Genomic DNA, 70,384 nt, shown 5'->3' with positions numbered 1-70,384 from the left:
CCATGGACGGAGGAGCCTGGAAAGCTGCAGTCCATGGGGTCGCTGAGGGTCGGACACGACTGAACGGCTTCACCTTCACTTTTCACTTTCATACATTGGAGGAGGAAATGGCAACCCACTCCAGTGTTCTTGCCTGGAGAATCCCAGGGACGGGGGAGCCTGGTGGGCTGCCGTCTATGGGGTCGCACAGAGTTGGACACGACTGAAGCGACTTAGCAGCAGCAGCAAGTATGGACCATGTGTGCGGTCCCCTGGCAGAGTCAATCCATACAGACCCAGCAGGAGCCCCATCCTTCCTTGATGGATGCCCTGACTTGGCTTGCCCTGACTTTTTTTCCCCCCCGAAACCAACACACAGTTATTATCTCATGGTTTCCAAGGGTCAAAATCTGGGTCCAGCTTAACTGGATGCTCTGCGTGGGTCTCACAGGCTGCAGTCAAGACGTCAGTCAGACTGCATTTCTTCCTGAGTTTGGCCTCTTCTGAGGTCACCCTGACCATGGTTGTTTGCCCTAACCTTTTATGATACGCCTCCTACTCTGCCCTCTGAGGGGCCTCCTGGCCCGTGATTCTGCTGCCACTCCAGCTCCTGAGCCTGTTCTTCACCCTTTGAGCCTGAAGTCAGACCAGCACACTTGGCTCTGGCCTCAGCCACCTCCCCAGCGAAGACTCTGACCCATCCCACGCTAGTGTCTTACAGTGGCCCACGGCCACAGCTCCCTGCACTGAGCCTCCCTCTGGCAGCTCGGGACTCAGAGCAAAGCACACATCAGGGAGCGGCGGTCAAGGGCACTAGCTAGGGGTCCACAGACCTGAGTGTGGGTCTCTGCCTTGAAATGAACCGAGCTGTACTTGGGCAAGTTGCTTACCCTCTGAGCCTCAGGTTCTTTGTCGATAAACTGGAGATAAGGATAATACCCACTTCATAGGATTAGTATGGCATCATTTGCAAAGCTTGCTTCTGAGCATAGTAGGCCCTCTGTTTTCCTTCCACCACCTTTCTGGTTATACATCACTCAGGAAGACATGGCAGTGGGCTTCCTGTTCTTCCCTTCCTAAACTCAGCTCCCTAAGGAGTAATCATTCCAAGAAAGGAAAAAGAAGGCCAAGAACGGTGGATATGATATTGGGAGCAAAATCTCTATGTGGAGCTGCCAAAAGCTGATAGGCAAGAGGCCAGCCCAGGCCATGCCAAGGGCTAGAGAGAAGCTGGGTGTCAGCCCCCTCCAATTGCAGGTTACTGTTTGTGCTCTGGGTCTCATCAGTAAAATAAGTATGTTGTTGTTGTTGTTTAGTCACGTAGTCATGTCCGACTCTTTTGTGACCCCGTGAACTGGAGCCCCTCCATGGGATTTCCCAGACAGGAATTCTGGAGTGGGTTGCCGTTCCCTTCTCTAAGAGGTCTTCCCAACCCAGGGATCGAACCCACATCTCCTACATTGCAGGCGGATGCTTTAACCACTGAGCCACCAAGGCAGTCCCCACTGATTATTCCTTGGACAAATATTGACATTTTCTGTGCACCGACTACTCTGCTAGCTGCCAGGGATAAAGAGTCCTCCAACAAGACACCTCTGCCCTTGGCAAAGTTATGGCGGTACATAGGCAGGCATCACGCTGGGTGACCTGTGTCCTCTTAGAGGAGAGGATAGACGCATGGAAGAAGGGATGAGGACACTGGGAGTCTGGATGTGCTTCTCAGACATTTGTCTGTTTCACAAATATTTGCCGACTCCCTGCTTGTGTCAGGCACCCAGAAAAACATGTTCCCGGCACTCGGAGTTAGATGATCTTGACGTGTTTCAAAGGGCTGACAACCTTGCTAGAATAAGGGAAGATAAGCACAAAAGCAGAGAGGAACACCAGAGCCTGAAGCTCCTGCAGAATCACTAGTGTAACCCGATTAAAACCGCAGAGCCCACACAGTACCAGAACCCTCTCTAGACACCCATTGGCCTACTCCTTGCACACCCCCTCACTTCCTCTTTACTCTTTTCCCTCTTCCACACTCCCATACACACACCTTGCAGGCTCTCTTTCCAGCCAGAATGAGCCCACTGGGTTTGTGGGCCAGTGCCAGCCACTCAGAGTCAGCTGGAGGACCTGGAGGCTTCGCCCTTCCCCAGACTCCCTCGCTTCCCGCGAAGAAAGTGAAAAGAGTTCCCTGGGGTGCGTGGTCCTTTCCCCACACTGTTTTACATCCAAAACATTTTCATGCAGCATTTCCAGCAAATGAGATTCTTCGCTTCATTACACAAGTAATTCGGGATGACTGGACCAAGGGTGCGTGTCAGGGATTAGCAGGAGATTAGGCCAAACAGGTGGGCAAGAGTCAGAGCTGGAGGGCTTCATAAATCTGTGTTAATAGAGCTTTCTGTTTAACCAGAGAGCAGGAGAAAGCCAGAGAGTACTCTAGACAAGGCAGCAACCTGATTTGAGTGGTGTTTCAGAAAGCCACCCTGGAAAGAACGAATAGGAAGGACTGGGGCCAAAGGCCATCAGAGGATCGTCCTGATAATCCTCTCTGGGCTCAGGTTCCTCAACTGTCAGATGAAGATGACAGCAACTCTACATCCTAAGGTTCTTGTGATGACTGAAAAAACTAAGGCATGAAAAGGCAGTGCCTGGTGTGGAGCAAGCCCTCAATACATGCTATTCTTTTTAAAATTTATTTTATTGAAGTATAGTTGATTTACAATGTTGTGTTACCCATGGACGGAGGAGCCTCGTGGGCTTCAATCCATAAAGTTGCAAAGAGTCCCACACGACTAAAGCGACTTAGCACACACAGCATGCACGTTAATTTCTGCTGTGCAGCAAAATGGCTCATTTCTCCATATATACATTCTTTTTCATATTTTTCCATGGGGTTTATCCCAAGATATTGAATATATAGTGCTTTACAGTAGGACCTTGCTGTTTATCCCTTCTTTATATAATAATTTGCATCTGCTAAACGCAAACTCCCCATCCATCTCTTCCTCACCTCCCTCCACAACCACAAGTCTGTTCTCTGTGTCTATGAGTCTGCTTCTGTTTCATAGACAACTTCATTTGTGTCAGATTTTAGATTCCACATATAAGTGATATCATATGGTATCTTTCTCTTTCTGATTTTTCACTGAGTGTGATCATCTCTAAGTCCATCTGTATTACTGCAAATGGTGTTGTTTCATTCTTTTTTTACGGCTGAGTAGTATTCCTTGTATATGTATACTATATCTTCTTTATCCATCCATCAATGGGCATTTAGGTTGCTTCCATGTTTTGGCTACTATGAATAGTGCTGCTATGAAGGGGTACATGTATCTTTTCGAATTACAGTTTTGTCCAGATAAATGCCCAGGAGTGGGATTGTTGAATCATGTGACAACTCTATTTTTAGCTTTTTGAGGAATCCTCATACTGTTTTCCATAGTGGCTGCACCAATTTAATTTCCCACCAGTGTGGTAGGAGATTTCCTTTTCTCCACACCCTTTCCAGCATTTGTTATTTGTAGACCTTTTAATGATGCATACCTCATTGCAGTTTTGGTTTGCATTTCTCAATAATTAGCAATGTTGGAGCATCTTTTCATGTGCCTGGTGGCCAACTGGACGTCTTCTTTGGATCTGGTGCCCATTTTTCGATTGGGTTGTTTGTGTTTTGTTATTGAGTTGTATGAGCTGTTCATATATTTTGGAAATGAAGTGCTTGTCAGTCTCATCATTTGAAAAATTTTATTCTAGTTCATAACCTATCTTTTAATTTCATGGCTGCAATCACGATCTGCAGTGATTTTGGAGCCCCAAAAAAGTCTGACACTGTTTCCACTGTTTCCCATCTATTTCCCATGCAGTGATGGGATCAGATGCCATGATCTTCATTGTCTGAATGTTGAGCTTTAAGCCAACTTTTTCACTCTCCTCTTTCACTTTCATCAAGAGGCTTTTAGTTCCTCTTCACTTTCTGCCATAAGGGGGGTCTCATCTGCTTATTCGGTTATTGATATTTCTCCTGGCAATCTTGATTCCAGCTTGTGTTTCTTTCAGTCCAACGTTTCTCATGATGTACTCTGCATACAAATTAAATAAGCAGGGTGACAATATACAGCCTTGACGTACTCCTTTCCCGATTTGGAACCAGTCTGTTGTTCCATGTCCAGTTCTAACTGTTGCTTCCTGACCTGCATACAGGTTTCTCAATCCAAAATCACTGCAGATGGTGACTGCAGCCATGAAATTAAAAGACGCTTGCTCCTTGGAAGGAAAGTTATGACCAACCTAGATAGCATATTCAAAAGCAGAGACATTACTTTGCCAACAAAGGTCCATCTAGTCAAGGCTATGGTTTTCCTGTGGTCATGTATGGATGTGAGAGTTGGACTGTGAAGAAAGCTGAGCACCGAAGAATTGATGCTTTTGAACTGTGGTGTTGGAGAAGACTCTTGAGAGTCCCTTGGACTGCAAGGAGATCCAACCAGTCCATTCTAAAGGAGATCAGCCCTGGCTGTTCTTTGGAGGGAATGATGCTAAAGCTGAAACTCCAGTACTTTGGCCACCTCATGCGAAGAGTTGACTCATTGGAAAAGACTCTGATGCTGGGAGGGATTAGGGGCAGGAGGAGAAGGGGACGACAGAGGATGAGATGGCTGGATGGCATCACCGACTCGATGAACGTGAGTCTGAGTGAACTCCGGGAGTTGGTGATGGACAAGGAGGCCTGGCATGCTGCAATTCATGGGGTCAAAAAGAGTCAGACACGACTGAGCGACTGAACTGACCTGACCTGATAAGCTATTTTTGCATTTTGTTTATGGTTTCCTTTGTCTTCCTTGGTGGCTCAGAGGTTAAAGCGTCTGCCTGGAATACGGGAGACCCGGGTTCGATCCCTGGGTTGGGAAGATCCCCTGGAGAAGGAAAAGGCAACCCACTCCAGTACTCTTGCCTGGAGAATCCCATGGAGGGAGGAGCCTGGTAGGCTACAGTCCATGGGGTCGCAAAGAGTCGGACATGACTGAGTGACTTCACTTTGCTGTGCGAAAGCTTGTAAATTACATTAGGTCCCATTACTTTTATTTCTATTAAATATTGACTTTTGTTCTTAATCCAAGCATAAGAGGGTGGTGTCTGCACTGAGATAACAGTAGTGGAAATAGAAGAATCCAGATTCAAGAACTATCAAGGTATTTCCCTAGTGATCCAGTGAATAAGACTGTGCTTGCACTGCAGGGGCACAGGTTTGATTCCTTTCAGGGAACTAAGACCCCACATGCTGCTGGGGCAGACAGAAAAAAAAGAAGGAAATATTAAAAAGTTAGAAACTGAAGGATCAAGCAATTGTAACATGGGAGAAAGTGAAGTCACTCAGTAGTGTCCGACTCTTAGCGACCCCATGGACTAAGTAGCCTACCAGGCTCCTCTGTCCATGGGACTTTCCAGGCAACAGTACTGGAGTGGGTTGCCATTTAGGAAGGAGTCAAAAAAGGCTGCCAATCACTGTGGTTCCAACCTTACAGGGAGCGGGTAACAAGTGTCATTGACGCTACCTTCCAGATAGAGATTTCAAGTAGACAGCTAAATGTTGGTTCTCAAGGGCAGAAGAAAGATTGGACTAAAGAGAGGGATTTGGAGTCTTCACCATAAAATAGTCATTGAAATCACAGAAGCAGATGACATTTCCTGGGAAAGTGAATAAAAAGAGGAAGATCCAAGAGGAGCCCTGGGGAACCCTCGAGGGATAGAGAGAAAGGAGACCACAGAGGGAGATAAAGAAGGAAGACCAGAGGGAGGGAGAAGTCAGTGGGGTCAGGGGCTGCCAAAGGGAAGTCAGGTCGGAACCCAGAATGTTCCACTGGGTTTGGGGAGCAGAGTTTCAGTGGCATGGTGGGGCCAGACTTGGGAAATGAGTGGGACATGAGGACGGGTAACAGCAAGGGGGGTTCCTTGTTCCTGAGATTTGGCTTTGAAGGGAACAGAGAAATGGAGTGAACGTGGAAGGGAAGAGGGCTCTAAGATGGAGAGACTGGAGCACATGCAAATGCAGGTGGGGAGGAGTCTGGAGAGGCAGAGAGAGAAAGAGAGATGAAGGTGTGGGCTGGAGGAACGTCCCCTGGAAGAGAGACGGTGCAGGCAGAGGGACCCGCCTTGAGTGTGAGAGGCTGGGGAGCAGACACAAGTGTGAGAGGCTGGGGAGCAGACATACAGGGAGCCACTGGACTCAGCTGAGGCTGCGGAGCTTGAGAACAGACCTGGGTGTGTGACAGCTGAACTGAGCAGAAGGGCCGTTCTCCTTTCGCAGCCACGGGGCAGGGACCCAAGGAGCCCTGGGCCAGGCCGAAGGGGATTAAGCTAGGGGAAGTCAAGCAAAGGCGCTGGGACAGCAAGCACACACGCGGGGCCCAGGCTGAGCGGGCTGGACTGAGCTGCCTGGCCCCCTCTCTCTCTCCCGTCTAGTGGGACCTGGTGTGCAACTCCAACAAACTGAAGGAGCTGGCCCAGTCTATCTTCATGGCGGGCATACTGATTGGCGGGCTCATGCTAGGAGCCCTGTCTGACAGGTGAGACGCGGGGGCCCTGCAGTGGGGTCCCAACGCATGGAGACCCACTCACCCCCTCTCTGTACCCCCCATGCACTCCCAAAGAGGCAAAGAGCTGGGGGAGGTGGGCAAGAGGGCCCCTGCTGTGCAGCCAGCCCCTTCCAGGGCCACTGCCTACCCTCTGCCCTCAAACCTCTACAACTTGAGTCTTCCAGCCTCCCCAGAGCTGGGGCCCCAGCCTCAAGGTGTCCAGACACAGTAGCCACTGTGTGGCCGTGGAGGTGGACAGATGAATGGCTTGGAGAGGAGTGGTCCTTTGAACCCTGTTCAGGCAACTAAGCTGGGGGTAGAGGAGATCACTCATTAACTCAAACATCTAACTGCAAACTTGTCAACAAAAATAGCAATTACCAGCAAGGCTCTGTCCCGGGGGGGAGTTACATGCCCTGCCTGGCCCTTTGGGAGGTGGAGGGGTGGGGTCCAGCCCTTTGCCCTGAGGCCTGCAGAGTCACTCTCCTTGGCCGGCTCACAGCCGCTAACATCCCTCTTCTTCTTTGAGCTGCAGGTTTGGCCGCAAGCCCATCCTGACCTGCAGCTACCTGCTGCTGGCAGCCAGCGGCTCAGGCGCAGCCTTCAGCCCCACCTTCCCCACCTACGCAGTCTTCCGCTTCCTGTGTGGCTTCGGCATCTCAGGCATTACCCTGAGCACCGTCATCTTGAGTGAGCCACAGGGGGAAGGGGCAGGGAACAAAAATTTGGGAAGCAGCCAGCCTGAAGCTGAGAATGGGGTCTGGGCCCGGCTCAGCCACAGGCACCAGGTGGCCTTGGTCAAGCCAGGCACTACCCCTCTCAGGACCCCAGAGGCCCACTCTGAACAAAACAAGCATAATAGCAGCAGCTTCCAGTACTGAGGACTTACCCTGACCTGGCACCTGCCAGGTACATGATCTCGTTCAGTCCACACGCACAAGTAGGTTAGAAACAAGGGAACTCATCTGCCGCTGGGGAGGCAGTCAAGAATGTGGGCTTAGGGGGACTTCCCTGGTGGCCCAGTGGTTAGGAAGCCACCTTGCCATGCAGGGGACATGGGTTCCATTCCTGGTCAGGGAACTAAGATCCCGCATGCCTTGGAACTACTGAGCCCAGTGCTCTGGAGCCCAAGCACGACAACTAGAGAGCCTGCACGCCTCAAGGAAGATCCCATGTGCTGCCACCAAGACCTAACACAGTCAAATTTTTTTTTAAAAATGTGGGCTTGGAAATCAGACAAACCTACATTTGAGTCCTGCCTCTTGAGCCTCAGTCATAGCATCTCTAAAATGCGGGTGATGAAACTTTAGGGTCAGGGTCAGATCAAGCTGCCAGTAGGGGACAGGAACTGATACCCCTTCTCTGGAGGTGCCCAGGACCCGCAAGGGTCTTAACCGGGTCCTTGGGCTCCTCCTGCAGATGTCGAGTGGGTGTCCACCCGGATGCGGGCCATCAAGTCGATTCTGGTCGGTTACTTCTACACCTTTGGACAGTTCATTCTGCCTGGTCTGGCCTATGCCATTCCCCAGTGGCGCTGGCTCCAGCTAACCGTGTCCATTCCCTTCTTCGCCTTCTTCCTGTTGTCCTGGTATGTGGCCCCTCTTCTTCAGCGCCCCTCCTTGAGCCCGCTGGGATCAAATAGGAGGAGCTCATGCCTGACCAGGCTGGCTGATTCTGTCTGTCCTGAGACACCCTGAGATGGTCAGGAAGGGGGTTCCTGGGAGGAGGAACTGCTCACAGAGGTGTGCCTCTGGAGGGAGCGCCCGGGGTGGAGGGGGCGGACACAGGGCAGTAGAAAACGAGGGTAAGTTGATGTGGTTGGAAGAAGGGCAGGCCAGAAAGCAGAGAGGCCTCAGCTTCACATGGAGGAACAGAGAATGCCTCTGAAGATGCCTGGGGTGCTGAAAGGCCTGACCAAACTTCTGTTTGTGACACAGTCACACAGAAGGACACACCCACCCGGCGGGGGAGGTGACTGTGTGGGAAAGTGGGGCTTGGGGCATTTTGAAGGAAAAAGTCCGTAGAGTTTGGGGACTCCTGGATTTGAGGTATAAAGGAAAGCTGGAACTTCCCTGGTGGTCCACTGGTTAAGATTCTGTGCTTCCACTGCAGGGGGCACGGGTTCCATCCCTGGTTGGGGAAGTTCCACATGCTGAACAGTGTGGCCAAAAAAAGGAAAAGAAAGCTCCAACTTGAGAACCTGGGAAGATCAAGGTGTCTGATTCAATGATGAAGATAGGAAACCAAATTGTGGGTGGTAGTTGATAGCAGGACCCAAAGCATAGGAAATATTGAACAAACTCAGGAGCAGAAATGAAGTCTTGGAGAACCCTTTATCCAGCACTTACTATATGTGAGGCCCTGTTCTGGGCATCAGTCCACATCATCCTGATGCTTACAGCGTCTATGTGTGAAGGGTGCATCAGTATTCCCATTTTACAGATGAGTAAACAGAGGCTCAATGAGGTGAAGCAATCTCCGAAGGTTGCACAAAAAGACACAGGACTGGAATGGGGCCTCCATTTGTAAATGAAAATAAGCTCGCAGGCAGATGGACAGTCTTGCAGTGAGAGAGACAGTTGGAGGGTCTGGGGTGAAGCTGGGCATGTCCACAGCCTAGGACGGGAGCTGAGAGTCAGGAGGCAAAATAAGGGTCAGCAGGCCCCTTCATTGTGTGACTTGAGACAAGCTTCACCCATTCTAAGCCTCAAGATTTTCCTAGGCAAAGTGGAGATACTAATGCCTCTCACCCAGAGCCTGGTCCACAGAAAGGTTAACTAATTGTCATTATTTTCCGCAAGAGGAGGATGGAATCTAGACCCTGGCTATGGGGTTTGGGAGGAAGTCATGGATCATTCTGGTAGGTGCAGGCTGAGAAGACTATCAGGGCAGAAACAAGACCACACAACCAGAAGGGCAGGTAGCAATGGGCCCAGTAGGCTGCCACTACCAGCTGGACCAAAGGTCTGAGGCCAGGAGACCAGTGTCCACTTCCCAGAGGGTCTCACTGGAGCCAGGTCCTGGGTGCCTGTGGGGGCCACAGCCAGAGCAGACCCCACCTGGGATGAGACTTTTCCAAGCATCCCTCCTGTCTCCCCACACCTCTGCCTCCTGCATTTCTCTTCATCTTAGTGACCCTCGGGGATGGTTCAGAATGAACCCACTCCAAAAGGACAGCCCAGGGGTGGGGGAGAGTGAGGTTGGCCACACACTTGCCAAACCCAAGCTCCCCTGCTGCTCTTGCAAACCCCCTGCACCCAGCAGAGTTGGCCTTTTGCAGGGAGAATCAAAGAGTACTTGGACCCACTCCCTGGACCACAACCCTGAGCTTAGCACTTAACCCCCTTCCTAAGATGCCCTGGGGCTGTAGCTCTGCCCCAACCTTCTCCTAGGACCTGGAATTTGGCCCAAGGAAGGCTGGGTGTGTGAATGTGCAAGATCCTCTAGCCATCCAGTCTCGAAAGTGCCATCCCTTCCCCAGGCCCCTCCTGCCTTGGCCTAGGACTCAAGGGTCCTAGCTCAGAAAGACACCCAAGGACAACAAACAACCCAAGTTTCAAGGGGGTGGGAGGGTGTGTAGGGGAAAGGCTCTTCTGGAAAGGGAAGAAGAGATCTCTGGAATTTGTGTTGGCTACAGGCAGCCCAGGTGCAAAGCTTGGCCAAGTTTAAATTCCATGAAATCTGTAGTAAGGCAACTCAGGTTTCTGGGCCTCCTTCCTTGCCCTTGACTCTGGCGCATAATCTCTTTCCAGCCTCTCAAGAGAGCTTCTGGCGTTGGGAGGTTGGGGGCGGGGAGACACTGTGACTTGCTTCTGGCCCTCAGGTGGCAGCCAGAGTCCATCCGCTGGATGGTCCTGTCTGGAAGATCCTCCAAGGCCCTGAAGACACTCCGGCAGGTGGCAGCCTTCAATGGGAAGAAGGAGGAAGGACAGAAGCTCAGCCTGGAGGTAGAGGCTGAGGGGGAACCCAGGCTCTGCTACTGAGCTATCCCCTTCCTCTTGCCTCCATTTCCTCTGCCCACCAGCCTACTTCTGATGAGCTAAGCAAGCTTCTTTAAAGCCACCAGGCCTGTACTGCCCTTTCTTCTTCCTGCTGCCCACCAGCTGGTCACTAATGGCACCCCTCCCCTTCCTCTGCCCCCAAGGAGATCAAACTCAACACGCAGAAAGAAGTGGCCTTGGCCAAGGCCAAGCGCAGCGTAGCTGACCTGTTCCGGACACCCATCCTGCGCCGAATGACCTTCTGTCTTTCCCTGGCCTGGTAACCCACCACCCCTCCCTGCCCACACCCCAGCACCTCTGCCGAGCAGGCATCATGAACAAGGCCTCTGACAGGCTCACCTACAGACAAGGCCTGAATACCTGCAAGAAGAGTAGAGGTATCCCCTCCTTGGGGCTGCCCCAGCCCAGCCTCAGCCCCAGAAATCTCTCACATCCCTGCCATCAGGTCCAGCCATCAGGGTCTGCTTTCCCCTGGAGTCACACCCACCTCACCCACAAGGCAGGTGCTCCAAACCCCTTCACCAGCTCGTATCTCACAATGTGAGCTGTGCCTCTGTGTTCTTGCCCCCAACCCCCAACTGGTCCAGCTCTGCTCTCTCGGACCCCACAGAACAAGGCTGGCGCTCAGGGCTGCAAGATTTAACAACAGAAATCATGTTTCTCCTGAATCTTCTCTTTTGCCCGCCATCCCACCACGCCTACAAAGCCCTTTCCGCAGCCTGGTTCTGAGTCCCTTCTCCATCCTGGCCATCGCCACGTGGAAAGGATTCACTGCATCCAGGAATGCTTCCCCTCAAAGAGGATGCCCACAGCTCTGAGAGGGAGACAGGAGGCATCTCACTCATGAGCACAGCCCTGGGGACGTTCTCCTCCCACATTCTGAGTGCTAGACCATTACCCAACCGAAACAGATCATTTACTGCCTCCTTTGGTCTCCAAGAGTCCCCCCAGGATCAGTATTCTCTGGAGTCAATTATATGGCCGTTGTCGCCCTACTTTAACCCACGCCCGTGTCAGACATAACCAATCAATCCCAGCACGCTCTCACTGAGCCCAGACAGATCTCAGAAGCCTCAAAATGGCACTGAAGCAGACCCTACCAATTCATTGCAGCTGGGACAAGAAAGGAAACTCTTTATCATCCTGTTGACCCAATGAGCGGTATGGGGAGAGGCCCCCAGCTGGCTGTGGGTCATAACTGATCACTCTCTGCCCCTCAGGTTTTCCACCGGCTTTGCCTACTACAGTTTGGCTATGGGCGTGGAGGAATTTGGAGTTAACCTCTACATCCTCCAGCTCATCTTTGGAGGGGTCGATGTCCCAGCCAAGTTCATCACCATGCTGGCCATAAGCTATCTGGGCCGGCACACCACCGAGGCTGCTCTTCTGCTCCTGGCAGGAGGGTGCATCCTGTCTCTCATCTTTGTGCCTGCAGGTGAGACGCTCCACTACCCCCAGAACCCTCTGAGAGAGGCTGGCCTACATCTGTGGGCCTCGCAGGCTGGGAGTAAGGTTCCAGGGACTCCAGTTCTGTGGGATCTGCCTCTCTCTTACCTTCAGCAGTGCCCTGTGCTCTCTGGGGCCCAGGTTTCTCATCTAGAAAGTAACTCAGGTGGGCTAGATGCTATCGAAGGTCCTTTCCAGACCTGACTCAGACAGGGCAGAGTACGGTGATGTCTGCACTGCGTGAGGAGTTGCATGGCCTGAGTGACTTGGTTGCAGAAAACGAGCTTGGATGGGGAAACGTCAGAGCCCAGTGACCAAGAAACACTCTGCAGCCTACTTCACCATGACCTTGGAAAAGCCAATTTTACTTTATATTGATGTTTATGTGTGGTGGGGGTGGGGAGGGGGTTCCCAGGCGGAGCTTGTGGTAAAGAACCTGTCTGCTGATGTAGGAGATGTAAGAGACACAGGTTCGATCCCTGGGTCGGGAAGATCCCCTGGAGGAGAGCATGGTAACTCACTCCAGTATTCTTGCTTGAAGAATCCCAGGGACAGAGGAGCCTGATGGGCTGCAGTCTATGGGGTTACAAAGAGTCAAAGATGACTGAAGCTACTTAGCACAGATGCACACACGGGTTAATACACCAACATCTTCCCAAAGGAACTGGACTAAAAAGATGCAATAAACTATGAAAACAGGGAATCGGAGTCAGGGAAAGACCCAAAGGCAGCAGGACAGAAGCCCACACAGCCCTGGGAATAGCAGAGGGGCTATTAGTTGGATTTAAGTTTGGATCTGAGCTTCCCAGCAACCAAAACTAAAAGAGAGAGGAGGTCTCCGAGGAGTGAGAACACTTGGGGACTCCTGAGCCCCAAGATTCACGTTGTTTTCTTTCCTCTGCAGACTTGATGACCCTGAGGACAGTACTGGCTGTGTTTGGGAAGGGATGCTTATCAGGCTCCTTCAGCTGCCTCTTCCTCTTCACGAGCGAGCTATACCCCACAGTCACTCGGTAGGTGCTGGGCATGGGGCCGGCCCAGCCAAAGGATACAAGGGCAGGTGGAATTGTGGACCTGATCCAGGGGTCCCAGAGCCGCTCTCTGAGAATGCATGCACAGGCTGCCAACCTCTGCTCTGAACTCTCCCAGGCAAACAGGTATGGGCATAAGTAATATGTGGGCCCGTGTGGGAAGCATGACAGCCCCCCTGGTGAAAATCACGGCAGAGCTGAAACCCTTCATCCCCAACGTCATCTTTGGGAGCATCGCCCTCCTGGGAGGCAGCGCAGCCCTCTTCCTGCCTGAGACACTCAATCGGCCCTTGCCAGAGACTATTGAGGACGTGGAAAACTGGTCAGTCTCCTGCCTCTGGCCCCAGAAGTCCTCCTCCACAGGGAAGCCCAGGGCTTTTCCTGAGTTCTCTTTCCCTAGGTCCCTGCGGGCAAAGGAATCAAAGCAGGAGCCAGAAGCAGAAAAGGCATCCCAGAGGATCCCTCTGCAGCCTCATGAGCCAGGCCTGGGCCCCAGCTGAAGGCAACAGACCCTCGTTTCCCTGCCCTCCACAAACAAATCCCAGCCAGGTCCTTGCCTGTCTCTGGGCTCTGAGGACACCTTGGGGAGAGCCTGGGCACATCCATGCTCCTAGGACATAGTCTTTTGAGACCTTGCAGGAGTCATCTCCACCACCACCAGAGCCCCCTCCCCAGCCCGGGCCAGTTCAAAGGTTTGGCCACAGGCCTTTGCACACCCCACCTTGCCCTCAACCTCTCCACAGCCCAGACCCTGCCATTCTGTCCAGCCCTTCCCCACTGGCCACTTCCCTCATTGTTTCCACCCCCTTCCCCTTCTTGTGCCCACCCCATTCTTCAACAAGAGGTTTCAATAAATGGCAATGAAGAATTCAAGCCCGGCTGCTTAGGAACGGGGGTGGAAAGGGGGGAAGGCCCCGGTGTGGACATGTGAGCATGCAATTCTGTTCATCCACACTGGCATGTACATGCCAGATACATGCGGGTGCGGGTATATATGTGCGTGTGAGCTGGGCTGATGTGAACATGTGCGAGTAGTTTGAGCATACCGAGGTGTGTATACACCAAGCCTGTATTAGTCTATTCTGATGGCTGTAACAACATGCCACAGACCAGATCCTTGAAACAATTTCTTCCTCACAGTCCTGGAGGCTGGAAAGTCCAAGATCAAGGTGCTGGCAGGCTCAGTTCCTGGTGTCCTTGCCAGTGTGATGGACAGAGGCACATGCCTCCTGGTGGGGGCCTCCTTCTTGACTTGCGGATAATCAGATACCTTCTCACTGTGTCCTCACATGGCAGAACAAGGAGAGATAAAGCAAGCTTTCTGGTTTCTCTCCTTCTAAGGGCACTAATCCCATCATGAGGGTCCCAGCCCCATGACCTCATCTAAACCTAATTACCTCGCAAAGATCCCACCTCCTAGTACAGCCACCTTGTTGTTCAGTCACTAAGTCATGTCTGATTATTTGCAATGCCATGGACTGCAGCACACAAGGCTTCCCTGTCCTTCACTATCTCCCAGAGTCTGCACAAACTCATGCCATGGAGTCAATGTTGCCATCCAACCATCTCATTTTCTGTCACCCCTTTCTCCTCCTGCCCTCAATCTTTCCCAGCATCAGTGTCTTTCCCAGTGAATCAGCTCTTCCCACCAGGTTGACAAAGGATTGGAGCTTCAGCTTCAGCATCAGTCTTTCCAATGATTATTCAGTGTTGATTTCCATTAGGATTGACTGGTTTGATCTCCTTGCTGTCCAAGGGACTCTCAAGAGTCTTCTCCAGCACCACAGTTCAAAAGCATCAGTTCTTTGGAGTTCAGCCTTCTTCATGGTTCAATAATCACATCCGTACATGACTACTGGAAAAAAACACAGCTTTGACTATATGGACCTTTGTCAGCACCACCACATTAGGGGTCACAAAACAGTCTATGACAAAGCTTGTCCTTGGAAATACCACGTGCGTATCTACGTGTCCCATTAGGCAGGTGATCATTCGAGTGAACAAGCCCAGAGTGCCTGCAGACAGAAGCCAGGGCTCCTATAATCACAACCTTCAGCCCGATCACTCCGAGTCTCCGATCCAAGTCCCAGCCCTGCACACACCAGGTGTCTTTGTCTCCTATTTAACCAAGAAAACTGCAGCCATAACAATATGGTTGATGTCTGCCACCACGTTTCCCAAGTTTGTCCCAATCACAGCAGAAAATCCAGTCTTCTCATTGGGGCCCTGTGTCCAGCCTCTCCCACCAGCAGCCATCTGCTTTCCCTTGGGCCCTTTCTCTCTCTCCTGGCTGCTTCCCATCACACTAAATAAACCAAGCCTGTCCCTGTCCTATCTAAAAACAAGCCAACCCACCAACCTTCCTTGGATGCCATTTCTCCCTCCACAGCCACACTGTCTCTTTCTCCCCTTCAAAGCCAAACTCCACAATGTTCCTGTCTGCCTCCCCTGCCTCCACTTTCTAACCTCATCCAAACTGTGCTCTGGCTTCCCCACTTCTCTGAAAATGTTTTCCCCCAGGACAGTCATCACCCCCTGTGCCAAATCCATAGGTCATTTGTTATCCCTCATCTTACTTGATCTCACAGACGATTTCATTCTATTGGTTATGCCTTCCTCTTTGGCTTCTGAGATGCCATGTGCTTGCAAGCCCCTCCCACACTCCGGCTGCTCCTTCCGTCTCTTTCAGTTTTTTTCCTGTAAAGGCTACAGCAATCACTTTGTCTGTCCTTCATCCACCCCTTCCTCAAGGGTCTACATTCCGCAGAACCTGTTAACTTAATGGTTAACATGACCCTGCACCTCGGATCGTGATTGGTTGGACCAGAAAGCACTCTGGATCCAAATCTCATTAATCACATGTTCCCTCCTGGGCTGCGATTTGGGTCATGGAGGTTCTAGTTCATCTCTGTGTCTTCTCCTAGGAAAGCAAGTTAGCATGAGGGTGGGCTGGCTCAGATAGAAGCAGAACAGAAAAAATCAGTTGCAGAGCAGGAATAAAGCAGCTGCACAGAGAGAAAAAGACAACATGAGCCCAGATAAGCAAATAAGCAAACGATGAGACCATTTGCATTGATCTTAATGGATTCCAGGTCCCAATTCCTCTCAACCCCGGATGCACTTTCAGCCCCTGGTTTCTATCAAATATTTTGAATTCTCTGAATAAAGTCCTTTCTTTTTAAGCTCAACTCAAGAGTTTCTGTTCCTTATAACCAAACAATTTCAAAAGCAATTCTTTTATCATCTCTTAGTGCTACATTTTCCAAAAGCCTTTAAATGGACCTCTTCCTCTAGGATTCTTTGTCAACCCAGTCCAATGAAAATATAATGCAAGCCACCTGTGTAAGTTTAAAATTCCTATTAACTGTTTTTTAAGTTAAAAAGATGAGATTAATCTTAATACTATAATATTTTTGTTTAACGCAATATATCTATACATCACCATTTTATCATCTTAAATATAAAAGTTAACAGTGAGATATTTTATAGCTTTAATTCATACTAGTCCTCAGAATCTATATCCATTTTACCCTAATAGCATATCCCAATTCAGATCAGCTCAATACTAGCACTCAGAGTAGCTAACAGCTACCATTCTAGACAGCTCAGACGCATATGCTCAGTTGCTCAGTTGTGTCTGACTCTTTGCAACCCAAGACTGCAGCACTCCAGGCTTCCCTATCCGTCACTATCTCCCAGCGTATTTTGTTCAGACTCACGTCCATTGCATCGATGATGTCATCCAGCCGTCTCATCCTCTGTTGTCCCCTTCTCCTCCTGCCATCAATCTTTCCCAGTATCAGGGTCTTTTCCAGTGAGACGGCTCTTCACATCAGATGGCCAAAGCATTGGAGCTTCAGCTTCAGTATCAGTCCTTCCAATGAATATGCAGGGGTTGATTTCCTTTGGGATTGACTGGTTTGATCTCCTTGCTGTCCAAGGGACTCTCAAGACACACTGTAGGACTTCAGCTGTCAGCCACAGAGCTAATTACTCTCAAGTCTGTATTGAGATATACTCTCAAATCTGGAAAACTTAATAAACATAAACTAGATCATATTACACCCCACCTCAGTTTTTTGGTGACATCCCATTGGGATAACGGAGAAGGCAATGGCACCCCACTCCAGTACTCTTGCCTGGAAAATCCTATGGGTGGAGGAGCCTAGTAGGCTGCAGTCCATGGGGCCGTGAAGAGTCGGACACAACTGAGCAACTTGACTTCCACTTTTCACTTTCATGCATTGGAGAAGGAAATGGCAACCCATCTCAGTGTTCTTGCCTGGAGAGTCCCAGGGACAGGGAGCCTGGTTGGCTGCCATCTGTGGGGTCGCACAGAGTCGGACACGACAGAAGTGACTTAGCAGCAGCAGCATTGGGATAAAGTTTAAACTCTGTTATAAGGCCAGTCATGATCAGGCCCCAACCTGATCAAGCCAACAAAGGCTTCACTTTTTAACACTTTTCACTTTGCACCCTGAAATCGAGCCTCATCTCACTTCTTTCAGTTCCTAGACTGCACCAACTTCTCTTTTGTCTGCCCTTCATACTGCCTAGCACTTGACTTCTCCCTATCCAATCCCCACCACAATTTGACTTAGGATCAGCTGACAATGAGATCATCAATGTCTCCTCTTGGTTTGAGTGGGTCTCAATCTAGAGAGAAAAGAATTAGGCTCAGAGAAAAGAACAAAGACCCTCTCAACCCACTCCCATCTTTCAGTTGTCCAGAATTCAGGGTGGCTCCCAGGACATCCTAGCCATGACCATTCTTATGCTGTATCTAGGTATTTATTGAAAAGACACACAGGAACTTAAGGGAAGATACTCCAGCTCCACCCACTTTCCCTGCTCCCTTCTCTCTGCCCCTGAACCGAGCCTCCAACTGGCTCAGTGAATTGCTATCCAATATGGAGCAGCTCACTTGGGCAGCATCACTCTGAGCTAGTTACTCAGAACCTCATTGGTTACTGCACTCACATCCAGACTTTTGGATGAATTCCTAATTTCTGTACCACCCACTGGCTAGGGTAACCAGGCCACAAAGCACAAAGCTCACAATTTGGCTCCTTGTTCAGAATGCTGCTGTGAGCCTAGCAAGTACTTGGAGTCTGCCAGGCTTCTCTCCAGGTCAGTCATTTCAAACTCACACTTAGGGCATGTGATCTGAGCAAAAATGCTTTCGTTATCTGTAAATCATTTATTTGAAAAGTCTCACAAAATAATCAAAGTCATGGGTAGAATGACTTCCCTGGAAGTCCAGTGGCTAAGGCTCTGGTCTCCCAATGCAGGAGACCCAGGTTCAATCCCTGGTCAGGGAACTAGATCCCACGTGCCTCAGTAAAGACTGAAGATCCCATGTGATGCAACTGAGACCCAGCACAGCCAAATAAATTTTAAAAATTTTAATCACAGATAGTCGTACCTTAAGGGCTTTCCAGGTGGAGCTAGTGGTAAAGAACCCGCCTGCCAATGCAGGAGACATAAAAGACACAGGTTCAATCCCTGGGTTGGGAAAATCCCCTGGAGGAGGGCATGGCAACCCACTCCAGTATTCTTGCCTAAAAAATCCCCATGGACAGAGGAGCCTGACAGGCTATGTCCAAAGGGTCACAAAGAGTCGGACACTACTGAAGCAACTTTGCAAGCACACACACGTTAAATTCCACTTATTTGATAGAATAAAATTGTACAAAATCTAGATGTCTCAGACAATCTGGGATATGTGATGGCTGCTAACATGGAAGAAAGAGCGATAGAATCAGGAGGTTTGAGATTTGCTTGCTGTGTGATCATAAATCCCTTGACTACTCTGGACCTTGGTGGGAAGTTGTCACCTGTGTGCTGGCGTTCATTGCTAACGGCATGTGGTCTTAGGCTCTTGACCAATCAGAAGTCCACAGATTTGACCCCTACTTGGTGAGCGTGGCCAGAACTTAAGTCCACATTCCAGTCAGCACAGAGGAGTCCAACTCTGGGTGTTTAATGACCCTGAATGTCCCTAAAGGATAGTTCCTGGCACTACCAATCATTTGCCATGGGAGCAATTCCATCCAGAAGCTCACTGTGAGCTGGGAGGCTGATGGGTAATCTCCTCACTAACCTTATGATCCCAGGAGCCAACCACAGTCCAGTCTCTGGAGCGTCCATCTGAGCCTTTTCCAGACTTAGCCTGGCTTAAGGCTGGCCAGGCACTAAGGAAGGAGCTCTTCTCCCTGGGCAGGCTTGGACACAGGTTCAGAGAAGGAGGGTGCTTGTAGGGGCCCATCATCCCCTGACCCACTGCCCTTGGCACTCCACCCTCTCCCCCATGAGGGCACCAAGTCCTGGCAGGAGACTGGCCCAAGAACTCCCAAGCTGTTTGTCCAGCTGTCTTCACATCCCCCGGCCACAGGGCTCTTATATACCTTGGCCTGAAAAATGTTGTCAGACATCTGGATACCCACTGGGTCCCAGCCCAGAACCAACACTGGATGGGGAGGAGGGAAGCTGGGAGAGTCCTGTCTCTCTCTGGGCCTCCCCTATTCTATTCTGTACATAGGAGGCCAGATGGTCTCCAAGAGTTCTTTAGCTGGACAGTCCACTCCTCTAGAGTAGCATTTAAGAACTTGGCTTTGAAGTTAGAATAGGTTTGAACCAGTTTAAGATTTCATGTACCCCAGGACGTCAATAGACAATAAACACTCTTCCGACTTTATACACAGAAGCGTAGGTGTGGAAACTGTGAGCTGATACGGAGCATCTTGATTTCTTACAAAAGAAGTCAGAAATCAAACTCAGCAAGACTCAGAGATCTGTCCCCAGAAGAATTGAAAAATGCCCTTTCCCTTCTTGACCCTTCGCATCAGCTAATGGGTACAGGGCCTGGTGTATCTCCCATAAAACTATGGGACCCTAGAAATCCATGTGTTCAGACACACGCCAAAATCTCTGAAGTGGGAAAAGGAGCAGTCAATAGGCAGCAGATTACAGAGAGGGACAGTTGGAGACCCCAAATGGATACACATTACGAAGGGCAAAAAAAGTCTCTCGTGGTAACCCGAGCCCAGTAATCGAGCTAAAACACGGTGGGAAAGGGTGTTGGCCTGGACACAGGAGGACCAGAGTCCTGATTCAGCCACTCCAGTGGCAAAACTGGCTGTGTAGGCAAAAGCGGGGGAAGACTTGCAACACTCTGGGGCCCGAGCTACTCAGCAGAGGAAGAGGAGGTCTCATTTTCAGCTCGCAAAAATTTCCGCATTCGAATAAGCCCATGGGGATTCTTAGAAATGGTTGATAGGAATCATGCGTCTGACTGCACTGTCCTTTGCCAAGCAGGGATGGGATTGATCACTATACGAAAGAAGTCTGAGAGCATCTTCTAAGGTAGGGTTTCTGATCATTACTGATATTTTTGCTCAAAAAAAATTACTGGTTATGGGGAGCTGTACTGCAGGATGTTCAGTACCATCCCCAGACTCTCCCCGCCAGGTGCCAGTAGTACCATCACTCCCACTGGTGACAACCAAAAATATCTCCAGACAGGGCCAAATGTCCCCTGGGAAGCAAATTTGTGTGTTAGTCGCTCACTCGTGTCCGACTCTTTGCAACCCCATGGACTATAGCCCGCCAGGCTCCTCTGCCCATGGGATACTCCAGACAAGAATACTGGAGTGAGTTGCCGCTCCCTTCTCCTGGGGATCTTCCTGACCCAGGGATCTTCCCGACTCAGGGATCAAACCTGCGTCTCCTACATTGCAGGCAGATTCTTTACAGTCTGAACCACCAGAGAAGCCTCCCTGGGGGGCAAAAATCTCCCCCAGTGGGGAATTCACTGTTCTGGGGGTAAGGTGTCCCAGGCACATTTTCTCTCTAAATTCAGCATGATAGTCTCACCTTTGGACCAGAAACAAGTAATAAGAACAGCTTATGAGCATTGAGCCACAGGGCAGGGATCTTTACCTGTATGTGCTCATTTAACCCTCCGGTCAGGCAGACACAACTAGTATCCTCACCTTGCAAACAAGGACACTGAGACAGGAATTTAGTAACTTGCCCATGGCCAGTAAGTGTGAAGTGAGGACTTGGATCCAAGTAATCTGACTCTAGAGTCCATGTTCTATATAATATACACTGAGCAAAATAAAGGCAAGAAGCTGTAAACCCAAAATCTATATGTATTTTGGGCTTCCCTTGTGTCTCAGCTGGTAAAGAATCTGCCTGCAATGCGGGAGACCTGGGTTCTCTCCCTGGGTTGGGAAGATCCCCTGGAGAAGGGAAAGGTTGCCCACTCCAGTATCCTGGCCTGGAGAATTCCATGGACTGTATAGTCCATGGGGTCACAAAGAGTTGGACACAACTGAGCGACTTTCATATATGTGTTTTACCCTAACAGCATATCTCAATTTCAGTTCAGTCGCTCAGTCATGTCCAACTCTTTGCAACCTTATGGACTGCAGCACACCAGGCTTCCCTGTCCATCATCAGCTCCCAGAGCTTGCTCAAACTCATGTCCATGGAGTCGGTGATACCATCCAACCATCTCATCCTCTGTCGTCCCCTTTTCCTCCTGCCTTCAGTCTTTCCCAGCCTTAGGATCTTTTCCAGTGAGTCAGTTCTTTGCATCAGATGACCAAAATATTGGAGTTTCAGCTTCAGCATCAGTCCTTCCAATGAATATTCAGGACTGATTGCCTTTAGGATGGATTGGTTTGATCTCCTTGCAGTGCAAGGGACTCTCAAGAGTCTTCTCCAACACCACAATTCAAAAGCATCAATTCTTTGGCACTCAGCTTTCTTTATAGTCCAACTCTCACATCCATACATGACTACTGGAAAAACAGTAGCTTTGACTAGACGGACCTTTGTTGACAAAGTAATGTCTCTGGTTTTTAATATGTTATCTAGGTTGGTCATAGCTTTTCTTCCAAGAAGCAAGTGTCTTTTAATTTCATGGCTGTAGTCACCATCTGCAGTGATTTTGGAGGCCAAAAAAATAAAGCTGATATCAATTTGGATCAGCTCAAGTCAAACACTCAGTAGTAGCTAGCAGCTACCATACTGAATGCTCTCTTGACAACCGCAAGTCAAGATCCAACCGGCAGGATCCCATAGAAACCCACCCAATCAGAGCTCGGCAGTGCCCTGAGCATGAGAGAACTGGACTGGCGAGCCAAACTATTGGAGGAAATCAAGTGAATGTCTTCGAGTTGTGGCTAAAAGTAAAATAAGTTCATGCTTATTGTGGAGGAGGAGGAGATGAAGGAGAAAAAAAAAGAAGGAAAAGAAGAAGCTATAGATAGGAGACAAGACACAGGAAAATTTTGAATCAGGATGAACAAGAAAATAGAAACTGAGATACTGAAAGACTCAATCTACATATATGATGTTAGTCTGAGATCCCCCTGCTTCAAAAGCAGTCCTTGGCCTCTTTTGTGTCTTCCAATTGAACAAAGCTATGGTCCTGTATGATGTAAGCAGTCAGGACTTCCCTGGTGGTCCAGTGGTTAAGAATTCACCTTGCAATACAGGGGACATGGGTTTGATTCCTGGTCAGGGAACTAAGATCCCACATGTTGTGGGGCAGCTAAACCCACATGCCACAACTATTGAGCCCATGCATCACAACTAGAGAGTCCGTGTGCCAAAACTAAGACTCGACCCACCCAAATAAATAAATAATTTTTTAAGTTACTAAAATATATATATGTATATGTAAGCTGTCCCCAGAAGACCAAAGGCCAGGGTTGCCAATTTTAGCAAGTAAGAATACAAGATGTCCAGTTAAATTTGAATTTCAGATCAAGGAATACCTTTCTAGTATAAGTACAGCCCATGTAATGTTTAGGGACATACTTATACAAAAAAAAAAAAATATATATATATATATATATATTTGCTGATCTAAAATCCAAATTAACTGGGCATCCTGTATTTCCTCTGGCAACTTCTCCCAAAAATGGTCCATTTGGATCCTTCCCACTAAAAAGGACAGAAGCCCCACAAGAGGCCAACACGCTTCCTAGAATCCAGTCTTCCTACTAAAAGGAAGACAAAAAGGTCCCACCCTATCCCCTCTTGCCCCCACATGCCCAGGTGAGTCCTCCCAGGGCATCCACTCCCACCACCCCCACTTCAGTCCACCCTCTCCTGCCCTTTATACCCACTTGGAGAAATTCCACTGATACCAGGATACTCAGAGGGTTAATCCTTCTGATACCAAGTCACACTTTAACTCATTCCCTCCAGGCCAAGGATTAAATACTGCCCATTTAGGGGTCAGGGCTACAGCAGACCCTGAAAGTGGAGCGACACCTCCCCCACCAAGTGAGGAGAGGCCGCAAAAGAAAGGGAGGGACAAAACTAGGAGAGAGGAGGAAGGAGGGGCCGCCTGGCCAGGCTGCTGTCCCCCCACAGAGCCGGCTCAGATTCAGTTCCAGGAGCGACTTGGCTGCAGAAGCAACAGCGCTCCGTCTCCTCCAGTGTAGGGCAGCAGGCAGAGGGCCACAGAGACGGAGGGCCTGGGACCGGACGTCCTCAGCCCCCAGCCAACTTGGCCAGGCCTGGCCCCATGGCCTTCAATGACCTCCTGCTGCAGTTGGGGGGCGTCGGCCGCTTCCAGAAGATCCAGGTCACCCTGGTGATCCTCCCTGTGATCCTGATGGCCTCCCACAACACCCTGCAGAACTTCACCGCCGCCATCCCCACCCACCACTGCCGCCCACCTGCCGACACCAACCTCAGCAAGGACGGGGACCTGGAGGCCTGGCTGCCCCGGGATGGGCAGGGACGGCCCGAGTCCTGCCTCCTCTTCACCTCCCCCCAGCGGGGACCGCCCTTTCCCAATGGCACAGAGACCAACGGCACAGGGGCCACAGAGCCCTGCCCCCACGGCTGGGTCTACGACAACAGCACCTTCCCTTCCACCATCGTCACTGAGGTGAGGAGCCCTGGGCCCCCCTACACACACATACACACACACAGAGTCTCCATGGAGAAAGGGTTCCAGATGGGGGCCTTTGCAGAAAAGGGAATGTGGGGTTGCAGGGTCAAGAAAAGTGTCTCAGCTCCCGGGACCAAAGAGAAGTGTCGGGGAAGGGGGTGATACCGCCCTTAGAGAGCCAGCCGGAAGGAGGGTAGGGGGCTTCCCTGCAGCCCAGGCTCGCCTTGGCCTGACCTTTGCTCCCTCTCCCCACAGTGGGACCTCGTGTGCTCTCACAGGGCCTTACGCCAGCTGGCTCAGTCCTTATACATGATGGGAGTGCTTTTCGGAGCCATGATATTCGGGTGCCTAGCAGACAGGTCAGTCCTGGGCAGGGCCAAGGAGCCAGGCTGGGGCTGGGGACTCCTTGGCTGGATTCGGGAGGGCCGAGGTGGGTGGTTGGCACCCCCAACTGGGGCTGGACTGAAGGTCTACAGCATCAGCCTCATGATACATCACGGGTCCCAGGCCAGCACCTCTCCCAGTTTGGCCTGGCCCCTGCTGGTCCTCAAAACCCCTGCTGCAGGCCTCCCCTCCCCTGACAGGCTGGGCCGCCGGAGGGTGCTGATCTTCAACTACCTGCAGACAGCTGTATCAGGAACCTGTGCCGCCTTCGCTCCCAACTTCCCTGTCTACTGCGCCTTCCGGCTCCTCTCGGGCATGTCACTAGCTGGCATTGTCCTCAACTGCATGACACTGAGTGAGGGGCCCTGGAGGGCAGGGCGGGCCCCACCTTCTCCCTCCAACCACCCAGCCCCACAGCCCCCTTCCAGCCTCCTCTCCCAGCCTACCCTTCTGGCACTCAGCCTGTTCTGCCCTTGCAGCCAACATAACAGCCTTCGTCCTGGAGCTCACACTAGCCTGACATCTTTAGACATGCAACGACAAACTCCATTGTTAGGGCCAGGCAGTTCCCATAAATGACCAAGGAGCTGAGAGGCATTAGAGAGTGAGAAGAGAGTCTCCAAAAGAGAAACACACCCATCCAAAGGGGTTGCAGCCACTCAGCTACTCCAGACAGGAAGCATCGGGGCTATCAGATCTGCCTCCGCCCCTCTTTTATTACTGTCAAATATCCCAACTTGTTAACATTTGCAATTAATTCTCATATTTTAATATAAGTCAAGCCAGCATCATGTAGACCAAACACACTTATGGATGGAGCATGGCCTGTCCATGAGTCATCGACGTGCATCCTCAGATAGGTCACCCCCGTCACTTTTTCTCAGATGGAGAACCTGAGGCTAGGGGGAAGGGACAGGATTCATCCAAGGTCATTCCTCAACCCCAGAAAAGAATCTAAGGATTTGGGATTCTCTGAACTAAAGTAGGGCTTCCCAGGTGGCCAGACCAGTGTCAGTGAAAGTCACTCGGTCGTGTCCAATTCTTTGCGACCCCATCAACTATACAGTTCCATTCCCTTCTCCAGGGTATCTTCCCAACCCATGGATTGAACCCAGATCTCCTGCATTGCAGGCGGATTCTTTACCAGCTAAGCCACAAGGGAAGCCCAAGAATACTGGAGTGGGTAGCCTATCCCTTCTCCAGAGGATCTTCCCAATCCAGGAATCGAACCAGGGTCTCCTGCATTGCAGGTAGATTCTTTACCAACTGAGATATCAGGGAAGCCCCTTCCCAGGTGGTGCTAGTGGTAAGAACCCACCTGCCAGTGCAGGTAGATGTAAGAGACACAGGTTTGATCCCTGGGTTAGGGAGATCCCCAGGAGGAGGGCACAACAACCTACTCCAGTATTCTTGTCTGGAGAATCCCAAGGTCAGGGGAACCTGCTGGGCTGCAGTCCACAGGGTCACACATAGTCGGACACGACTGAAGCAATTTAGTGTGCATGCACAGACTAAAGAAATTAACCAGGACAGGGCTCAGACTGGGCCAGACACCTAGAGAATCCAGTCCAAAGGTGGAAGCTAAGTGTTGAAGCCATTGCCCCAGCTGCCACATTAGGAGCCCACAAGGGACGAAGCTGGACCCCTTCAGACCTCAGCAGAGAGGTGCTCCACTCCCACCTCAACTCTCCAAGATGGCAGAAAGTCACCGTCTCCTCTGAGTTGCTGTGGTCACTGAGGCTGAAATTCAGCCCAGGCTACGTAGGACCAGAGGAGTGACTGCTGTTGAGGATGGACTGAGTGGTCAGAGGTGCTCCAAAGGGAAACAGGACCCTGGCCAAGACAGTAGGTTGGAGAGGAGCGAAAACACACAGCAGGGAAGTGGAGGGGCAACTCCTGGGGATTCCAAACCTACCTCCCCATCCCCACCTCCACCACAAGCCTCCCCCACCCAGTCTCCCTTCCACGGGCCCCAACCTCATCTGATGTATCTTCCACTGAGCTTTGGGACAAACCAAGGTTTGGATAGATAGTGGGAGTCTCGGCGGACCCCAGGGGTCTCCACCCACCTGGCACGCAGTAAGTTGCACCGCTCTGTTCTAACCCTCTTTCCAGATGTGGAGTGGATGCCCATCCACACACGGGCCTACGTGGGCACCCTGACTGGCTACACCTACAGCCTGGGCCAGTTTCTCCTGGCTGGTGTGGCCTATGCTGTGCCCCACTGGCGTTACCTACAGCTGTTGGTCTCTGTGCCCTTTTTTGCCTTCTTCATCTACTCCTGGTACGTAGGGCCCAGACAGAGGCGAGGGGATGAGACTTCCCCAGATCTTGCTGTACACTCCACCCACAGAGTCCAAGAAGGTCAAACCCAGGCCAGGGATTCCATGTAACCGATGGGGAAACTGAGGCTGTGGGTGGAAGGACTTGCCCCAAGGTATCCAGTTCTCCAGCCTCCCCAGCTCTCCAGCCTGTCTGTCCTGCTCCTTTTACCCAGCACCCAAGAACCAAGCCCTCGTGTTGAGGAATAAGTCATTACCAAGCCGAACACCGTTTTGTGGTCCTAGAGAGAGGGATCTGGTAAAGTCCTGGGTTCCCAGCCTTGGAGGAAATCCCACTGCAGCCCTCTGGAAAGCCCAGGCCCTACCTCCAGCCCACATGACTTGGAACTGCAGCCAGGCCAACACCTATGCTCACTCCTGCCCCCAGGTTCTTCATCGAGTCAGCCCGCTGGTACGCTTCCTCCGGGAGGCTGGAACTCACCCTGAGAAATCTGCAGAGAGTGGCCTGGATCAATGGGAAGCAGGAAGAGGGGGCCAATCTTAGTATGGAGGTAAGACCCCCGAGATCTCCTGCAACATCCCACCCATTGGTAAACCCAGGACTCAGAGGGCTTCTCTGAGTAAGGGGCTAGGCTGGGAGGAGCTCCTGGGGGAGTCCAAGCCCTGAGCCCTGTCCATCCCGGCAGGCGCTCCAGGCCAGTCTGCAGAAGGAGCTGACCACAGGCAAGAGCCAGGCCTCGGCCCTGGAGCTGCTGCGCTGCCCTGCCCTTCGCCACCTCTTCCTCTGCCTCTCCATGCTGTGGTAGGCCCAGACAGACAGACTGATGGACAGACAGACAGACCAAGAGACAAGAGGCTGGTTGGAGAAGGAGTGGACACAGTGGGTAGAAGAAGGCAGACAAGAGGGAGGAAGTCAGCAGGCCAGCTATGAGAGGCAGAAAGACTCTTAAGGAATCAAACAACCTCCAGCCTCAATTTTCCTCTGGCCCCCAACTAGGCATCAATCTCTCCATATTCTTCTCCTTCCATCAGTTCTATTCCAATATGGAGATACCTCATCAAGATTGATGGCCCCTAGAGTCTGCAGAATTATATCACTAAGGCTGGCTTGTAAAACTTCTGGAGCATTTACTACCCTTGTGGTGTCTGCCAGAAACACTGGCACAGCAATAAGATGCCCAAAGCTCATCTCTGAAAGTAGACTCTGGCCAAGGTTGATACCAACCAAAAATCTTCCTTTCACATTGCAACATTCCCTGTTACCCTTCTTTCATGCCACCTTCCTAACCCCATCGTCTAGCAATCTCATGACGATTAAGAGAAGCGCGGTCAGAAGCCTGCCAGTGAATTCTTTGTTTCCAGTTTGGAGTTTGCTCCAGGTTGGGGTTCTATCCAATAACCTGACCTTTATTTTCTGGGCTCTTGGCATCTTAAGAAACAGCACCCATCCCAGGACTACAGACGGGTCCTGGAACACTCTGGCCTCTCCCAGCACCTTTCCACTAAAGATATTGCTTGGATATCCAAGATGAAATAAAGACTAAAACTATATAAATCCTACATGGCAACTAGGTGAAAATTCCCTAATACACTAGAGACACAGGTTAAGAAGTCTGGGGGATTAGAGGATTTTGTTGTTCAGTCACTCGGTCATGTCTGACTCTTTGCAACCCCATGAACATCAGCATGCCAGGCTTCCCTGTCCTTCATTATCTCCCAGAGTTTGCTCAAACTCATGTCCACTGAGTCAGTGATGCCATCCAACCATCTCATCCCCTGTTGTCCCCTCCTCCTCCTACCCTCAATCTTTCCCAGCATCAGGGTCTTTTCCAATGAGTCAGCTCTTCCCATCAGGTAGCCAGAGTATTAGAGGACTACCCCAATATCTAAAGTGCATGTTAAATGCCAGAAGAAATATTAGCCAAGGTAGATTCCAGATTCTTAAGCAAGGTACCCTATGCAGCTCACCCGTTTTGGATGAGCACTGCCTCCTTAACCTTCCTAACAAACTCCATACCCCTCATCCCTCCCCACTAGGTTTGCCACTAGCTTTGCCTACTACGGGCTGGTCATGGACCTGCAGGGTTTTGGGGTCAGCATCTACCTAATCCAGGTGATCTTTGGTGCTGTGGACCTGCCTGCCAAGCTTGTGAGCTTCCTTGTCATCAACAATGTGGGCCGCCGGCCTGCCCAGATGGCCTCACTGCTGCTGGCAGGCATCTGCATCCTCATCAATGGGGTGGTACCCCAGGGTGAGCACCCGTGAGCATCTTGGTCCCTCGTCCTTGGCCACATCCCCAGACATGACCCAACTTCTTAACCCCCTCTCCCAAGATCCCGCTGACCTCCTCCTTTCTCTCTAGATAAGTCCATTGTCCGAACCTCTCTTGCCGTGCTGGGGAAGGGCTGTCTGGCTTCCTCCTTCAACTGTGTCTTCCTGTACACTGGGGAGGTGTACCCCACAATGATCCGGTGAGTGGGAGCTTAATAGGAGGAACTTTGGGGAAAAACATTCCCCCTGCATACAGGGGCACATGTCAAAGGGGGCCACCAACTGGGACACCGTGGGGAGCCAAGAAGACACATCTCAGAGGCAATTAACTGAAGTCCCCCTCGATCTCCAAGGCACAAGTTAGAAGATCTAAATGGCATTAGAAGACCTAATCTGCCACCAAATCTAAATGCCATCTTTAAACCAAATGGTATGTCTGAAACCGAAGACCACAACCATGAAAAGGAATTTTCTATCACAAGAGCCACACTTAATAGTGGCGGTTCTGGTAGTTGTACAAATAAATATAGCACTACTTTTTTGAGTGCCAAGGTTGGGAGGAGGGGATAGTTTTGCATTAAGACACAAGAAACACGTCTGTTTGAAGAATAGGATGCAAAACAACAGCAACAAATACAGAATGGGATGCAAAATTCACATGAGATATCAAAGAAATGCCAAGCTTCCCTAGGCAACTTGGAATGAGAACCCTGAGAGGTCATGGTTATTGTCCTATACCCTCAAGGGATTTCAGCTAAAAGAACAATAGTATAAAGGCACTGTCAAACTTTTTACAAATATCAACTCCTTTGGTCCTCATAACAATCTTATGAGGTGGGTACTATGAGAATTCTCATTTTCTGCATAAGAAAACTGAGCCACGGAGAGGTTAAGTGACTTGTCCCAGGTCACACAGCTTCTAAGTCAGGAAGCTTGGATTCAAATCCAAGCAGTTTATCTCCCTATTATCAATGTTTTTAACCTCTGCTCTCATAGAGAATGTTTTTAACATATTAATATGAAGATTCCAGGTCCCTTCACCCTAGGAATTCTAATCCAACAGGTCTGTGTGGGGTTGCTGTTATTTAGTTGCTAAGTCACGTCCAACTCTTGCAGCCCCATGGACTGTAGCCAAACAGGCGCTTCTGTCCATGGGATTTCCCAGGCAAGAGTACTGCAGTGGGTTACCTACCATTCCTTTCTCCAGGGGCTCTTCCTGATCCAGGGAGTGAACTCATGTTTGCTGAATTGCAGGGGGATTCTTTACCACTAAACCCACCTCCTCTGCGTGGGGTTAGGGCAACTGTAAATCAAGTCCCCCAACTGATCTGAGAACAACTGACCGAGCTCAGCTAATTTGACACCAGGGTTCAGGGAGGAAAAGAAACTTGCCCAAGGTTACATAGCAAGTTAAGGGCAGAGGCAAAAATCAATCTCCTGATTCTCTGGCCAGAGCTCTTCCCAACTTATTCTTTTTATTATTATTATCTCCAAAACAAATGCCAAATTGGTTAGCTGATCAAATGGGGAACAGAGCACGCACCAGGGGGTCTCCTGGGGCTGGGCCTGAGCTGCCCTGACCCCAAATTCAGGCGGGACCTCAGCATTTGTGCTAGAACACTAACCAACACCCAACCCCCTGGATCCTGCAGGCAGACGGGCTTGGGAATGGGCAGCACCCTGGCGCGAGTGGGCAGCATTGTGAGCCCGCTGGTGAGCATGACCGCCGAGCTCTACCCCTCCGTGCCTCTCTTTATCTACGGTGCCGTCCCGGTGGCTGCCAGTGCTGCCGTTGCCCTCCTGCCGGAGACCCTGGGCCAGCCACTGCCAGACACGGTGCAAGACGTGGAAAACAGGTGGGCCCCCATCCAGTGAAAAGCAGGGACTCGCCCCAAGTCACATCCAGACTGGGGTAGCACTGAGACTCAAACCTAGGCCTCCTCTTCCCAGTGGGGCGGGGGGGTCCTTGTCCCTGTGTCCCACCGCCCCTCCCCAATCAGCTGAGAGTCTCCTGGGGTCCCTCCTAGCTCTGCAGAGTGGTAGCTGTTTGGGGCAGAGAGCTGGTAGCTGGGCACAGCTGCATGGAGAGCCCTCTGGAAGCCCCCAGCTGGTCTGGAGGCTTCTACCCAGGGCACCACTCTCACTCCCCACCACAGGAGGAGAGGGAAAACGAGGAAGCAGCAAGAGGAGCTGCAAAAGCAGATGGTCCCGCTCCAGGCTTCGGCACAAGTGAAGAACTGACTCTGAGCACTGAAAGGGAGCCTTACAGAGCCTTAAAGGAAGAGGGTCCCGCAGGCAGCTCACAGGAGAACGGGGAGGGGGATTCGCGGCCCAAGTGTCGGGGCTGTGGTTCAGGGAAGCAGCCCCTCAGCTCTCCCCCCGCTCCTTTAATACGAAGACCACATATTAAAAGGTTTGTTCGCGACATCTCCCTTTGTCTCTCTTCTCTCAAACGAAGCAACCACTCCACTTCAGCGGGCACCGTCCAGTCCCCGCCCTCAGCCCCCAGGACTTGACAAACCATTCCAGACAACTGGCTAAGGATCTATCACGTCGGCTCCCTCCCCTGTCCCTCCTTTGCCCAGTCTTCCCTCCTTCCTTTTCTAACCTAAGTATTTCTGAGTTTTAAATCCTTTACACGCCTGCCCTGTCTGGCTGGAAACTGACAAGGCACGAAAATGAAAGCAGCCAATCAGAGGCTTCGTTTCAGGCTCCGCCCCCCCTCTGTGAAAGCTCCTGGGAACCTCTGGCCGCAAAAGGAGGAGAAAAACACCGAACAGCTGTGAACTCAGGACGCTGGTCGCTGCTCCTCTGCATTCCAGCAGGGTCCGGACTCAAAACCAGTTTGCCACTTCCAGCTCTGCAGCTGGACATTCAGCCCGCTGGCTACCCTAATCCTCCGGCACGGCATTTCCTGGGCTTTCTTGGCCGCTCTCCCGCCTGCTGGCCCTGAGCTGGTGGAGAGGAGGGAGGAGAGGAAGGGGAAGGTGAAACCCAGCCAGAGAGCCAGAGCTGAGTGCTAATTTGGTGCCAGGCACTGTTCTAAGTACTTTGCATGTATTACCGCAGTCAGTTCTCCCAGTAACTTTCTCAGAGATACGCGCAGTTATCGTCCGGCATTTTACCTGATGCGACCTCGTTGGAAAAGACCCTGATGCTGGGAAAGACTGAGGGCAAGAGGAGAACGGGGTGACAGAGGATGAAATGGTTGGATGGCATCACAACTCAGTGGACAGGAGTTTGAGCAAACTCCAGGAGATAGTGAAGGACAGGGAAGCCCTGCGTGCTGCAGTCCCTAGGGTCACCAAGAGTCAGACACGACTTAGCGACTGAACAACAACAAAATTTTACAGATAAGGAAGTCAAGGCGCTGGAGTGCTTAAGTAACTTGCCCAGATTCACACAGTTATTAAACTGCAGAGTCAGAGTTAGAAGCAGCCCATCCGGAAAGTGTGTGCTTGGACCCACCCCCTCTCCCCTACCCACCCCTTCCCCTCCCAACTGCCTGGGCTGTGACGTCCTGAGACTTTGGCCTCTTCCACCCCTTGAGGCTGTGCTTCTCCTTTTCCCTCCTGGGCTGGAAAAAGACCAAGAAAGGTAAGAGGAGTGATGAGGTCACAGGGTAGGAACCATGTGAAACGAGGGATAGAGGGAATTTAGGGATCACAGTCAGAAAAAGAGGGATGTCCAATCACCTGCCTCAACCAGGGAGCTCCCTTCAGGGAAGCTGGGGAGTGGGGGCAGAGGTGAGGGCTAGCGTGGGGAGGCCATGGGAAAAGGTAAACCTGTTAATGCCCACAGGTGGCAGGAAGGAGGGACCAGCAGTGCCCTCTGGTACATGTACTTGCTTAGTCATGCTTGCTTGCTGGCACACTGCCCCAACACTTTCCCCTGCAGCCAACCCAGCCCCCCAGACCCTTGTCCCCCGGGGAAAGTCCACACTCTCAAGTCATAGGCATTGCCTTGGGGTCAGAGTTCTTGCTGAGTCAGGGCAACCTGGACAGGGGAGTTGGCTTGGAGTTCTCCTGAAAAAGCCACAAAGTCCTGGGAGAGCTCACAGCAGCTTAGCCAGCCAGATGACAGCCTGGGCAGAGCCCGAGCAGAGCTGAAATCACCATAACCCACCCCCCATCCTGAAACACCTGCAGCCTTGATGTTCCCCAGTGGTGTGGACATTCCCCACGGTTGTTGTTTAGTTACTAATTCATGTCTGACTCTTTTGCAACCCCATGGACTGTAGCCCGCCAGGCTCCTCTGTCCACAGGGTTCCCCAGGCAAGAATACTACTAGAGTGGGTTACCATTCTCCATGCTCCTCAATAATTTCTTGACAATCATAGGACCCAGTAGATGCCAGACTGTCAGCAACCCCACCCCTGCTGCTATTTCTCAGGCAGTGTTGCCCTCGTGAGGGATGAGGGGCACGTAGGATGGCATACTCTGCATCTGCAGATCCAGGGGTCTTGGGACCAGTGGCTTTCCCTACCCTTGCCTCCAAACCCTACCAGCAAGTCTGACGAGTTCTGACTCCCGTGCGCCTGTCAGCTCTCTTCTTAGATCATTTAATATCTACGTCTGCCTCAATCAGAGGCAGTCCCTGGCCTGCCCCAGCCACATACATCCCCAACTGGGAAAGTCCTGGTGCTGATTTCCACAGCTTACACCACCTGCACAGACTCCCTATCCCCAGCTTCTGGCCTGAGACTTCCTGCATTCACCCCATTCAGTTCCGTTCAGTACAGTTCAGTCGCTCAGTCCTGTCCGACTCTTTGCGACCCCATGAATCGCAGCACGCCAGGCCTCCCTGTCCATCACCAACTCCCGGAGTTCACTCACACTCACGTCCATCGAGTCGGTGATGCCATCCAGCCATCTCATCCTCTGTTGTCCCCTTCTCCTCCTGTCCCCAATCCCTCCCAGTATCAGGGTCTTTTCCAATGAGTCAGCTCTTCACATGAGGTGGCCAAAGTACTGGAGTTTCAGCTTTAGCATCATTCCTTCCAAAGAAATACCAGGGCTGATCTCCTTCAGAATGGACTGGTTGGATCTCCTTGCAGTCCAAGGGACTCTCAAGAGTCTTCTCCAACACCACAGTTCAAAAGCATCAATTCTTCGGCGCTCAGCCTTCTTCACAGTCCAACTCTCACATCCATACATGACCACAGGAAAAACCATAGCCTTGACTAGACGGACCTTTGTTGGCAAAGTGATGTCTTTGCTTTTGAATATGCTATCTAGGTTGGTCATAACTTTCCTCCCAAGGAGTAAGCGTCTTTTAATTTCAAGGCTGCAATCACCATCTGCAGTGATTTTGGAGCCCAGAAAAATACACTGTTTCCACTGTTTTGACACTGTATCCACTGTTTCCCCATCTATTTCCCATGAATTGATGGGACCAGATCCTATGATCTTCGTTTTCTGAATGTTGAGCTTTAAGCCAACTTTTTCACTCTCCTCTTTCACTTTCATCAAGAGGCTTTTTAGTTCCTCTTTCAGTTCAGTTCAGTCACTCAGTCGTGTCTGACTCTTTGCGACCCCATGAATCGCAGCACACCAGGCCTCCCTGTCCATCACCATCTCCCGGAGTTCACTCAGATTCACGTCCATCGAGTCGGTGATGCCATCCAGCCATCTCATCCTCGGTTGTCCCCTTCTCCTTCTGCCCCCAATCCCTCCCAGCATCAGGGTCTTTTCCAATGAGTCAATTCTTCACATGAGGTGGCCAAAGTACTGGAGTTTCAGCTTTAGCATCATTCCTTCCAAAGAAATCCCAGGGTTGATCTCCTTCAGAATGGACTGGTTGGATCTCCTTGCAGTCCAAGTGACTCTCAAGAGTCTTCTCCAACACCACAGTTCAAAAGCATCAATTCTTCGGTGCTCAGTCTTCTTCACAGTCCAACTCTTACATCCATACATGACCACACGAAAAACCATAGCCTTGACTAGATGGACCTTAGTCGGCAAAGTAATGTCTCTGCTTTTGAATATACTGTCTAGGTTGGTCGTAACTTATCTTCCAAGGAGTAAGTGTCTTTTAATTTCATGGCTGCAGTCATCATCTGCAGTTTCTCTTTACTTTCTGCCATAAGGGTGGTGTCATCTGCATATCTGAGGTTATTGATATTTCTCCTGGCAATCGTGATTCCAGCTTGTGCTTCTTCCAGCCCAGCATTTCTCACGATGTACTCTGCATATAAGTTAAATAAGCAAGGTGACAATATACAGCCTTGAGGTACTCCTTTTCCTAATTGGAACCAGTCTGTTGTTCCAGGTCCAGTTCTAACTGTTGTTTCCTGCTTTGCATATAGGTTTCTCAAGAGGCAGGTCAGGTGGTCTGGTATTCCCATCTCTCTCAGAATTTTCCACAGTTTATTGTGATCTACACAGTCAAAGGCTTTGGCATAGTCAATAAAGCAAAAATAGATGTTTTTCTAGAACTCTCCTGCTTTTTCAATGATCCAGCGGATGTTGGCAGTTTGATCTCTGGTTCCTCTGCCTTTTCTAAAACCAGCTTGAACATCAGGAAGTTCACGGTTCATGTATTGCTGAAGCCTGGCTTGGAGAATTTTGAGCATTACTTTGCTAGCGTGTGAGATGAGTGCTATTGTGGGGTAGTTTGAGCATTCTTTGGCATTGCCTTTCTTTGGGATTGGAATGAAAACTGACCTTTTCCAGTCCTGTGGCCACTGCTGAGTTTTCAAACTTTGCTGACATATTGAGTGCAGCACTTTCACAGCATCATCTTCTAGGACGTGAAGTAGCTCAACTGGGATTCCATCACCTGCAGTAGCTTTGTTCATAGTGATGCTTTCTAAGGCCCACTTGACTTCATATTCCAGGATGTCTGGCTCTAGGTAAGTGATCACACCATCGTGATTATCTGGGTCATGAAGCTCTTTTTTGTGCAGTTCTTCTGTGTATTCTTGCCACCTCTTCTTAATATCTTCTGCTTCTGTTAGGTCCATACTATTTTGGTCCTTTATAAAGCCCATTTTTGCATGAAATGTTCCCTTAGTATCTCTAATTTTCTTAAAGAGATCTCTAGTCTTTCCCATTCTGTTCTTTTCCTCTATTTCTTTGCACTGATCATTGAGGAAGGCTTTCTTATCTCTCCTTGCTATTCTTTGGAACTCTGCATTCAGATGCTTATATCTTTCCTTTTCTCCTTTGCTTTTCACTTCTCTTCTTTTCACAGCTATTTGTAGGGCCTCCTCAGATAGCCATTTTGCTTTTTTGCATTTCCTTTCCTTGGGGATGGTCTTGATCTCTGTCTCCTGTACAATGTCATGAACCTCCGTCCATAGTTCATCAGGCACCTTATCTATCAGATCTAGTCCCTTAAATCTATTTCTCACTTCCACTGTATAATCATAAGGAATTTGATTTAGGTCATGCCTGAATGGTCTAGTGGTTTTCCCTACTTTCTTCAATTTAAGTCTGAATTTGGCAATAAGGAGTTCATGATCTGAGCCACAATCAGCTCTTGGTCTTATTTTTGCTGGCTGTATAGAGCTTCTCTATCTTTGGCTGCAGAGAATATAATCAATCTGATTTCAGTGTTGACCATCTGGTGATGTCCATGTGTAGACTCTTCCCTTGTGTTGTTGGAAGAGGGTGTTTGCTATGACGTTCTCTTTGGCAAAATTCTATTAGCCTTTGCCCTGCTTCATTCCGTATTCCAAGGCCAAATTTGACTGTTACCCCAGGTGTTTCCTACTTTTGCATTCCAGTCCCCTATAAAGAAAAGGGCATCTTTTGGGGGTGTTAGTTTTAAAAGGTCTTGTAGGTCTTCATAGAACTGTTCAACTTCAGCTTCTTCAGTGTTATTCGTTGGGGCATAGGCTTGGATTACTGTGATATTGAATGGTTTGCCTTGGAAACAAACAGAGATCATTCTGTCATTTTTGAGATTGCATTCAAGTACTGCATTTCAGACTCTTTTGTTGACTATGATGGCTACTCCATTTCTTCTAAGGGATTCCTGCCCACAGTAGTAGATATAATGGTCATCTGAGTTAAATTCACCCATTCCAGTCCATTTTAGTTCACTGATTCCTAGAATATCGACGTTCACTCTTGCCATCTCCTGTTTGACTACTTCCAATTTGCCTTGATTCATTCCAGGTTCCTATGCAATATTGCTCTTTATAGCATCGGACCTTGCTTCTATCACCAGTCATATCGGCAACTGGGTATTGTTTTTGCTTTGGCTCAATCCCTTCGTTCTTTCTGGAGTTCTCTCTCCACTGATCTCCAGTAGCATATTGGGCACTTACCAGCCTGGGGAGTTCCTCTGTCAGTATCCTATCATTTTGCCTGTTCATACTGCTCATGGGGTTCTCAAGGCAAGAATACTGAAGTGGTTTGACATTCCCTTCTCCAGTGGACCACATTCTGTCAGACCTCTGCACCATGACCCACCCGTCTTGGGTGGCCCCAAACGGCATGGCTTAGTTTCATTGAGTTAGACAAGGGTGTGGTCCATGTGATCAGATTGGCTGTTTCTGTGATTATGGTTGCAGTGTGTCTGCCCTCTGATGCCCTCTCACAACACCTACTGTCTTAGTTGGGTTTCTCTTACCTTGGACGTGGGGTATCTGTTCACAGCTGCTCCAGCAAAGTGCAGCTGTTGCTCCTTACCTTGGATGAGGGGTATCTCCTCATGGCCACTCCTCCTGACCTTGAACGTGGAGTAGCTCCTCTCGACCCTCCCACGCAGCCGCCGCTCCTTGGACGTGACGTTGCACTTCTCAGCCGCTGCCCCTGACCTCGGGAATGGTGTAGCTCCTCTCGGCCACTGCCCCTGACCTCGAGGTCAGGGGCAACAGCCCAGACAAGCACTCACCCCATACCCTTGTCCAAATAGAATTACACCTTCCTCCCACTCTTCAATTACCAGTAGGTGACTTCTGACACTGTCTCCCCAAGAAGTCACTACCCAAACACTGGCTCACAGCTCATCCTCTTGCCTAGGAGGCCCAAGTTCTAGTACCATCATGCACCACCCCAGTGGCCTCAGATACTGTCCCCAGTTTTAACCACAAGGTCCTATCTTCAGCCAGGGTAGACAGAAACTTTAAGGCCACTCTCAATTTCTCTGCCTGCAGCCTTGAACACTTCCTGGCCAAAATGACACATTCAAGAAGTTCTGCAACTGCCCTATCCTAGTAGAGGGCTCATCAGAAGTCACCTTCCCAGGGCTCTAACCTTGCATCCCAGGTCTCACCTCTGCAACCAGGCATCAGTTCAGTTCAGTTCAGTCACTCAGTCATGTCTGACTCTTTGCGACCCCATGAATCACAGCACGCCAGGCCTCCCTGTCCATCACCAACTCCTGGAGTTCACTCAGACTCACGTCCATTGAGTCAGTGATGCCATCCAGCCATCTCATCCTCTGTTGTCCCCTTCTCCTCCTGCCCCCAATCTGTCCCAGCATCAGAGTCTTTTCCAATGAGTCAACTCTTCTCATCAGGTGGCCAAAGTACTGGAGTTTCAACTTTAGCATCATTCCTTCCAAAGAAATCCCAGGGCGTCAGGCCACACCAAATTCCTCCATCAGGCTCCTCTCCCCACTTCCCAGGAGTTACTCGGTCCCTTGGAGAGCAGATGCCCAGCCAGTTAAGCTTTCATATCATGTGGTAGGCTGAACAATGTATGCCCAAAGATGGCCACAGCCTAATCCTGGAAACCTACAAAGGAAAAGGGACTTTCGTGATGTGAATAAGTTAAGAATATTGAGATGGGGAGATTATCTTGGATTCCCTAAGTGGGCCTGACATGATCATAATAGTCCTTTTCTCGAGAGAGGCAGGAGAGCAGAGGGCTTAGTGGGAGATGTGACAAGAAAGGCAAGAAGTTGAAGAGACACAAGAGGGACCACAAACCAAGGAATGCAAGCAGCCTCTCGAAGCTGCAAAAGGCAAGGAAATGAATTCTCCTCTGAAGTCTCAAAGAAGGAATGGAGCCATACCAGCACACTGATTTTAGACTTCTGAGCTCCATAACTATAAGAAAATTAACATGTGCTGTTTTCTAATATTTATTTGTTTAGCCAGGTCTTAGTCGTGACGTGAGATCTTAGCTACAGCATGTGAACTCTTAGTTGCAGCATATGGGATCTAGTTCCCTGACCCAGGATCGAACCTGCACCCCTTGCATTGGCAACTAGAGAAAGCCCAAGTGTAGCAGTGAAGACCGAGCACAGCCAAAGAGGAAAAAAAAAAAAAAAGGTAACAAAGTGAGAAAATGGAACTAACCTACAGAGTTGATGGTGTCACTGAGCCAGTGATTTAACCAGTCCTGGAGCCACCTACATCTACTGTAATTGATGAAGATAAGAATTTAAATTTAAGTCCTCCTTACCCTCCTGATTCTTTAAGCCATCATAAGCTGGTTTTTCTGTGATTTTCAGCCAAAGACATCTTTGATATATTTTTACAGCTTTTTTGAAATCTAACAATTAGTTGTTCATATTTAGAGTGCAAAATTTGATCAGTTTTGACAAATGCATACACCCATGAAACCATCACTAAAATCAAGATGATAAGCGTATTTATTGCCACCAAAGTTTCCTACATGCCCCTTTTTCTGTGGACACGACTTCTATTTCTCTTGAGCAAATATTGGGTTGACCAAGAAGTTTGTATTGGTTTTTCCATAACATCTTACAGAAAAACCAGAGTGAACTTTTTGACCAACCCCATATTAAGGAGTTGAATGGCCGAGTAGAATGTAAGATGCATGCTTAACTTTTTAGGATATAGCCAGTTTTCCAAAGTGGTTCACTTTCCCACCAGGTATGTGAGAGTTCCAGTTGCTCCACATCTTTGCCGACTCTTGATATGATTGACATTTTGAATTTTAACCATTGGAGGGAAGGTGTAGTGGTTATCTTACTGTAGTCTTAATTTGCATTTCCCTAGTGAATAATAATATTAAGAAATCTTTATGTGCTTATTTCCATTGAAATCTCTTCTTTAGTATATGTTCAAAACTGATTGAGTTGGAAGCTTTTTTTTTTTAATGTATTCTAGAAACAAGAATCCACTCCTTTTAAATTTTTCAAAGCTGTTTTGGCTAGTTTAGATACTTTGCATTTCCACATAAATTTTTAAATCTTTTGCCAGATATGTGTTTTGCAAATATTTTCTCAAAGTTTATAGTTTATCTCTTCATTTTTATAACAGTGATTTTTGAATAGCAAAAATTTTTTAATTTTGATAAAGTCCAATTTTTAAATGATTTTTTCTTGTATAGTACATGCTTTTTGTCTTATTTTTTTAATCTTTGCTAAACCCCATGACACTAACATTTTCTCTTGTTTTCTTATTGAAGTTTTATAATTTCAACTCATATTGAGATTAATGATCCATTCTGAGTTAGCTTTGTAAAGAGAATTGTGGTTTATTATTTTTTGCATATGGTAACCTATTATTCCAGCACTATTTTTTGAAAAATAAATTTTTTCCTCATTGAATTATCTAGATAACTTGGTCAAAGATCAACTGGTTATATAAGTGGCTCTATTTTGGTCTCTCTGTTCTATACTATTGCTCTGCTATGTGTCTTTACATGAATGTTACACTCAGATGGTAAAGAGCCTGCCTACAAAGCAGGAGACCTGGCTTCAGTTCTGAGGTCAGGAAGATCCTCTGCAGAAGGGAATGGCAACTCACTCCAGTGTTCTTGCCTGGTGAATTCCATGGACAGAGTAGCCTGGCAGGCTACAGTCCATGGGGTCACAAGAGTCAGACACGACTAAACTACTAACACTTTCACTTTCACCACATTATCTTAATAACTATAACTTTATAACTAGTTTTCAACTCAGTGTATATCTCTTAATTTTAACTTTTTCAAAGTTGTTTTGGCTACTCCAGATATTATGCATTTCCATATAAATTTTAAGATCAACTTGTAAATTTCTATCCAGAAAACTACTAAAAATTTTTATTTATATTACATTGGATCTGTAGATCATTTGAGGAAAATTGCCATCTTAATATTTTTATGGGTTACAACATTTACTGCTGAATTGTTATTATATGGCTTATTTATTCAGTATCTTTTCTATTTATTTTTTATTTATTTTTAATTGAAGGATAATTGCTCTACAATGTTGTATTGGTTTCTGCTGTACGACAATGTGAATCAGTCATAAGTTTACGTATACACTTGCCTCTTGAGCTTCCCTCCCACCTCACCCCTATCTTCACAGTCTTGAGTGTTCCAATCCGTGATATAGTTCTCCATTTTTTAAGATCTTCTTCAATTTCTTTAAACAATGTTTTTCACTTTTAAATGTTATAGATCTTGCACATATTTTATCAATTTTATACCTAAACATTTCATACTTTATGGAATTATTTTTTAACTTTCTACTTTACATTGGAGCATAATCCACTAACAATGTTGTGATGGTGTCAGATGGATAGGAAAAGGACTCAGGCACACGAATACATGTATCCATTCTTCTCCAAACTCCCCTCCCATTCAGGCTGCCACATTACACTGAGCACAGTTCCCTGTTGCAATTATTACTGATATTTCATTTCAACTGCAATTGTTTGTTGCCATTATACAGAATTATTACACTGCTTATAATCTTCAGTACAATGTTGAATAAAAGTGGTGAGAGTAAATATTCTTGCTTCTTGCTTCCTTCCTGAATTTAGGAGGAAAGCATTTAGTCTTTCAAAATTAAATATGATATTGGCTACAGTTTTCCCATAGATGTCCTTCATCAATTTGAAGAAATTCCCTTTTATTCCAGGTTTGCTGAGAAGTTGTATTAATGTCATGGATGTTGTTGTGTCAAAAGACCTTTCTGTGTCTATTGAGATGATCATATATTTTTTGTTTTTTTAGTCTACTAACATGATGAATTATATTAATTGACTTTTTAAATGTTAAATCAGTTTTGCATTCTTGGGATAAACCCTACTTCGTCAAGATACATTATCCTGCTTATATATTGCTGACAAATTTGAGAAAACTATAGTAAGAATTTTGCATTTATCGTAAGGGATATCGGTCTCTAGTTTTCTTTTGTTATTTTATTCATTTTATTTTTTCGGTTGTGCTGGGTCTCCATTGCTGCATGCGGGCTTTCTCTAGTTGCAGCCAGTGGGGGCTACTCTTCATTGTGGTACGTAGGCGTCTCACTGCAGTGGCTTCCCTTGTTTCAGAGCACAGCCTCCAACGCTCAGTAGTTGTGGCATAAGGGCGCAATTGCTCTGAGGCACATAGAATCATCCTGGACCACAGATCAAACCTTTGTCCCCTGAATTGGCAGGCAGACTCCCACCCACTGTACCACCAGGGAAGTCCCCAGTTTTCTTTTATTGTAATGTTTTTGTCCAGTTTCAGCATCAGAAGGAAAAAGAAGAAAAGGTCCGTATAGTCAAAGCTATGGTTTTTCCAGTAGTCATATATGGATGTGAGAGTTGGATCATCAAGAATTGAAGCTTTTGAACTGTGATGTTGGAGAAGACTCTAGAGAGTTCAAGGAGATCGAACCAGTCAATCCTAAAGGAAATCAACTGTGAAGATTCACTGGAAGGACTGATGCTGAAACTGAAGCTCCAATAATTAGGGCACCTGATGTGAAGAGGTGACTCATTGGGAAAGACCCTGATGCCGGGAAAGACTGAAGGCAGGAAGAGGAGGGGACAACAGAGGATGAGATGGTTCGGTAGCATCATCGACTCAATGAACATGAGTTTGAGCAAACTCCAGGCAAAGGACAGGGAAGCCTCGTATGCTGCAGTTCATGGGGTCACAAAGAGTCAAACAAAACTGAGTGACTGAAGAACAGCAATAAGACTGTGTAAACTTGTTAAAACTTGTCAAAATGAAGTTCCCAAGTTGATACATCTTATTGTATATACTGTCTCAATGAAGCTTTTTTGCCCCTGGCTTGAGGATGATTAAACAGATAATGGGATAGACTGTGGTGGACATTTCCTTGGTTTTAGCTGTTAGGGGAAGGAGGGAAGGAGAAAAATTGGGAGTGGATTGTATTATGATGAGAAAAGAGGCACTGTTGACATTACCTCTGATGAGGGTTCCCTCTTTTTTTTTTGGCCATGCGGCCAATCTAACTTTAGCTGCCCTTAAGGTCCCCTGGAACAACTCATTGACCCGGTGAGTCTTAATAATTCATCGCCTTACTTTCAAGTCACAGTTTAACTTGGTACCTCTAAAAAAGTTATAAACACTAGTTTTTAGTGCGGGTGACTTAAGGCCACAGTAGAACCAGGAACTGATGAACTGAGAAGACAAACAACAGCCTGTCTCCTCCACCCCGCACCAAAAGCCTGGAAAGTTTGTGGGAGCAAGAGGCCTCCGCTCCTGGCCCCCTGCGAGGTCCTACCCCATGGCATTCAATGACCTCCTGCTGCAGGTGGGGGGCGTCGGCCGCTTCCAGAAGATCCAGCTGATTCTGTTGACTCTGCCCCTGCTCCTGACGTTTTTGCACAACACCCTGCAGAACTTCACCGCCGCCATCCCCACCCACCACTGCCGCCCGCCTGCCAACACCAACCTCAGCAAGGACGGGGACCTGGAGGCCTGGCTGCCCCGGGATAGGCAGGGGCAGCCTGAGTCCTGCCTCCTCTTCACCTCCCCCCAGCGGGGACCACCCTTTCCCAATGGCACAGAGACCAACGGCACAGGGGCCACAGAGCCCTGCCCCCACGGCTGGATCTACGACAACAGCACCTTCCCTTCCACCATCGTCACTGAGGTGAGGAGCCCTTGGCCCCCAGCTCCTCCTCCCAACCCCTGCGTCCCCATCTTACCATCCCCACACATACCCACACACACGCAGACACACACACACACAGACTGTGCGAACCTGACCTGAATTTGTCCAAAGACCCTGGAGCTATGAAGCGTTCTGCCCAAAATGCAGGACAGTGAACAGGGATTGGAATTGAGGTCTTCTTGGTAGAAAAGGTTATGGAGCGCCTTGCAGAAAGCTGTTCCCTGCCCCTCCAACCTCCCCCAGACAGAGAGATACTTCTGCTGGAGTTCAACAGTCCACTTTGGTTTCCCTGAGAGTTGGAAGGTGTGGGAGTGGTACAGAGAGGTGGAGAAAGGAGGCAAGCAGAGAGTGGAGGGCAAAGAGAATATTCCTGAGCAGGGGATTCTGGGCTCAGAGTCCTAGAGACAAAAACAATTTCCTGACTTCATCTAGAAATAGCTCTCGGCAGCTGGGGCCAGGAGATGGAGAGCAGCCAAGGAACTAAGATGGGAAAGAGAACAGGGTTATGGGGAGGGGGAGGGTCCTTTCATCTCTAGTGATTTAACACCCCTCCCCCGAAACACACACACAGCCGATTGTAGAGGCTCCCTGGCCTGCTAAATGGTTCATCCGGCTGAATTCTGCACTCTGTAGCTGTCGCATGGATCGTGCTCTTAACATCTGTTCTAGTCAATGGTCTTTTGGTTGCAAGAAAGAGAAGCTCTCTCCAGTCACCTCATGAGGAAAGGGATCTCAGGAAATCCAAGGGCAGGAAACAAAGCGTGTCCAGGCTTCATGGCAACTGGAACCAGGGACTGGAGCACCAGAGGCATCACTATACACTCACTCTATGGACTCTCCTCCTCAACCCATTTCATCTGTGTGCTCATCTCACAAGACGACTGCAGATCCCAGCTGTGACCCATTACCTCTCAGATTTAGGGCCCACCACCAACCAAAGGGGCTTCCCAGATAACTTGAGTGGTAAAGAATCTGCTGCCAATGCAGGAGACATAAGAGGCACAGGTTCGATCCCTGGATTGGGAAGGTCCCCTGGAGAAGGGCATGGCAACATGGCAACTCCAGTATTCTTGCCTGAAGAATGCACATGGACAAAGGAGCCTGGGGGCCTACAGTCCATGGGGTCACGAAGAGTCACACGAATGCACCAGCCAGAACATTTCTGTAAATCTTAATTCAAATTCTTAGAAAAGGCTCTGATTGGCTCAACCCAACACATTGATGAGTAGCCCCCGTCACAATCCTGCAATTGGCTCAGATGTCTACATTTAATCTAATCATCGCACCAAGGGGCAAAATAGTGGGATTATGTGGCCCATTGCCTGGTAATCAGGGCTGTGCAGAAAAGATGACTTGAGACAGGGCTGTGGGTGAACACAATCTCCAGACCTGCCTGATGTGACATCAGTCTGAAAGTGGTAGGAGTTAAGCCATACTTCCCACTAGCCAGACCCAAGACACAGAAGCAGAAGGTGAGTAAGGATGGCTAGTCCTCCTCCCACTGAGCGTCATAAGACATCTCCTCCAGGCATGGTTGAGGGGGAACGCCTTCCTTATTCTCCAGCCTCGACTCAAATTCTAAGACATCCTCCTCCGCCCACCTTAACTTGTATGCTATCAATCCCTCCAATTCTGCTTTTCCATTTCCCTTCTTAAAGCTCTGCACCCTGCTTTCCAAGTTCGACAGTACTCCAGGAACTATTAATATCAACCTCGCTGTTGTTCTTCTGTTCAAAACAACAGGCAGTGTGATCAGAAGCTCAAATTTCTTTGTGGATTCCTTGCCATCTGGAGCAAAGAATCTGGGTGAGTGAGCACCTTAGCTTTCCTTCTAAATGGAGAGTTAGTAGTCATCATCAGTTTCGGTGACTGACAAAGCCAGATGCCCACAATTTTCCTGAGTTGTGGGGAGAGGCCAAGAATAATCCAGTCCTCTTCCAACAGGTTCTGTGTGAGAGACCCACATCCACAATATTTTAATGAACACAACCAGGAGAACTCTTCCTTGGGCCAATAATGCCAAAGGCTGTACCACCAGAAAACACTTCATTAGGATAATAACCAGATTACATGTATAGCCCAGTGTGAAGCTGGACCTTTTCAGTCGTGAAGCAAATGAAATAGCTCACAAGTTATCAAGGGTTGCTTAACCAAGAAGATTAGTCTCAATGAAGATGCTCCACCCAGGCCACGTGGCTGTATCTAGTAGGCACAGCAGCACAGGTCACCTGAGGAAGACAAGTCCCAGCTTGCCCCTTGGAAAGAACTCCCAAAGGGCCCTGTATCCCAGAGGGACACTTCATCCCTCTGAATGCAAAGCAAAAAAAAAAAAAATTAGTATAAGAAATAAGATGCTAGCTTTGGGTTATAATTTTAAAGAAAAACTACCTGAGCTCTTCTCCTTATTTTCTTTTTTAGTATTTATTTGTTTATTTAGCCAAGTCAGGTCTTAGTTGCGTCATGCGAGGTCTTTCTTTGCAGCACACGGACTTTCTAGTTGCGGCAAGCAGGCTTCAATATTTGTGGCACACTGGCTGAGTTGCTCCGAGGCAAGTGGGATCTTAGCTTCCCGACCAGGAATCCAATGTGCGTCCCCTGCATTGCAAGGTGGATTTTAACCACTGGACCACCAGGGAAGTCCCCTCCTATTTCCTTCTGAATTAAAATATTCTGAGTATGCTCCTTGGAAGAAAAGTTATGACCAACCTAGACAGCATATTAAAAAGCAGAGACATTACTTTCCCAACAAAGGACCATCTAGTCAAAGCTATGGTTTTTCCAGTAGTCATGTATGGATGTGAGAGTTGGACTATAGAAAGTTGAGTGCTGAAGAATTGATGCTTTTGAACTATGGTGTTGGAGAAGAGTCTTGAGAGTCCCTTGGATAGCAAGGAGATCCAATCAGTCCATCCTAAAGGAAATCAGTCCTTAATATTCATTGGAAGGACTGATGCTGAAGCTGAAACTCCAATACTTTGGCTACTTGATGTGAAGAACTGACTCATTTGAAAGGTCCCTGATGCTGGGACAGATTGAAGGCAGGAGGAGGAGGGGACAACAGAGGATGAGATGCTTGGATGGCATCACCAACTCAATGGACTTGAGTCTGAGTAAACTCTGGGAGTTGGTGATGGCCTGGCGTGCTGCAGTCCATGGGGTTGCAAAGAGTCGGACACGACTGAGTGACTGAACTGAACTAAATAACTGGCAGCTGCTATCTGAACTGTATGAGTCAGGACTCCTGTTTGCTAGTGGCTGCAGTTCAACTCAAACTAATCTGAGCGTGAGAAGAGGGTATAAAGGTTCCCATAACCCAACCACAAGACAAACAAAGGCAGAGCTGGCTCTAGGGGGCAGGGGAACCAGGGCCACGTGTGCAAGACCTTTGTTGGCTCTCATCTATTCTCTGCATGATGGGTGTGTAACTATGACACAGATGCTTCATTTAACATGGCCACTGCCCATTCTGGGCTCACTTCTAATAACTGTCTCTCTGCTTCACCTTTTTTTAAAGTTTTTTGAATAATTTTATTTATTTATCTTTGACTGTGTTGGGTCTTCATTGCTATGCGGATTTTTCTCTGGTTGTAGCAAGCAAGGGCTCCTCTCCAGTTGTGGCGTAAAGGCTTCTCACTGCGGCGGCTTCTCTTGTTGCTGAGCCCAGGTCCTACGGCGCCAGGGCTTCAGTAGCTGCAGCATGCGAGCTCAGTAGTAGTTGCAGCTCCCAGGCTCTAGACCACAGGCTCAGTAGTAGTGGTGCACAGGCTTAGTTGTTCCAAGGCACGCGGGGTCTTCCAGGACCCAGGATCAAAGTCATGTCTCCCGCATTGGCAGGCAGATTCTTTATCACTGAACCAGCAGGGAAGGCCTCTCTGCTTCAACTTTGAAAAATTCTAGGAAAGACATTTTCTGACCTGGGTCAGGTGCCCACCCCAGATCCAATGCCTATAAGGCAGAGAGGGCCTGAGTTACTATGAATGGCTGGCCAGAGTCCCCCTTTCACTTCTGTTCTGCAGGTGAACAGCAGTTACCATTTCGTGGCTCTGCTTCCTGGTCCCACTGCCACTTGTTTTCTCTTTTTCTTTCCCTTGAGGCCAGTCTCACAGCATCTTTCATTTATCACAGGCTTTATCAAGTTAGCAGTGCAGAGCTGTCCTAGGCAGCAGTTCTCTAAGTCTCCCTCAAATCCACCACTATCCATTCCTACACTTTGGTTCCTTAGGGACAAATAAACAACAAGGTCCTGTTGTCTAGCACAGGGAATTATATTCAAGATACTGTAATAAACCATCATAGAAAAGAATATGAAAAAGAATATATGTGTGTGTGTAACTGGATCACGTTGCTATACAGCAGAAATGAACACAAGTATACTGTGAGGTGCAATGTAAATAAGCTTCGGCTTATATATATATATAAGCACTGTATCAGTTCAGTTCAGTTCAGTCGCTCAGTCGTATCCGACTCTTTGCGACCCCATGAATCGCAGCATGCCAGGCCTCCCTGTCCAGCACCAACTCCCAGAGTTTACTCAAATATATCTGTGTGTGTGTGTGTGTGTGTGTGTGTGTGTGTGTGTGTGTGTGTGTGTGTGTATGAGGCCCAGGAGCACACAGAGGTATATGATCCTCAAGAGTCTCAGGTGTACATGAAGAGAACGTATATAGTAAAAGTCTATGCTCACCCTAAGGTGATATAACCCCTTGCACTGTTGCTTTTACAGAAGACAAGTGCCTTAGGGCAAAGCAGAGGCAGAGAAATTCTTTCTGACTACATATTCCACATTCATTTATCAGTTTCTATTCTGAACTACACCCAGATTTCATCACTAGCCTGCATACAAATTTTGTTCTCTTCTCACTCCTCTGGCTTCTTTTGTTATTTGACAAATCCTTATTTTTCCATTTTCTCTAACATTGATACATCTATTTTTTTTTTTAATTTTATTGAAGTACAGTTGATTTCCCTGGAGAAGGAGATGGCAACACACTCCAGTATTCTTGCCTGGAGGGTTCCATGGACAGAGGAGCCTGGCGGGGTACAGTCCATGGGATCGCCAAGAGTGGACACAGCTGAGCAACTATCACTCACAGTTGATTTACAATGTACTTCATAGTGCACTTGTGTTCATTTCTGCTGTATAACAAAGTGATCCAGTTACACACATATATATGTATTCTTTTTCATATTCTTTTCTGTTATGGTTTATCACAGGATATTGAATATAGCTCCCCATGCTGTCCAGCAGGACCTTGTTGTTTATCCATCCTGTATACAATAGTCTGCGTCTGCTAATCCCACACTCCTAATCCTCCCCTCCTCCAGCCCTTCTCTGATTTCTCTCCTCTTTCCTACACCCTCTTACTTCTCATCTTCCCATTCCTCAGTTCCAGTCTATCTTATTCCTAACTCCTCCCTACAATGCGTCTCCATCTCCACGGTCATATTCTATTCACAAGTTTCCAGTAGGGACTATTAAAATGAAGTCCCAGTTTGACAAAGCCCTAAAATCTTTTTAAAATAAAAGTTATATCAGATAACACATAGGATTACAGAAGAGTAGTTATTTTAATAAAACAGCAAAAAAGTTCATTGCTTTTTTCACTTTTCATTTTATTTTCCAGTTCAGTCACTCAGTCGTGTCCGACTCTTTGCAACCCCATGAATCACAGCACATCAGGCCTCCTTGTCCATCACCAACACCTGGAGTTCACCTAAACCCATGTCCATTGAGTCAGTGATGCCATCCAACCATCTCATCCTCTGTCGTCCCCCTCTCCTCCTGTCCTCAATCTTTCCCAGCATCACGGTTTTTTCAAATGAGTCAGCTCTTCACATCAAGTGGCCAAAGTATTGGAGATTCAGCTTCAACATCAGTCCTTCCAATGAACCCCCAGGACTGATCCCCTTTAGAATGGACTGCTTGGATCTCCTTGCAGTCCAAGGGACTCTCGAGAGTCTTCTCCAACACCACAGTTCATAAGCATCAAATTTTCAGTGCTCAGCTTTCTTCACAGTCCAACTCTCATATCCATACATGACTACTGGAAAATCCATAGCCTTGACTAGATGGACCTTTGTTGGCAAAGTAATGTCTCTGCTTTTGAATATGCTGTCCAGGTTGGTCATAACTTTTCTTCCAAGGAATAAGCGTCTTTAACTTTCGTGGCTGCAATCACCATCTACAGTGATTTTGGAGCCCCAAAAAATAAAGTCAGCCACTGTTTCCACTGTTTCCCCATCTATTTGTCATGAAGTGATTGGACTGGATGCCATGATCTTCGTTTTCTGAATGTTGAGCTTTAAACCAACTTTTTCACTCTCCTCTTTCACTTTCATCAAGAGGCTCTTTAGTTCTTCACTTTCTGCCATAAGGGTGGTGTCATCTGCATATCTGAGGTTATTGATATTTCTCCCGGCAATCTTGGTTTCAGTTTGTGCTTCCTCCAGCCCAGCATTTCTCATGATGTACTCTGCATATAAGTTAAATAAGCAGGGTGACACTATACAGCCTTGACATACTCCTTTTCCTATTTGGAACCAGTTTCTTATTCCATGTCCAGTTCTAACTGTTGCTTCCTGACCTGCATACAGATTTAAGTTATTCCGTTATACATATACCTGTATCTACTCTTCTTTAAATTCTTTCCCCCTTTAGGTTGTGGCATAATATTGAGCAGAGTTTCTGTGCTATACAGTAAGTCCTTGTTGATTACCCATTTTAAATATAGCAGTGTGTACATGTCTATCCCAAACTTCCTAATTATCCCTGCCCTCCCCCCTTTCCCCCTGGTAACCATAAGCTCCTTCTCTCAGTCTGTAAGTCTCTTTCCGTTTTGTAAAGAAGTTCATTTGTACCATTTTTTGGTTCATTTGTTCTTTTATTTTTTAGATTCTGCATGTAAGTGACAGGGAGCAATATTTCTCTTACTCTATCTGAAAGTCCATTGCTCTTTGGAGAAAGTGTTCAAATGCCAGCCTCCCAAATTGTATATCATGTGGTGCGTGCACAGGGTATTAATAGTTCCACGGTAATAATTAAATTCACAAATAAGGACTTCTTTCCAATCAAATCAAGATTATCAAGCAATTATACCTGAAGGATGAATTCATTTGGATATATATTAATACAACCTAGGGAGCATTCCCTAAACATCCTGGTCATCCCAGTCCCTTTTCCTTTTTCTTTTTTCTGTTAACAAAAGAAATGACTTTTAAAATTCACTCAAAAGTATACAAAAATTAGCTCTTACTTGTAAATGAGACACCACACTCATTTGTCATCTTCACTTAATTTTAAAGGCATCTTGTGAGCAGTATGATTTTTCTGCAGGCTCTAGACATGTTTTACTCCACCTTGAAATGAAGTACTTTTAAAATGGGAATCTTTTTTCTAATATTCATTTAAAAGAGAAACAAAAGTTAAACTATTAGTTAAGGTATTCAAGTGCTGCTTACACAAGATTGCAAATAACTACACCCTCTCAGACTTGTTTATGGAAAATGAAGGGAAGGATGCAAGGGTATTTCACAGAACCCTAGGTCAAGAACTTGAGCCCAGTCTCATGAGAGACCGCAGTCAGGTGGTTGAGGAGAACCAGGGCACCCGGACTCTCCGTCCCTACCTCTCTGGCACTGTGCTCTCACCCTGATCTCTCTGACTAGCTCCCTCGTCCTTCTTCCCCTCAGCCCTCCTCCTCTCCCCCTTCCCCTCCCCCTCCTCCTCCTGCCTCTCTTCCCCTGCTTCTTCTTTTTCTCCTCTCCCACTCTCTCTCTGTTGCATGATTTCTCAACTCCACTTCCACGTTGCTCCACATTTGGCCCTCTCATCCCAGCTTTGAGTGTCCTTACAAACCTTGCTTCTCTGAGTCCCTTTTCCAAATCTGTAAGAAAAAGAACCAGATTTTTAATTTTATCAGTTTTCTTCAGCTGCACCCAAAGAGGGACAGGTTAAAGAGCCCTGAAAGAGGGTAAGCGATTAGTGCTCTGAAAAAGGGGAGCAGGCTACTCAGTCATTCCCAAAAATATCTCTTACGTGTTTTGAAATCACTTGAATCATTGTCACCAGGACAAGATGGCAAGAAAGATTGTGTGACTCAGGGAGCAGGCTCTCCTTATGTGCCGGTCCCAATCCAACATACTCAGCCCACTGGGAAGGATGGAGTGGACTGTGGTGGGGCCAGCCTGGCTCTCCTTGACTCCGGTTCTTCCTTCCTCACAGTGGGACCTTGTGTGTACACGCAAGACTTTGGTGCAGTTGAGTCAGTCCATCTTCATGGCAGGGATACTGGTCGGAAGCTTGATGTCTGGGATCATGGCAGACAGGTCAGTAATAAACAAGCCTGAATCAAGGAGCAAAAACATAGCCCCTCTAGGCTGGACACAGAGGGGAGACTGGCAGCCCTGAGAATCCAGAGAGGGACACAGAACTGACCCACCCAAGCCTGACCTTGTCTGAAAGGTCTGCAGAAATCACACAACTGTCCATCAGCACTTTCCAGGTTCACCTCCTTCCAGTTCCTCCTCACAATACCCTTGGGAAGCCAGCATGAATGTTACCGTTAACTGCATTTTACTAATGAGGACACTCAGGTTCAGGGACGCTAGATAATTTGCCCAAGGTGCCTAGAAGGAATCCAGAAAATTATGTTGTTAATTCTGAGGAGTGGGATTGGAAAGAAGAGAACTTTTCATTCTTTGTTATTATACTGTTTGAACTTTTATGGTAGTTCATTACTTTTGTGATTATAAACTTTTTTTTCCCGGCAGCGCTGGGTCTTTTCTCTAGCTGCAGAGAGCAGGGACTACTCTGTGCTGTGAAGCACAGGCGCTAGGCACTCGGGTCTGTCATTGCAGCACACAGCCTCAGTAGCCGTGGCGCATGCGCTTAGCTGGCGCGTGGTACATGGCATCTTCTTGTACCAGAGATCGAATCCAAGTCCCTGCGGACTTAACAGGCGGATTCCCATCCACTGTGCCAGCAGGGAAGTCCTAAAGTAAATATTTAATGTTTAGTTTTTTTTTTTAATACAGTCACACAGCTAACAAGTGGAAAAAGCAGGACAAGAATCCAGATTTTCTGACACCCAGAAGAAATTGCTTCCCCCCATTTCTGCCTTGTATGTGACATGTGAGTGTCACAAAAACACACACAGACCTGGCAATCAATAACAGTGAGGGACCAGCCTCAGGTCTGCCATAACTGTGTGCCACAAGAAGGTTATACCACCTCTTTCAAACTTGGCTTTTCCATCTATAAAATGGAGTCTGTGATAAGGGTTAAAATAGTACCTGCAACTCAGTGTTTGTTATCCTAACCCTGACTGTCTTCCAGGCCAAAGACCAGAAAAATAACCATGGGATGAATAATAAGAGGCAGTTTTTTAAGAATAAAATTTAAGGGTGTACCCATGGCCGATTCTTATTGATGTATGGCAGAAACCCATAAAAGTCTATAAAGCAATTATCCTTCAATTAAAAAATAAACAAATTTTAAAAATTTTTAACGAAGTTTGAAAATACTATGTCACAGCAGATCAAAGACACAAAATCAGCTTTATCATTCATAAAATATAAGCTACAGTCAAATCCATTTCGCAAAAGCATAAACCTTGCATTGGTTTCCCAAGAATAAAAATCCCATAAACCAAGCTCATGGATACAGAGAAGAGACTGGTAGTTGCTAGAGACAGGGAGGAGGGGATGGCCAAAATGAGTGAAGAAGGTCAAAAGTTACCAAGTTTAAGTTACAAAATCAGTAAGTCATGGGAATGTAGTGTACAGCATGATGACTGTACTTAATAATACTGTATTGCATATCTGAAAGTCACAAAGTGAGATCTTAAGTGTTCTCATCACACACACAAAAAAATTATGGTAACTATATCTGGTGATAGATTTTAAGTAGATTTATTGTAGTGCTCATTTCACAATGTATAAATACAGAATCATTATGTTATACACCTGAAACTATTTCACTGCTGTATGTCAGTAATACATCAATTTAAAAATATATCACAAAAGGCTGTCTCCTAACAGGAATGTTGGTTGTTTCCATCAACCAACAGTCAAAGAATCAACCATACCCCAAAGTAGTAGTTCCCAAACCTTGGAAGCATGTTAAAAATTAGGTTTTTAGCATACCTTCCAGATATGCAATAGGCCGTAAGTGGGGCTCTAGTATCTGGATTGCTTTCAACACACCCCTGTGATTCTGATAAAGGCGTGTGACTCCCTCCACAGAGGTTTGCTGAGATGCATCAGGACCCTGGACAGCAGCAATCCAAGGAGCCTCCCAACAACAGGTCCCCTAGATGCCAACCTTCACCCAATTATTCTCCACCTCCCATCTCAGCATCTACCCCATGGTCACATGCAGGCAGCCTCACAAGCACCTGTTAGATTGCCCAGGGCACCAAGGATGAGACAGCCAGGGACACGGGACAGGGAAGCAAGCAATGCGCTTGCCAGGTTTCCCCTCCTTTCACAGGCTGGGCCGCCTGAAGGTGCTGACCTGGAGCTACCTGCTGTTAGTGGTCTCAGGGACCTGCGCTGCCTTCGCCCTCAACTTCTCAGCCTACTGCGTTTGCCGATTCCTCCTAGGCATGGCTGTGTCGGGTGCCAGCAGCTCGTCTATGATTCTGAGTGAGCAGGAACCCAGGAGGGTCAGCTCATGGGGACTCCTCAATCACAGGGGTGCAGTGAACCAGGGAACCCGATAGATGCAAACCTCAGCTCCTTCCCTGAGTACCTGTCCCAGCCCATTCTGACCTATCTGGGTCTTTCCTGGAGTAGGTAGTGCCCCAAGAAAAGAAATTAAGATCATGGCCTCTTTGGTGGCTCTGATCACTTGGGGCTGGAATTCATAGGTATTTAGGGATCATTGTCAGAGAAGGCAATGGCACCCCACTCCAGTACTCTTGCCTGGAAAATCCCATGGACGGAGGAGCCTGGTAGGCTGCAGTCCATGGGATCGCTAAGAGTGGGACACGATTGAGCGACTCCACTTTCACTTTTTACTTTCATGCATTGGAGAAGGAAATGGCACCCCACTCCAGTGTTCTTGCCTGGAGAATCCCAGGGATGGGGGAGTCTGGTGGGCTGCCATCTCTGGGGTCGCACAGAGTCAGACACGACTGAAGTGACTTAGCAGCAGCAGTAGCAGCAGGGATCATTGTAAGGATGAACTAAGTAAAGATTCAGAGATTGGAGTGGGGTTGCTTAGAGAAGCCAGGGAATCCTTTATTCAACACTTGTTTATTAAATACAATTTCAAAAGGCATTTAATTTGTGTCACATCCAGCACTGTGGATAAACAAGTGAACAAGAGGACACTACCCATGACCTTAAAGAGTTAACAGTAGACTGGATGAGCTGCCAAGCAGTTACAAATTGGTTTACTAAAGGCGAGCATGGGGGCTATCCTGGATGATGTGGGAGTTCAGAAGTGGGGTGCTCAATCAGGACTTGGGGAGCCAAGAAATCACCCCAGAAGTGGTAACATCTAAGCTCAGAACTGCACAAAATGTGAGGCAGAAAGAGAGCAAGTAAAGTTCTTGGGCAGAGTTCTAGACAAAAAGGAAAGAATATACAAGTCCCTGAGGCCAGAGTATGACCCCTTGGAGGAAATGAAAGTGCTGCGGAATGGCCTGAGCATACAGCTCATTCATCTCTATTTCCCAGATCAAGCAAAGGGCGTGGCACAGGATCTTCAGCTCTAAATGCTTGTTCAATTAAAACGAGTTGAAGGAAGTGCAGAGCGAGCGGCTGTAGGCAGGTCCAAAGAGGTTCGGGAGAAGCAAGGAAATATGAATGTTGAGGTTGCTGACACTGATTAGGAGCATGCATAGGAATTCAGAACCTTCGAGACCATCCCTACACATACACACACTGAACCTAACTAAATATCATACCATCCTTGCCTTATCCAATGAGGGGCCTAGGGGTGCAGAGTAGGACTGAGCTCACGAGATGAGCCCTTCCACTCCAGTGTGAGGCTCCTCCTCCACCCCCCAAATACATACATACTCACACAACTGACTTCAACCTAAGCTCTGCTCTTCTCCCCAGATCTGGAGTGGTTGCCCATCCATGCCCGTCCAAGTCTGGGCCTCCTGTTAGGATTTGTTCCCACCCTAGGCCAGCTCTCCCTGGCTGGTATGGCTTATGCTCTGCCCCACTGGCGCCACCTGCAGCTGTTGGTGTCTCTGCCCTTCTTCGTCACCTTCATCTACTCCAGGTGAGTGGGACCTCAGTGTAGGGTAGAGTGCTCAAAATAAGTCACAGATGGGTATAGCATCTCCTAGAACACCCCTTCCCTACTTCCTTAAGTATAAAAGCAGAGCAAAGCAAAAAGAATCAATGTCCACACTGATAGGTGGGGAAGACCGTGGCCAGAAAGGGGTAAGACTTATCCCAGGTCTCCCAAGTAGGCAGGAATAATCCTTGAAGTAGAACCCAGAGCTCCTAACTTCAGCCCAGGATTCTTTTCACCCCTCCCAGCTGTCTTCCCACTCTAGTCTGTGCCTTTCTCAGAAACCCACAACTCTGTCAACTCAGGCTAAATTCATGCCACCCCCAAACCCCACCAACAGGTTCTTTGTAGAGTCTGCCCTCTGGCACTCCTCCTTGGGGAACCTGGACCTCACCCTGAAGGCCCTGCAGAGAGTGGCCCAGATCAATGGGAAGCAAAAAGAGGGCGCCAAGCTGAGTGTGGAGGTGAGACCCCCTCCCAAGACCCTCTGTGATACCCCACTAGGGCTCCGCCTGCCCCACCCCCATTCTAGAACCCAGGTCGTCTGGGGCTTCCCAGGTAGGGGGTGAAGGGAGGGGTCCCCAGGGGAAGCTAAGCGTTGAGCCCCATCTATCAAAACAGCTGCTCCAGATGAGTCTGCAGAAGAGCCAATCCCAGCCATCGATGCTGCAGATGCTGCGCTCCCCTGCTCTCCGTCAGCTCTTCTTCTGTATCACCCCACTGTGGTAGGTCCATCCCCACTCAAGTAAGAGACAGACAAACTGATGGGCAGATAAGCAGACTGAGGAAACAGGACAGCCTGGGTAGGTGGGAGCTGAGGGAAGCCCCGCCGCCAGTGGGAAAGGACACGGGTACTCTGGAGACTCAGAGGGCTCCCCACCTGCTGAGGGAGAGAGAGAAAGCCCAGCTCTCCCTCATCTCCTGAGCTCGCAGCTCAGCCAAGCGGCACCACTGACCGTGAGAAAAAACAGAGGCAGCCACCCCAAGAAGTCCTGAGCTTCTGGACCTAAAAGTTCTGTATCACAGGCTCTCACATTCTCCTGAAGAAGTCTGCGCTCTTCTATTGCCATGTAACAAATTACATACTTCACAGCTTGAAATAGCACACACTTATTCTCTCACCATTCCCATGGGTCAGGAATCCAGGCAGAGCTTAGCTGAGTTTTCAGCTTAGGACTTCACATTCTCATCTGGATGCTCAACTCGAGAAGACTCCACTTCTAAGCTCACCCAGGTTTGTTGTTCAGTAGCCCAGTCGTGTCCAACTCTTTGCGACTCCATGGACCGCAGTACATGAGGCTCCTCTGTCTTTCACTATCTCCTGGAGTTTGCTCAAATTCATGTCCACTGAGTCAAAGATGCCATCCAATCATCTCATCCTCTTTCGCCCCCTTCTCCTGGCCGTCAATCTTTCCCAGCATCAGGGTCTTTTCCAATGAGTCAGCTGTTTGCATCAAGTGGCCAGGGTATCGGAGTTTCAGCTTCAGCATCAGTCCTTCCAATGAATATTCAGAGTTGATCTCTTTAGGATTGACTGGTTTTATCTCCTTGCTGTCCAAAAGACTCTCAAGAGTCTTCTCCAGCACCACAATTTGAAAGCATCGATTTTTCGGCTGTTACCTGAACTAATTTCCTTGCAGTTTTAGGGCTGAGGTTTCTTGCTGGCTATCAGCTGGGAGTAAACCTCAGCTTCTAGAGATTGCTCTCAGTTTTTCACAAGGACTTTCCCACCATGGCTGCCCACTTCATCACACCAGCAAGGAGCATCTCTAGAGTGGGTCTGCTAGCAGGGGCCCATCCTGGAAGCTGTCTGCCACTATGTCTTCCTAAATACTATGCAACGTCTCCCTGGCAAGGGGGTCGTTTGCAGTTGACAAGAGTATAACCGTGATCTCACTTGATTTGCACACTTCCATAACTGTTCTGGAGGAAAACTTAGAGGGCGGCAGAGGATGAGATGGTTAGATAGCATCACTGATTCAACAGACAGGAATTTGAACCACCTCTGGAAGATAGTGAAGGTACAGGGGAGCCTGGTGTGCTGCGGTCCATGGGGGTCACAAAGAGTTGGATGAGTGAGGACCTGTGAGTGCGTGCGCATGCACGCACACACACACACACACACACACACACACACACACACACACACACAGCAGGGAACTGGAAGGAGGGGAAGAGGACCTGTTGTGAGGTAAAATTATTTTCTCCTAGGTAATTTTTAAACATATGATAGATAACATTTTTTTTTTAGAATTAAAGGAAGACTTTCTTATCTGCATTCAAAATATAAAAACCCCACTGAAAGACTGACATAAGGCCTAAAGGAAAGAACAGATAGAGCAGTTTGCCAACTGTAATTACCGTGTAGATGTGGCATGCCTATTACTCACAGCATATCCCCTCTGTTCCTGCCCCAGGTTCGTACTCCTTTTCAGCCTTTATGGCGTGGTCATGAGTCTGCAGAGTTTTGAGATCAACATCTACCTGGCCCAGGTGTTCTTCACGATTGTGGACCCACCATTTTATTTCCTGGGCTTTTTGGCCACCAAATCACTTGGCCGCAAACGTACCCAAACAGCCTCCGTGCTGTTGTCGGGGGTCTTCATTGTGACCTGTGCCATGATACCCCTGGGTGAGTACCACCCTCTTCCAGCTCCCGTCCTGGTCCTTCCCCAAGCGCGGCTCTCAATCTGGCCCAAGTCAGCTACCCAGAGGGTGTGAAAAACTCAAGGCTCCTCCAAACCTTTCCCAGCACGTTATCACCGCCTCTTTTCCTTCCAGATCGCATATTCCTCCGCATCACGATGGCCGTGATAGGAAAAGGCTGTTTGATCGGCTCCATGAACTGCCTCTTTATGTACATGGGGGAGCTGTACCCCACAGTAATGCGGTGAGTGGGGGTGTCGTGAAGGAGTCTTGGGGTGGAAAAATCAGGCCCTAGGGTCAGAGGGTTTCCAGTCAGAAAGAGCACAAAGGTCAAGCAATTATTTTTTAAGGCAAGAAAGAAGAACAAAAACACACAGAAACTAGAACAAATTAAAGACAAAAAGGAAGATGGTACTAGTAACTCAAAATACACCAGTCAATACAATAAATGTAAGCAGATCAAACCTACCAGTTAAGAGACAGATTTTTTTTTTAACCTAGGTTTTTTTGTTTTTTTTTTTAATCTGGTTCATGATTTTATCTAGTTCAAGTGTAAACTACATGAACTGGATAAAATCAATCTGGATTATCTGGTAGGTTTAATCTGTTTACATTTATTGTATTGACTGATATGTTTTGAGTTACTAGTACCATCTTCCTTTTTGTCTTTAATTTGTTCTCATTTCTGTGTATTTTTAAACAGATTGAACCTACCAGTTAAAAAACAGATAATCCAAGTGGATTTTATCTAATTCATGTAGTTTACAAGATACCCATCTAAAACGTGAGACCATGAAAATCTTAAGTGTGGAGAAATAGAAAAGGATATACTAGGCAAGTATTAGCCAGAAGACAGGTAGATAGAGAGGTCAAAATAGACTTTAAGAGCAAAAAAGTACAATAGTTAAGAATATGGCCTGGAATTCCCTAATGGTCCAGTGGTTAGAACTCGACACTTTCACTGCCAGGGCCCCAGGTTCAATCCCTGGTTGGGGAATTAAGATCCTGCAGGTCACATGGTGCAGCCAAAAAAAAAGAATATGGCTCTGGTATAAAAGGTAACTAGTCTAAATGCTCAGTCATCTCAACTATAAAACACAAATAATAATAGTACCAGAAATAGATTAAATAGAAAATAAATGTATGAAAGAGAGTCAAAACAAAAAGTCAATCTTTGAAAATACCAATGAAATGGGCAAATGCCTGGTAATAATAATAAATTTTGTAAAAGACTAGACATGAGTAAATATTGGGAATTAAAAACTGAACAATAGATCTAGGGTAGTTAAGATGCAAAAATTTAATTATGTAAGTAAAGATGCAAAAGAATCTATAAACAAGTCTATACTGATAAATTCTAAATTTAGATTAAATTGACAAATTATTTTTAAAAATAATATAGGAAAACTAATTCTAGAATAAATTAAAAATGTGAATAATAAACTTTAAAATCTCATCTCAAAAAAAACACTCAGCCCAGATATAATACAGGTGAGTTCCACCACATTTTCAAGGAACAAACCTTCCAATGTTGTATAAATGATTCCCCAAAACAGAGAAAAAGGGAAACTATGTCAACTACATTCTGTGAAGCAAGGTGATACTGAAACCAAAGGAGATTAGTTATGAAATGAAGATAACAGACCAATGTTACTCATAAACAGACACAAAAATCCTAAATAAAATATTAGAAAAATGAATTCAGTGATGTAAAGAAAAAGATTGTAGGTGATCAAGGAGAGATGATCTCAAGAAAGCAAGGATAGTTTTACATTAGAAAATTCATTAAGGACTTCCCTGGCAGTCCAGTGGCTAAGACTTTGAGCTTCCACTGCAGGGGGCATAGGTTTAATCCCCTGTCAGGAACTATGATCCCACATGTCATGGGGCATGAAAAAAAAAAAAAACACACATTAACAGATTATCATCCCAATAAAATTTAAAAAACAAACCTTTAATAAAAATTAACATCCAGGACTTCCTGGTGGTGCAGTGGTTAAGACTTCACCTTTCAATGCAGGGGGTACGGGTTCCGTCCCTGGTCAGGGAACTAAGATCCCACATGCCTCACAGTCAAAACGTCAAAATATAAAACAGAAGCAAAATCCAATAAAGACTTTTAAAATGGTCCTCATCAAAAAAAAATGTTTAATTAACATCCATTAAAAACAGTCTTAGTAAAACAATAATAGAAGAAAAATTAACTTGATAGAAACAGCTACCAAAAATCCACAACAAATACTATTATTAATGGTGAAACTTCGAAGCATTCTCTTTACATTTGGGAATAAAACCAATGTGCCTGCTATCTCCCTTTTTATTGAACATCATCCTAGAGAGTGTGATCAGTGCCTGGGATAAGAATAACAAAAGAAATAGGACTGGAAAGGGAAAATCAAAGCTATCGCTACTTAAGGAGGATGTAGCTGTCTGTATATAAAACAGATAACTAATAAGAACCTACTGTACAACACAGGGAACTCTACTCAATACTCTGTAATGACCTATATGAGAACAGAATCTAAAACAGAGTGGATATATGTATATGTATAACTTCGCTGATTCCCTTTGCATACAGCAGAAACATAATATTGGAAGACAGCTATACTCCAATGAAAATTAATTTTAAAATATACATATAAAAATCTAAAATTATTAGACCTAGTAAAGTTTGGCAAGGTGACTGGATACAAGGTCGATAAATGAAAGATCAAGGGACTTCCCTGATGGTCCAGTGGCTAAGACTCCACCCTCTCAATGCAGGGTGCCCAGGTTCAACCCTGGGTCAGGGGACCAGATCCCACTGCTGCTGCTGCTAAGTCGCTTCAGTCGTGTCCGACTCTGTGCGACCCCATAGACGGCAGCCCACCAGGCTGTCCCGTCCCTGGGATTCTCCAGGCAAGAACACTGGAGGGGGTTGCCATTTCCTTCTCCAATGCATGAAAGTCTCTTAACTAAGAGTTCATGTGCCGCAACTAAGTCCTGGTGCAGCCAAATAAATAAATAAATATTATAACTAAATAATCAATTGCAGTCTCTACTCTTCCAAAAGAGATTTTTTTAATTCCTATATCAATAAAAATGTTTAAATATATTAAAATATATATTAAATAAAATGTAAATAAATGTATTATGTGCAGGGATAGGAAATCTCATAATGTCAACTCCTAATTGACATAAGTTGATATTAAAATGTCAATGGTTCCAATATTGATTTATAAATTCAATGCAATTCTGATGAAAATCCCAATGGATATTTTCAAGAAACCAGCAGGTAAATTCTAAAATGTATATATAAAAGTACTGTGGGCCAAGTATAACTAAGGTACTTTTTTAAAAAGGACAGAAGGAAAGGACTTGCCCTATTATAAATTCTTGCTAAAAAATTGTAGTAATTGAAATAGCGGATGTCAGAGCAGGAAAGGACAAATTGTCCAATGGAAAAGAATAGCAAGCCCCAAAACAGACCCACTGGGAAAAACACTGACTGGATAAAGCCTGGACTACTGAACAACTTATTCCAGGACATCTGGGCTTTCCTGGTGGCTCAGTAATAAAGAATCTGCCCACAATACAGGAGACACAGTTTCGATCCCTTGGTTGGGAAGATCCCCTGGAGAAGGAAATGACAACCCACTCCACTGTTCTTGCCTGCGAAATCCCATGGACAGAGGAGCCTGGTGGGCTATAATCCATGGGGTTGCAAGAGTCAGACGTGACAACAACTAAACCACCCACCACCGACAGGACACCTATTTACCTATATGAGAAATAAATAAAATGCAATCCATATTTCAACCTTAAAGAAAAATTAATTTCTGCTGAAGAGGGGAGGATTTCTGAAGACATTCTTTAAAAAGGCTAACCAAAAAAGAAACACTAATAAATTTTTCTATGTTAGATTTTTTTTTTCCTCCTGGCCATTTGTTTCACCATAAACAAGGTGAAAAGAGAAAAAGAAGGTATTCACAAGGATTTGTACACAGCATTTATAAAGAACTTCTGGAAATCAATGAGAGGAAAAGACTATTTCCATTAAAGTAACAGAATAACATTGACAATAATCCCCCAAAATATAAAGTATTTTTAAATATCCTTGAAGTATTTTTAAATCTCCACCAAGGAGCTGGAATAAGAGTCCTGGAAAACTAGGCCAGCCATCTAAGGGCAATTGGGAATTGGGAGCCTGGAGAGGTAAGCAGAGCACCTGAGCAAGCACTACAGATAAGGAAGAAAGTCATACGCATTCTCTCTGATCTCAGAATCAACTGTTTAACACAGTACTGGGGATCTTGGACAACACTGCTGTATTCAGAAATAAAAAGAAATAAGAAATTTGGTGTCCTTAGTGCAGGGGAGACAGGTTCGATCCCTAGTCAGGGAAGATTTCACATGCTATGAAGCAACTAAAGCCCATGAGCCACAACTACGGAATCCCATACACCTAGAACCTATTCTCTGAAACAAGAGACGCCACTGCAATGAAAAGCCCCCCACTGCAACAAGCAGTAGCCCCCACTTGCCGCAACTAGAGAAAGCCTGAGTGCACCAACGAAGACACAGCACAGCCAAAAATAAATAAATTTTAATAAAAATTAAAAGAGGAGTGTTTACAACATCATTATTTAGAGAGATTATGACCGTCAACCTAAATAAACCAATAAAATCAACATGTGTGTGCTTAGTCGCTGTCGTGTCTGACTCTTTTCAACCCCATGGACTTCAGCCCATCCAGCTCCTCTGTCCATGGGGATTCTCCAGGCAAGAATACTGGAGTGGGTTGCCATGCCCTCCTCCAGAGGATCTTGCTGACCCAGGAATCAAACCCAGGTCTCCCAATTTGTAGGTGGTCTGAGCCACCAGAATCAATAAACAAAACTAATAAGAGTTTAGCAGGATGGTGGTTACAAAATCAAGTTACCAAATGTCAAGAGCAATAACATAGAGGCTATACCCTAGAAGCAGTAATCTAGAGAAAAAATCCAGAAGATAACCTAGAAAATCTTTGACAATGAAGACACTGTTCAGAAAAGCACCTAAAGCAAGATATTATCAAGAAATTAACAGAGGACACCCAAGACTTTCATTGAGAAGTTTCCTGAAACCTTCTTAAGATATAAAGATTATATGAGATGAGATGGCTGGACGGCATCACTGACTTAGTGGATTCAGTGTGAGCAAACTCTGGGAGATGGTGAAGGACAGGGAAGTCTTGTGTGCTGCAGTCCATGGGGTTGCCAAGAATCAGACATGACTTAGCAACTGAACAACAATGATTATATTGATAAAAAGGACTCAACAATTAAGATGGGGAATAAAAAGGCCTTTCAAGTACAAATGATAATAGAGGGTGAGGGTCATGAACTGAGCTTTATAATTAACTCAACCCTCTGCTTCTGGGGTTCAAAAAAAAATGTAGAAAAAGAGAGAGTGACTAGGTCGGTACTCTAGATAATATGATCTGGGTAGGTCTCCTCTGTAAGGAAGGTAAACAGTAAAGAATAAATGAGGAAAGAAAGGGATAGGGTGAAAGATAAGAACTGGGTAGTCAGGACCCATCACATAAGAATTTAGAAAGAAGTCAGATTTTATTCTAGCCTGATGAGATATCACTGATGATTTTAAGCAGAGGGTGTAAGGATCTGAGTCAGTTTTTAAAGATCACTTTGTGGGAATTTGGGGTTGACATATATACACTATTGGTTTTATCTGTTGTTATCCAGTCACTAAGTTGTGTCCAACTCTTTGGGACCCCATGGACTGCAGCATGCTAGGCTCCCCTGTCCTTCACTATCTCCCAGAGTTTGCCCAAATTCATGTCCATTGAGTCAGTGACGCCATCTAACCATCTCATCCTCTGCCATTCACTTCTCCTCCTGCCCTCAATCCTTCCCAGTCTCAGGGTCTTTTCCAATGAATTGGTTATTTGCATCAGGTGGCCAAAGTATTAGAGCTTCAGCATCAGTCCTTACGATGAATATTCAAGGTTGATTTCCTTTAGGATTGACTGGTTTGATCTCCTTGCAGCCCAAAGGACTCTCAAAAGTCTTCTCCAGCACCACAGTTTGAAAGCATCATTTCTTTGATGCTCAGCCTTCTTATGATCCAACTCTCACATCCACACATGACTACTGGAAAAACCATAGCTTTAACCATATGGATCTTTGTTCACAGTGATGTCTCTGCTTTCTAATACATTGTCTAGGTTTGTCATAGCTTACCTTCCAAGGAGCAAGTGTCTGTTAATTTCATGGCTGTAGTCACTGTCCACAGTGATTTTGGAGCCCAAGAAAATAAAATCTGTCACTGCTTCTCCCCTTCTATTTGTCATGAAGTGATGGGACTGGCTGCCATGATCTTAGTGTTTTGAATGTTGAGTTTTAAGCTAGCTTTTTCACTCTCCTCTTTCACCCTCATCAAAAGCCTCTTTAGTTCCTCTTCATTTTCTGCCACTAGAGTAGCATCATCTGCATAGCTGAGGTTGTTGATATTTCTCCTGGCAATCTTATTTCAGCTTGTGACTCATACAGCCAAGCATTTCACATGATGTACTCTGCACAGAAGTTAAATAAGCAGGGTGACAATATACAGACTTGACACACTCTTTTCCCAGTTTTGAACCAGTCCATTGTTCCATGTCTAGCTCTAACTGTTGCTTATTTACCCACATACAGATTTCTCAGGAGACAGGTAAGGTGGTCTCTTTAAGAATTTTCCAGTTTTTTGTAATCCATACAGTCAAAGTCTTTAATCAATGAAGCAGGAGCAGATGTTTTTCTGGAATTCCCTTGCTTTCCCTATAATGTAGCAAATGCTGGCAATTTGATCTCTGGTTTTTCTGTTTCCTGAACCCAGCTTGTACATCTGGAGGTTCTCAGTTCACATACTGCTGAAGTCTGGCTTGAAGTATTTTCAGCATAACCTTCCTAGCATCTGAAATGAACACAATTGTATGATAGTTTGGACATTCTTTGGCATTGCCCTTCTTTGGGATTGGAATGAAAACTGACCTTTTCCAGTCCTGTGGCCACTGAGGAGTTTAATCTCTTCGACTTCTGTTAGGTCCTTACCATTTCTGTGCTTTATCATGCCAATCCTTCCATGAAATGTTCCCTTGATATCTCCAGTTTTCTTGAAGAGATCTCTAGTATTTCCCATTCTGCTGTTTTGCTCTACTTCTTTGCATTGTTCGTTAAAGAAGGCCTTCTTATCTCTCCTTGATGTTCTCTGGAACTCAGCTTTCAGTTGGATGTATCTTTCCCTTTCTTCTTTACCTTTCACTTCTCTTCTTTCCTCAGCTATTTCTAAAGCCTCCTCTAAAAGAAGACAACCATTTTGCCTTCTTGGATTTTTCTTTGGTATGGTTTTGGTCACTGCTTCCTGTACAATGTTACAAAATGTCCATACATAGTTCTTCAGGCAGTCTATCAGATCTAATCCCTTGAATCTATTCATTACCTCCACTGTTTACTCATAGGGATTTAAGTCATACCTGAATGGCCTACACTATTGACACTATATATAAACAGATAACAAATGAGAACCTCCTATATAGCACAGAGAACTCAACTTGGTGCTCTGTGATGACCTAAATAAGAAAGAAATCCAAAAAGGACAAGGCATACATATATATATATGGCTTGTTCACTTTGCTGTACAGCCAAAAATGACATAGCAGTGCAAAGAAACTATAATCCAATTTTTAAAAATAAATAAAGATCACTTTGGCTTCCTCGTGGGGAATAGACTGGGAATAGAAGGGCCCAGAGTAGAAATAGGGCAACTCTCCTGGTGGTCCAGTAGCTAAGACTCCCAATGCACTGGGTCCTGGTTCGATCTCTGATCAGGGAACTAGATCCCACAAGCTGCAACAAAGATCGAAGATCCCGAGTGTCGCAACTAAAACCCATCCCAGTCAAATGAAATAATTAAAAAAAAAAAAAGAAGTAGAAATGGGACAACCAGCCAGGAGCTTACTGCAATGGCACTGGCAAGAGGTGAAAATGACTCATCGTAACCTGGGGCTTCCCTAGGGGCTCAGTTGGTGAAGAATCTGCCTGCAGTGCAGGAGACCCGGGTTCGATCCCTGGGTTGAGAAGATAACCTGGAGAGGAGAATGGCTACCCACTCCAGTATTCTTGCCTGGAGAATCCCACGGACAGAGGAGCCTGGCAGGCTACTGTCCTTGGGGTCACAAGGACATGACTGAGTGACTAGCCACTTTCACAACCTGGTAGACAGTGGTTGTGGAGATGGAGAGCAGGGAGCTGATTCTGAATGTGTTTTGGAGGAAGAGCCATCCAAGGATGTGGGGAAATAAGGGAACAGGAGTCATCAGGATGATTACTAGATACTTGAGCAACTGGGTCATTCAACGTGCCCATCGATGTGCCAGGATGGGGAATCTGAGCAAAGAGCAGACGTCGAGATAGAAATGAAGAATTCTTGGCATGTAAAATTTGAGGGGCCTTTTAGACACCCAAAATGAAAGTGTTGGGTAGGAAGCTGGATATGAGGTCTGCAGCTTGGGGAAGAGGTTGGTTGGGGGGTTGTTCACGGTTATACAGTAAGTTCAAATTGGAACCGGAACCCTGGCTTCTTGGTTCTGAAAACAGTTACTATCAACTTTCCTTTTAGCCAGCCAGGGTAAGTGCATTCCTGTGAAAAACAAGTGAAAGTGTTAGTTGCTCAGTCATGTCCAGCTCTTTGTGCCCCCATGGAGTGCAGCCCACCAGGCTCCTCTGTCCATGGAATTCTCCAGGCAAGAATACTGGAGTGGGTTGCCATTCCCTTCTCCAGGGGATCTTCCCAACCCAGGGGTCAAGCTCTTATCTTCTGCATTGCAGGCAGATTCTTTACCATCTGAGCCACCAGGGAGGACTGTGAAAGAAGAAAACACGATTGACAGGCAGAGTTAGGGCACCCACAAACCTCACTGGCCTCACCGGGGTGCTCTCCCTGCAGGCAGAGAGGTGTGAATGTGACAAACTGCTTGGCCAACATAGGCAGCATTCTGAGCCCGCTGGTGGGCATGACCTCCGACCTCTACCCTTCCCTGCCTCTCTTCATCTATGGAGGGGTCCTCGTGGCTGCCTGCCCCATCACTGCCCCCCTGCCAGAGACGCTGGGGCTGCCGCTGCCCAACACACTCCAAGACCTGGAGAGAAGGTAGGCTTCCCCCCATACCCTCAGAGCTCTAGGACCACACAAATCGTTGATCCAGTCCATTTAACAAAAAAAGGAAAAATAAGATTCAGGGGAGACCAGGGACTTAGTTGGGGTCATTCAGCTAGACTCTGGTGGAGCCAAGGCCAGAATCCAGGCCTCTGGCTCCCTGGTCCTGTTTTCACAGATAGGCAGAGTCCCCTAGAATCCTTTCTGGGACTCTCAACTCTTGGAAACAGTGGGAGATTTGGACATAAAGTGGGACAACTGAGCACAAACCTAAAAAGGATCCCCCATCTCTACTCCCACACCCTGCTTCTCCGTCCCCCATAGGTGGAAAGAGAAATCGGGGCAGAAGCAGCAGGAGCAGCAGATGGTCCCACTCCAGTCCTCCTGAGAACCGAGCAGGGGCAGCGGGTGGACGGAGTCCCTGCATCTCCACACCAGGAGGAGGAACGGAGAAATGGCGGCCAGGGGAGGATGGGAGGGGCGTCTACGGGACCTCTGGTTCCAGAGAATGCTTCCCCGGGGCCCCCACTCCCAGCCAGACCCATCCTATCCTTTCATTAAAAACAGCTATGCACATAAAATGATTTTGTTATATATATATATATATTCTTTTTCAGATTCTCTTCCATTACAGGTTATTATGAGATAATGAATACAGGTCCCTCTGCTATACTGCAGGCCTTTGCTGCCGCTGCTGCTGTTCATTCGCTAAGTCCTGTCCAACTCTTTGTGACCCCATGGACTGCAGCGGGTTTCTCTGCAATTGCCTGGCTTCTCTGTCCTTCACTATCTCCCGGAGTTTGCTCAAATTCACGTCTACTGAGTCATGATACTATCCAACCATCTCATCCTCTGTCGCCTCCTTCTCCTCCTGCCCTCAATCTTTCCCAGCATCAGGGTCTTTTCCAGTGAGTGGGCTGTTTGCATCAGGTGGCCAAAGTATTGGAGCTTCAGCTTCAGCATCAGTCCTTCTGATGAATATTCAGGGTTGATTTCCTTGAGGACTGACTGATTTGATTTCCTTGCAGTCCAAGGGACTCTCAAGAGTCTTCTCCAGCACCACAATTTGAAAGCATCAATTTTTCAGCTGTTACTGAACTCATTTCCTTGCAGTTGTAGGGCTGAAGGCGCTGGCCACCACTCCAAGCCCTAGCCCTTTGTATGACCTCATTATTGTCCTTATCTTGTAGAAAACTAATGGTTTGTTTACTATTACTGGGCAAAGGTAACAGTTGTGCAAAGTCCTCTAGTAAGGAAAGTGCTTGGCAGTTTCTGGAAACAGCAAGTCCTGTTTGGCTGGAGCAGACTAGTAAGGAGGCAGTGCTAGGATATTAGATCAAGGAGGAAGAAGAGGCTGATCACACAATGGCCTGGCAAGTACTTTTGAGACCAGGAGCTTTACTCTGAAAAAGATGAGAAAGTGATAGAGCATCTCAGATAGAGGACGGATACAATTTGACTTATATGACAAAAGGAACAAAAAAAAAGAAAAAAAATGGACTTCCCTGGCAGTCTAGTGGTTAAGACTCTACACTTCCAGTGCAGGGGACACAGGTTTGATCCCTGGTCAGGGAACTAAGGTCCTGCATGCCACATGGCGCAGCCAAAAACTTTTAAAAATGACTTAAAAAAAAAGAAAAAGGAAGTTTCTGAATGCTGTGTTGAGGACCGACTACACAATGAGTCTGGGTAGAAGCAGGAAGACCAGGGCGGAGGCAGTTATCCAGGTGAGAGATGACACTGGTCAAGATCACAGTGGCTGTACCCTGGATATATTCAAGGAAGAGACAGCAGGATTGTTTTTTAATGAATTAGATTTGAGTATGTAAGGGAAAGACTGACTTCCCAAGTGGTACTAGCGACAAAGAACCTGCCTGCCAACGCAGGAGACACAAGAGATACAGATTCAATCCCTGGGTGGGGAAGATGCCCTAGAAGAGGAAATGGCAACCCACTCTAGTATTCTTGCCTGGAGAATCCCGTGGACAAAGGAGCCTGCCAAGCTACAGTTCATAGGGTCGCAAAGAGTCTGAAGTAACTGAGCGTGCTTGCCTGTGAGAGAAAGAGCAAAGTCAAGAATGACTGCACGGTGTGGGGCCTGCGCTACTGGAAGGACAGGAGTATCATCCACTGAGATAAGCAAGCCTGCAGTTGGGGTTAGGGATGAGTCATGTCTGAGATTATTCTAGGCATCCAAGTGGAGCTGGCAGGCAGCAATGATGACAGCGATAACAATAATCATAGCTCCAGCCGTAGTACCCGTCGGAGTCAGGCACTCTTCCAACGCTTTACATGTCTTAATTCATTTAATCCTCATAACAACCTTATGACGTCGAGCTATCATTTTCCCCATTTTACAGATGAGGAAATTTTGGATATACGAGTCTGGTGTTCAGAGGAGAGGCTGGGCTGGAGACGTAAAATCTGGAAGTCATCAACGTGTGGGTGACATAGCCTAGAGAGTGGGTGTGAAGGTCCAAGGACTGAGCCCAGATCTTCCAAAGTTTAGAGAGTGGGAGCATGAGGAAGGTCAGCAAAGAGGAGCGAAGAACAGTAGTCAGGGACATAGGAGAACCAAGAGGGGGTCCTCAGAGGCTCTGTACAGAAAGCAGTTCTAGAAGGAAGAAGTGATGAAGAGAAAGCACTTGGGAACTGCAAAT

General features: G+C 47.3%; 3 protein-coding genes and 1 non-coding gene across 4 annotated transcripts in view; all 4 read left to right on the top strand.

The window, feature by feature from the left end:
- SLC22A8 (solute carrier family 22 member 8) overlaps nucleotides 1-13,899 on the top strand; it is a 21,337-nt gene extending 7,438 nt beyond the window's left edge. Inside the window, exons 3-11 of the mRNA XM_004019621.5 lie at nucleotides 6,436-6,539; nucleotides 7,084-7,238; nucleotides 7,968-8,136; nucleotides 10,372-10,495; nucleotides 10,693-10,808; nucleotides 11,770-11,984; nucleotides 12,900-13,008; nucleotides 13,145-13,348; nucleotides 13,427-13,899. Of these exons, the coding sequence (XP_004019670.3) occupies nucleotides 6,436-6,539; nucleotides 7,084-7,238; nucleotides 7,968-8,136; nucleotides 10,372-10,495; nucleotides 10,693-10,808; nucleotides 11,770-11,984; nucleotides 12,900-13,008; nucleotides 13,145-13,348; nucleotides 13,427-13,526 (1,296 nt within the window). The 3' untranslated portion in view covers nucleotides 13,527-13,899. The remainder of the gene's footprint in view (nucleotides 1-6,435; nucleotides 6,540-7,083; nucleotides 7,239-7,967; nucleotides 8,137-10,371; nucleotides 10,496-10,692; nucleotides 10,809-11,769; nucleotides 11,985-12,899; nucleotides 13,009-13,144; nucleotides 13,349-13,426) is intronic.
- Nucleotides 13,900-23,436: 9,537 nt separating this feature from the next.
- On the top strand, nucleotides 23,437-31,312 carry LOC101117286 (solute carrier family 22 member 6). The gene is made up of 10 exons (XM_012102060.4): nucleotides 23,437-23,944; nucleotides 24,203-24,306; nucleotides 24,532-24,686; nucleotides 26,447-26,615; nucleotides 27,041-27,164; nucleotides 27,300-27,415; nucleotides 28,651-28,865; nucleotides 28,977-29,085; nucleotides 30,538-30,741; nucleotides 31,042-31,312. Exons 1-10 carry the CDS (start codon nucleotides 23,576-23,578, stop codon nucleotides 31,124-31,126), a joined length of 1,650 nt encoding a protein of 549 aa, XP_011957450.2. The 5' UTR covers nucleotides 23,437-23,575; the 3' UTR covers nucleotides 31,127-31,312.
- Nucleotides 31,313-43,125: 11,813 nt separating this feature from the next.
- LOC101112776 (solute carrier family 22 member 6-like) lies at nucleotides 43,126-68,305 on the top strand. Its single transcript, XM_027959620.2, has 10 exons — nucleotides 43,126-43,630; nucleotides 51,873-51,976; nucleotides 54,141-54,295; nucleotides 55,721-55,889; nucleotides 56,245-56,368; nucleotides 56,526-56,629; nucleotides 58,322-58,536; nucleotides 58,686-58,794; nucleotides 67,515-67,718; nucleotides 68,049-68,305. Exons 1-10 carry the CDS (start codon nucleotides 43,262-43,264, stop codon nucleotides 68,110-68,112), a joined length of 1,617 nt encoding a protein of 538 aa, XP_027815421.2. The 5' UTR covers nucleotides 43,126-43,261; the 3' UTR covers nucleotides 68,113-68,305.
- TRNAE-UUC (transfer RNA glutamic acid (anticodon UUC)) lies at nucleotides 59,475-59,547 on the top strand. The gene has a single exon. It is a non-coding gene; the product is annotated as a tRNA-Glu (tRNA).
- Nucleotides 68,306-70,384: the final 2,079 nt, after the last annotated feature.

This window comes from Ovis aries, chromosome 21 (assembly GCF_016772045.2).
Source record: "Ovis aries strain OAR_USU_Benz2616 breed Rambouillet chromosome 21, ARS-UI_Ramb_v3.0, whole genome shotgun sequence".
In the NCBI taxonomy this organism is placed as follows: Eukaryota; Metazoa; Chordata; class Mammalia; order Artiodactyla; family Bovidae; genus Ovis; species Ovis aries.
This window is presented reverse-complemented; position numbering and strand designations above follow the sequence as displayed.

Excerpts from the sequence above, each read along its gene's own strand:
- LOC101117286 (XM_012102060.4), top strand. The coding sequence starts at position 23,576 with ATGGCCTTCAATGACCTCCTGCTGCAGTTGGGGGGCGTCGGCCGCTTC. Across the intron at positions 24,687-26,446 it reads CCTCAACTGCATGACACTGA|ATGTGGAGTGGATGCCCATC; the intron begins GTGAGGGGCCCT and ends CCCTCTTTCCAG. Across the intron at positions 30,742-31,041 it reads GTGCAAGACGTGGAAAACAG|GAGGAGAGGGAAAACGAGGA; the intron begins GTGGGCCCCCAT and ends TCCCCACCACAG.
- LOC101112776 (XM_027959620.2), top strand. The coding sequence starts at position 43,262 with ATGGCATTCAATGACCTCCTGCTGCAGGTGGGGGGCGTCGGCCGCTTC. Across the intron at positions 43,631-51,872 it reads CTTCCACCATCGTCACTGAG|TGGGACCTTGTGTGTACACG; the intron begins GTGAGGAGCCCT and ends CCTTCCTCACAG. Across the intron at positions 58,795-67,514 it reads CTGTACCCCACAGTAATGCG|GCAGAGAGGTGTGAATGTGA; the intron begins GTGAGTGGGGGT and ends CTCTCCCTGCAG.